The sequence below is a fragment of the Parasteatoda tepidariorum genome, chromosome 5 (assembly GCF_982258835.1).
Source record: "Parasteatoda tepidariorum strain Cologne lab strain chromosome 5, Ptep-v5.0, whole genome shotgun sequence".
NCBI lineage: Eukaryota > Metazoa > Arthropoda > Arachnida > Araneae > Theridiidae > Parasteatoda > Parasteatoda tepidariorum.
The window spans coordinates 107,069,050-107,141,138 of record NC_141759.1 but is presented as its reverse complement, the minus strand read 5'-3'; the positions used below and the strand labels follow the sequence as shown (position 1 = coordinate 107,141,138).

The following is a 72,089-nucleotide window of genomic DNA, read 5'->3' as shown; positions in this document are numbered from 1 at the left end:
TTATTTATTTGAAAAATGTAGTTTTTAATCTGGATGCCGGGAGGATAATTATTAAATAAATTATGAATGAACAACTTCTTTCCACATGACCTTCTAACTTTGATAATTATTTCAAATTAATATCTCAAAATAGAGAAAATATTTATGCCTTAAATATTTTGTTCAAAAATAATACTGAGCAAAATAAATTGATTTCGAAAAATAATATTGTATTAAGCAATAAATACTGGATGTAATGGTTTAAGTGCTGCATAATCCATTTATTTAAGTTCCCCCCAAACAAAAATTTTTTTTTAAACATTACAAATAAAAACTATAAAAAATTTAAAAATTTTATCACTCTAAATAGTTTGTTTCTTTTTTAATTACAATTCTTTGTTTCATTTTTAATGTTTTGTGAGAATTTTTTTTAAAAAAATACATAAATTTAAATTGGTAATATTTTTTAAGTAAAATGAGACTATTTAAAAAAAATATTTATTGCAATAAAAAACAATTTGAAAATAAAAAAGACAAGGATAAGTTTTATTTGGTCCGTTTTATTTTGCACTATAACTAATTTTTATATTAATTGAAATTTTTAAAATTAAAAATATTTTTATTATTAAAAGTAATTTTTATTATTACAAATATTTTTGAATATTAAATTAAAAGTTTGCATGCCTGAAAAATAAATTGGTATTTATACTTGATAGTTTTTATAATCTTCGGTCAATATCACTATTATATACATATAATGTTATATAATAATTATGTAATAATTATATTGCACGTAAATATCAAATTAATTGTAACTACTATATCATTTTTTTAACCGTATTGTGAAAGAAGTTTACGTGATGAACCATTAAAACTTCATTTTTTTTAATAAATGCAGAAGTTTTGTAAATGAATAGTGCATTTTATGAAGTGTATTATATTAATACGTATTATATGAATATTTTGCATACGAATAGTGTACAGCTTTATTTAATTTTAATCACTTTTTAAAAGCATTTGAGTCCCTTACAGAAATAATGGCATGCGTTGAATCATGTAATGAAAATAATTAATAGTTGATGTATTTTGTTCGCATTTAAATCTAAAATTAAATTTTAATCTTATTTATCCCATCTATATTCACTCTAAGCAGTAAGATGCACTTTTTTTATTAGACGTGTGACACAACATTTGAAACTTTTTCGGAAATTTGTCTGCATGCCTCTAAAATTAAAATAAACTAGTATTTGTGCATAATAGTTTGTATAATAAGCTCACCGGACAAAAAATTAATCACCCTAGTGCGCAACTATCGATGAATCGTTAGGTTTCGTTAGATGACGCAGTGTTCAAGTGACGTGCTCAACTGCGTGCTCACTGCTTCAACGTGATCAAAGGCAAGTAGCTCAAGTCAGTGAGATATTTTTATTTGAAGTGGAAATTGTGTGTAAATATGAGTAAATGTAAGAATGTGATAGAGTGGCAAAAAGGGGGCAATCGTGTTTGGCTGTGCCCATGGTCATACGGTGAATGAAGTTGCTGGATTTGTTGGTGTTTCGATGCGGACTGCTCAACGTGTCTACAAGCAGTGGTGTAATATACGTTGTCACAAAAGACGACGTCAGAATTGTGGTCGGAAAAAGATCCTCCATGAAAATTACCACAGACGTGTTTCACGACTTGTCAATCAAAATCTCTTCCGAATACGACAGGAATCGCTTCAGTTAGTAAATGAAGGTCCATCCCAATCTGTTAGTGAGGAAATATTGCGACGGGAGCTGAATTCAATGAACATTTGGAGTCTTGTAAGAGGTCACGCAGGAACATGAAGCTGCCCCACTTCAGTGGGCTAGAAGTCCCCGGACGTGGACAGTTGCTGACTAGGGGAATGAAATATGGTCTGACAAATCACGTTTTTGCCTTTATTCAAATAACGTACGTCGTCGAGTGCTACGAAGAGCTGATGAAGCATTTCATCCTGTCTGTGTGCAAGATTAAGCCGAAGGTGGGTCTGTCATGTTTTGGGGGTCTTTTTCTTATTATGGGTCGAGCCTCCTCACTAAGGTGGCCACTAACATGAACCAACATGTTTATTTGAGCATTCTGGATGATTAGATGTCGCTTTTCAGTCAACATCTTCATGAGGAGTGTGTTGTCGATACCCCTATTTTTCAAGATGACAACAACAAAGTTCATCGGGCTGAAAGACTATGTAACTGGTTTTATGAACATTCAGACCCCCAATTACATCTCGACTGGCCTGCAAAATCACCTGACTTGAACACCATTGAAAATTTGTGGAACAACGGGTGGAACACCGAAATCAGCATTCTCGCAATTTTGTGCGTATGCGAGATCAAATCTTCATCGAGTGGCTTATACTGGATTCGACGTACCTGCAAAACCTTGTGGACTCACTTCCTAACCGAATCCAGATGGTTATCAAATCCAGAGGTGGTGTTACACGGTATTAAATGATGTTTTTCACGATTTCTCTAAGGGTGACAAATTTTTTGTCCGGTGAGCTTATGATCTTTCGCTAATAACATCTTCACTGAATCAAATAAATTTTATATAATACTTGTATAATGATTATATTGCATGTAAATATCGAATTTAAATATTAATATTACGAATTTTAATATTAAGTTAAAAATCTGTAGGCCTGAAAGAAAAATTATCATTTATACTTGATAGTTTGTATAATCTTCTGTTAATAACACACTGAATCATGCATATAATGTTATATAATATAATTATATTGTATGTAAATATCAAATTAATTGTTACTATATCATTTGTTTATCCGTATTGTGAAAGAAGTTGCGGATTATTTATTTCTCTGTATTGTTATATATGTTTCATTATAAAACACGAAAACCTTTTTTTTATTTCTTGTAAATAAATACATAAGTTTTGTAGATAAATTGTGTGCTTTATTTAATTTTAACTATCTTTTTAAAAGCATGTTTGTCTTTTGCAGAAATAATATCATGCGTTGAATCATGGAAAAGTAGTTAATACTTAATGTATTTTGTACATATTGAAATATGAAATTAAATTTTAATCTAATTCCTACTCGCTCTAACTATTCACAAGTAGTCAGATGCACTTTCTTATAAGTTGTATGACACAATATTAAAAACCTTCTTGGAAATTTTAATTTTAATTTACTCAGTAAATAAAAGTTCGTGATTAATTTACAAGTATGAATAATAATCAACAGGAATAACTTTTCACAATAAGAATCACTGACCACTGTTAACTGTTTATTATCTGAACGTTTTTGTGCAACGTTTTTTTTAATGCCTTTATTACAAAGTTACTGAATATATTGATTTTTTCAATATCATTACAACTTCACATCCAATGGATAAAGTTTCCTATTAAACGTAGAAAGTTTATTCAAAGTTCTTTTTAGAAATTCATTTTTTTTTAAAACTTGTGTTGACATCTTTGACATAACTCTTACTATAACATCCCATCATGAATCAAACAAGGAAGAAAAAGAAAAGAGGAGGGCATTATTCAAAATTTCTACCTCTCTAGTTTTGACCGATGACAGGTATCTCAAACCAATTTGCTAAGATAAAATTATTACAATTTCTCTTCTTATTTAATAATTATTTATTGTCCTTTATGGTAGCTTTATGCTATTAGATGCGTATTTTTGGAAGTTATTCCACTCTAAATAAAAATAAACTACATTAAATATAATTTGACATGAAGATACCACGCGTGGCCTCTTTATGATTGTCATAATTTACCAAAAGCGAGCAATTTTTTTCCAGGTACTTAGAATGCTTGTAGCCTCCGTACATGTAGTAGATACCTTGGATGTTTGATTCGTATTGAAACAGCACCAGCTACAATAGAACGAATTGCATTTATTACTTGTGTACGAATTGCATTTATTAATTTGGAATCATTGGTGTCAATTATAGTACGATTTTTACGGTTCCCGTAAACGAACCTTTAATCTATTAATTTATCTTTATTATATGAACTTAATAATGATTAAAAAAAATGACCCGCGATGGCTCAAGGGATTTAATAGATTGATTGATTTTATTGAAATTACATACATTTGCTGACTTGTGTGCTCAATATAGGCTTATAAGTCATTGTCAATTAACAGAGCGTTTGGACCGACGATACCGCTCGGCCAGGGAGGCCCCGGATTTAATAGAGCGTTCGCCTTCCAATGAGGTGAACTGGGTACGAATCCTAACGATGACTGATCGATACGAATCTGCATCCGGCTTGCACCGAAAACATTGGTGACGTGAAATATCCTCAATGGTAGACGGATCATGGGTTAGAGTCCTTTTGCCGTCAGAACTAAATGTGGGAAGCTCTCCAAGTCTTCCCCTCTATGTAACGCAAATCCGGGTTAGTTGCATCAAAAAGTTATCCACGAAGGCAAATTTCTCCCAATACTTGATCCATGAATTCCCTTGACTTCTGGATTTGGTTCAAAATTACAAGGCTACGGAGCTGATCATTACTAGTCGTAAATCCAAAAATTGGACTGGTTGTTCAACGATGACTATAAAATAAAATTATTATAGATGAGCCGTTATGGCTCAGAGGATAGAGCGTTTGCCTTCCAATGAGGAGAACCGGGTTCGAATCCCAGCAATGGCTGGTCAATACGAATTCCGCATCCGGCTTGCACCTTCCACAGTGCTGACGTAAAATATCCTCAGTGGTAAACGTATCATAGGTCAGAGTCCCCTTGCCATCAAGATAACCACGGAATTTTTAAGTGGTTTCCCTCTGTATGTAACGTAAATGCTGGTTAGTCCCTTTGAAAATTATTAATGAATAATTACTTACATTAATAAATTACATTAATAAATTATTAATGAATAATGAATAATTACAGTAGTTCCACTTTCTACTGAATTTGGTTTAAAATTTCAAGCCTACGGAGTTGAACATTGGTAGTTGTAAACTTAAAAATTAGATTCATTGTTCAACGACGATAATATTAAATAAAATAATTATATCTAACTAATAAAATCATTTATATAAATTATTTAGCGTTTATTTCAATTACTGATGATTTAATATTATAGAAACAAGTTTTAAAAGCAGCAGAATTAAAATGACACATTGGTTTCAGTAAACTTTAGAAATACTCCTTCTGTGCTCGGAATACCATCCATGTTGATCAATGATCTTACCTCACATAACGAATAAAAAATAATGAAAGATTATTAATGAATAATTAAAGAAAATCTTTCTTCTTTAATAAAACAGACCTGTAACATTCAAAGAAATCTCTGAAGCGAAGTCTGATATTAATAGTGGACCACGTCTTACCACATGTTTCGCCCAAAAGCCATTTCTGGTAGATTTTACTTACATTAATTTGATTCGAAATTTGACAAAGGGGTTCATTATTAAATTGCTTTAAGTCATCAAATGCTAAATAATAAAATTCAAAAAAATTTTGATTTGTAAAAGGAATCTAGATGTTAAAAAATTCGTTTCTCGATAACTACTCTACCGATTGCATTCAAAATTTGATTGCTGTTATTTAAAATTACATAGTTATAAAGTGATTCAAGAATGCATATACCTTATAAAATTGAATCAGTTAGCAACGTTAGTTACATATTGTTTGAAAACATTACAATAGCTTTTATATTATCATATTCCTATCTATACTTTGAACATGTATCTTATTTTACTCTATTTAATTTTAATACACCTCAGCTTTTGAATTCATTCAACTGAAACTCAACCTTTACCATCGAAATCTACAATAAAGATGTTTTTGTCAAATCGTCATCGTATACTGAATTGAGCAGAAATGTTTTAAATAATTTATACATTTTTTAAATTAACTTAATAACCAATGCTACAAAACCAAACATAAATATTTATAAATTTGTAAAAAATAATTAAAATAAATTCATTCTAAAGATTTCTTTTCTTCACTTTCTACAAATTCATAAATGTTTATGATCAGTTTTATAGCATTAGTTATTTAGTTAATAAAAAGAATTGTTATAAATTATTTTAAGCACTTTTGGTGAATTCAGTATAAAAAACCGATTTGACAAAAACACTTTTATAAGAGATTTTGTTAATAGAAGATGAGTATTATAATGAGTTTACACAAAATGAGGTATAAATAATAATATTAAAATTAAATAAGATACATTATATGTTCAAGTTAATGTTGTATGCTATGTCTTGAATAATATAAGAGTTATTGTAATGTTTTCAAACAATACGTAAATTATTTCTACAAACATGTGACACTATTAGAATGAAAAATAATGAAATGGGAAAAAAGATACATGTTTGTCAACATAATTTGAAATACTAATGGACAATTATACAAAAAAAAAAAATAATGATACTAAAGACACAGCTAAAAATTACACAAAATGAGGTATAAATAATAATATTAAAATTAAATAAGATACATTATATGTTCAAGTTAATGTTGTATGCTATGTCTTTAATAATATAAGAGCTATTGTAATGTTTTCAAACAATACGTAAATTATTTCTACAAACATGTGACACTATTAGAATGAAAAATAATGAAATGGGAAAAAAGATACATGTTTGTCAACATAATTTGAAATACTAATGGACAATTATACAAAAAAAAAAAATAATGATACTAAAGACAAAGCTAAAAATTACTCAAAAATAATCACATGTCTGTTTCAAATATAATCTAATAAAGCAATAAAAAAATAAAGTATTCAATTACAAATATGCATATTTAAAAATGGATGTTTTAATTTCATGTAGAAATCAATTTGCAAAAATATGATGCCATAAAAATGTTTTTAAATATAATGACAAAAACAAATGTAATGATAAAAACAATTTTCAGGATGGTTACCATCTCAAAACTTTGCTAACTGATTCAATTTTATTCTTATAAATTCCCTTTTATTTTTACATAATACATAGCCAGATTTTTCAATAAAAAATAAGCATCTTTTAAGTACCTTTAAGCACTCAAAAAATATTTTTAATCACTTTCCAAAAAAATAATAATAATTAGGATCTGTACAGTTATAAAAATTATTTTTTTTCCTATCGTTTAAAGTTCTTTATTTTATAATCATAAAATCTAAAAACATTTTAAAAAACTTAAGATAATCATGATAAAAACAACTAGTTTCTGATAAATATTGCAGAGAAAATTGCGAAAATCATAAACTTTTTTTTATGTAATTCACGACGACAATCGACATGACAAAAAAAATTCTCTTTTTAAAAGGTAGAAAATTAAGCACTTTTTACAAATCCTGAATAAAAAAAAGCACATTTAAGAGCTTTTAAAAAACGTAAATCAAAAATAAGCAAGTTTATGTACGTTTTAAAAACACTATGCACCATGTAATATCATCCTTAATGTCAAAACATGAAGCTTAAAGACTAATAAAATATTATCTTTATTAATAATTTTACATGATGCTACATAAGTGAGATTTATAATTAAAGTGATGGCATAATTTAATATTTGAATTCTAAATTATGCAAATCTAATTCAAATTGTTTGATAAAGAAACATAATTCTTTTTGTCACTAGTTTTATTACCCATTACCTACTTAATTAATACAATAAAAAATGAGCAAGAAAAAATTACTAGTGTGGGGTAGATTTGTGAAAACTAATATGGAAAAAAAAGCGATATATGGAAGGAAGAAAACTTTTTGTATACACTTGCAATTCCAGATATGAACACGAATATCTTTTAATTTATAATTTAATACAGTTTAACCCAATATACAAAGGTTAGAATAAAAGTTTACATAGCATTAGAGAATAATAAAGTATTATAAATATAGAATATCATATTAAATATCCACATCCAAATTACATGATCTTATATATTGTAAAAAAGTAAACTTCAAGAGTGATTAATTTCACATTTTATTTTTATTACATTGTATCACAGTTTATTTAAAAAACAAACATATAAAAAGTATATCAAACTTTATATTTAAAACTGTTCTTTGAAAGCTAAAATGTCAGTATTTCTTATGACATTTTTTAAACTTTATGTAACAATTTCTTTACAGTTCCATCCCAATGAGTCTTTACAACAGTACTGAAAAAAAAATTTTATATGAGCTTTAAAATATTTTTAATAGTAATAAACAGGTTTCTTTTTCTTTTGGAAAATTAATGCTTCAAATTAAGATAAACAGATGTCAAATTAAGGAAGAAATCAAAAGTTAAAATAATACTTCAAAATCCAACAATAGATGCTTTATTGTTAAATCAAAGCATTTCTGCAACAACTTATGGTGGGTCAATGGGTGGTGGAGGTCCCTTAATTTTGTGACCAACAGCATAATGATTTCAGTGTGGTAAGCATTACACACAATTTTTGCCTTTCAATCCTATACAAGCTTTTAACCATTAATCAGCTACTGTGTGTGGGGCTGTCACCGTCTTTCATAATTATAGCTCAGTTTGTTTGATCACTCAGACATTGTAGTAAATTTCAGATAATATAAATTAAGACAGATGGATTTTATCATGAAGCTTTAAAAAATTATTATGCTTCATCAAAAATATTATCCTAATGAATTTGTACAAATTGAAACAAATTGTAAAACTATTCTGAGAAAGATTAGCCAAAATATATAGTTATTTTGCATGTTAACTTTTTAAAACTGTAATACTGATCACAAAAATGATGATAAATTGAAATAGAGAATTAAAAACAGTTAACTATGCTGTATTAAACAAGATAGCCCCCAAAACCACTTGACACTTGGTTTGTGATGAAATTTAATGCATAATAATCTGAATTGGCCATACTGAGTCAAATTTAACTACTATTACATATTCAAAATAGGGAAAAATCACAATGTTATAAGTAATATCTGCCACAAAAAAGTAATAATAAATAAATAACAAGAAAAAGGAAGAGAGATCAATGCAGTATTCTGGTGTTGTGATACCTGAGTAAGTATAAAAATGGGAAAGTGCAAAATGCAGTTGTAACAATCAGTTTACAAATGAGCTACAGTGTGTGTAAAAAATCACATCATAAACCGAAAATGCTCACCAGGTTTTGAGACAGTATAGTGATAGGTCACAGCATATAAATCAACTTAAATTTTGATTGGTTTGAAATTAGCTACTAAATAATACGATAACAATAATAACAATTTTAAATGATCAAAAAATTGGCAATACCTGAATATTTTGAAAGCTTAAGGCCATACAAAAAAAATTCGATTATGAACAACAGTGGGTTGAAATAAATGAACTTGTAACCAGGGTGTAAGATTATTTATATGGGGGAACAAACATCCATGAAATGAAAATAATTCACAAAAATAATTTTCTCAGTAAAATAAGGATATGTACTATAAATTCTTTCTCTCAAATAGCTTGACTAAAATTCAATTAAACTTATTCGCTGCCTTAAAATAAGATTTTTCATGAAATATTTAAATAAAAATCAAGTTTAAAGGTCTTACTTTTAACTTTAAAAGTCATAAGATTTGGATGTGTAATTCACAATAAGGCAGAAAGCAGTTTTTGAATTGATAGAGCATATAACTATTGCTATTGATTGAACATCAAACTCAAGTTAAAATCTTACATTATTGCATACATTAAATAACAAAGTTAAACAGTTCTAGAAACTATGTCTGACAAAAACATAGGTAAAAAGAACTTGGATATTTAAGAAACTGTATTTATCTTAACGTAATAAAACCCTTGATAGAGTTGATTTTAAAATAAAAATATCTAATTGTTTCCTAACAAACATTAAATAGATATTTAAATAATTATAAAAATCATGCAGATTAATCCCAAATATTTCTGCCAGAACTTTACCTTTAGGTACCTAAATTAATTTAAAATAATTTAGTTCCATTAATTAGTAACGAAGATGTATCAGAAGATATAAAGCGAGTGTAAACATTTGTAACATAATATTATGGCAAAAATTTTGCTCTGCTTCACTTTGTGTTATACAGTATGTTATGTTATGCAACAGTAACAAATTTGTAACTGTTAGTTAGAGAAGGCAAAATGATATAAATAATGCAAAAAAGTATATAAAATTCATATTTACATTTAATTAAATTTAAAACAATTTAATTTATTATCATAGAAATCAACCTTAAGTTGTGATTAATATTTTAATTCAACTTAAACTAGATTTTTAAAAAAATACAATAACAATAATGAAAATTTTAACATTGCTGATCATAAAGATATATATATATATATATATATATATATATATATATATATATATATATATATATATATACAGTGTCAAAATTAATATTTTAGATATTATAGAGGATTTAGACTTAAGACTACAGAAAGAAAATTACTACATGCTTTTATACAAAACAATTTTGCCGTATGGGCTAAACGATACCTACCAGCATACACAGATTAACTTCAATAACTCATCAACTTATTCACTTTTTCATATTAAGGATAAGCTTACAAATCGAGGTAAACGGGGTTCAAGAAGTAATAGAAACTCTCTTAATAGTGACAAATTAAATATAAATTTTCTTTCTAATATGGAAAAAGACTTTAATAAACAATATAGCATTAAACCAATTAAAGATTTTGTCTTCTCCCTTAAGAATTATGAAGTATATAAGTTCTACGATATTATTATTAACTTTTCTTTCATTAACTACATTTCAAAATTCTTTGTTTCGATCTTATAAAAGCCAAAATGAGCAAAGTTTCGCCTAATAAAAAGAAAAGTTTAGATAATTTATATTTCGTTATTAACTTTCAAAATCCTAATTTCGATAAGATCAAATTTCACAACATTTTTTGAAAATTTTAAAGCTTTATTTCCATTAAAAGATTTTAACATAATTAAAAGTTTTAAATATAACAAATCTCTTGGTAGAACCATTTTTAACTATAATGATATAAGCAAAAATTTAGGGAGTACTAATATATACGATTATGAATGTCACTGTGAGGAGGATCCTCTGTTGTTATTCTCTGTTACAAGTACAATTATCCAACAATTATCTGTTACAAGTACAATGTATGTTATTAGTACAATCCATTACTCGTTCTGTACAAGTGAAACATTGTAAATTTCTGACTACAGATTCAAGAATTTTGAACCCAAATCAGCTTAAAAGTAAGAATACTTTTACAAAAATGATGTTCTCATCAGGCTTTTATTTTATCATTGATAAAAATTTTAATACTATTTCTTAAAGGAAAAAAAAACACATTATATGGTTCTATAACATAACTTTATAAACTCAAAATATTATTTTTCCATGTCTTGTAATTTACATACTTCTCTCTACTGTGCCACTAATTGTTTCTTTTACTGAGAGATATAAAACTGTGATGATTAGAGAGTTACAAATTTATTATCTTAAATTAATGATTTTTACTGATTTTTTTTAAATGGAAATAATTTTAAAGAAAAATAAACTTTGAGAAGTAATATTTAAAAAATTGAATAAATTATTTATCTAATACACATTTTTAATCAAAACACTAAAATCAATATGTCAGAAATATCTGTAATTAGCATACGTGACGAGTTTGGTTCTCATAAGGAGCTTGTCAATTTGCTGTTCCTCACTACATGGTCTGGTGTTGTGGTAATATAATATTTCAACTATAATTCAATAATTTAAAGAACAAAACTTCAAATAAGCCTTTATGGATTGTGTGCCCGGTCAGAACATTATGTCCAAGGCATGCACACATTTCAGTTATATCATTTTATTTCAATTAGTCAATAATTTATAAATAAAAATTTCAAATAGACCTTAGTGGTCTTTATGAATTGTGCATCAGATTTTTTACTGTGCCCAAAGCACACATAACAAAGCCTGAATTCATAGAATATAGCAAAGAGGATGTTTGGAGCTTTTAAAGTCTAATTTTAAAAAAAATTGATCACTTGTTATTTTTAAGCAATTACAGCAAAAAGTATATAAATCATAGCATCCTTCAAGTAGGTAACAAATCAAAGTAAAGAGGAAAGATATTTATAATCAAATTTTTAAGTTCAACACAATAACAATAAGCAAATTAATAAAAACAACTAAATATAATTCCTTGCATAGAACTAACATGATATTATTTGCAATGAAATTAGAATAAAATCAAAATTATTTTTAAAAGAAATAAATACATATATTTTTTATTGTTTAGTTCTTGTAAAGTAAATCTTTTTAAGTAACTTTTTATGTTAGTCTCAATCATTTTTTTTCTTTTGAGTAAAGGAATAATTGATTAAATAATGTAAAGACTAACAGAAAAAATAATATTGATTTCATTTCATTAGAAAACTGCAAATGTAATTTAAAAGCAACTTTAAAGCGTTAGTTTTTATATATGGCTTAAAAGATTCTTTGGTCATAAAATAAGTTAATTGTCTTGACATGAAAATATACTTAAATCCTCTATTAATTACAAATTGTAAACCATTAGAAACTGACTATGTAGCTCTGTTATTGATTACAATAGTTGCTATAAACTTGGATAGAGAAAGAAGGAATTTAGTGTAACAAAAGAGAAAGATCTATGTATATTATACATGAATGTGCTCAGGTATCAGAATTGTTTTCCATATGCAATAACAGAACAGTGCATTTCCATGAGCAAACAATTCAATTTACACCAAAGGAAACCCATTAAATTCTTTCTACTTATTTTAAAACCAATGTGATGAAAGTTGCAACATTGAGATGCGATATATGATAATCTATGATAGCCAGGATTTATTATGCAGAAAATAATAATGAGGAATAATAAGCCAGTTTTAATTTTCGATCTGGTTGGAATATTTTACCCTCATTAAGAGTTAGACAAACAAGAATTTCTTAAAAATAAAATTTTATGCAAAATTTGTTGCACGAACATGGTGAACACTTCAAATTAAATCTAGGATATGATATACGACACATTTGAAATAAAGAATGTGATGCAAGTGGTTTATAAAAAAAATTTAAATTGTCCTCAAAAATAAATTTTTTTATAGTAAAAAGATAAATTTAATATTTAAGCGGTTTTTACTTTAATATGTGGTTTTGTTATCATAACAGTTACAGCTCTTCCATTATCATTGGAGAGTAAAAAATTAAAAATTATGTTTGTTTACATATAGAACACAAACAATTAAAGTCTGTGTCAAGACATTGAAACAAATGCCCATTGAATGGAAGTATAAGGCCATGCATTCAAGACATAAAAAAGAGATAAATTTAAGAGTGTAACAACTAAAGAGTAAACACTCCTTTAAACAAAGCATTTAAGGTCCTACCAAACATTTTATTTAAAAGACTATTACCATACATTGCAAAAGCCATCAAAAATTATCAATGCGCATTAGAGAAATAAATATCAAGACCAGGTGCACACAATCATACAAATCTGGGAAAAAGAAACGAAATTAATATTTATACATACCATATATTTTTTGACTTTAAGACAGCATATGATGGCATAGAAAGATCAAAATTATATCATGCAATACTCAATTTAGAAATGCCCATGAAACAAGAGAAATCTTACAAAGATGACATTTAATAGAGTTAAATGCAAGGTAAAACTAGGCTAAGTAAAACTCATACGAATATCTATATGAGTGAGATTCCATGTCTTTGGAAAAAGTTATTAAAGACTCAGTATAACAGTTTAAATATTAGAATAATTGATTAAATATAGCAAACAAAAGTTAATATGGATTAAGAAATCACTTTAAACTAAAACACTTAAGCATAAATTAAAGACTTATCAATATAAAAGTTTAGTAAAACAAATAATTATGTGTGGAAGAGCATTCTGGACCATGAACGAAACAAAGGAAAACAAGTTCTGAGAGAAAAGAAAATATTTGAATGAAAAATATTTGGCGCTGTCAAAAATATAATGTCTGGAGTGTAATGACCATATATTGTGAAAACTAAAAAGGTATATCAATTAAGATGACTCGGACATATCTACAGATACAATGATTTAAATCCAAAGAAAAAAATGGCAAACGGGTAGACCAAACATGAGATGTCTTGATACACTTGAGAAAATGCCACATAAAATTGGGACTAACCATTGAAAAATTGTAACAGTAGATCATTCCCAATGAAAAAAACTTAAGGAGAGAGTTTTGGCCTGCAAGGGGCTGTAAAAATGCAGAATTAAAAAGAACTATTAATTTTTTTTTAAATTCCTATTTTTAAAAGGCTAAAAAAGGTTAGAAATAATAAATCAATAAGGTTAATAACTTTCCTTAGAAAAAATAATTGAAGTGAAATATGCAAATTTTTTCAACAGGTAAAATAAAATTTAGTTAATAAGTAATAAGTTAATCAAAAAGAATATTATTAAAATTATACAGATATCAATGTTTAAAAGGACCAACTAATAAACATTTCAGCATGGTCGAAATTTATTTTGAAAGAATTTATCTAACAAATAATAAAAAATACTGAAGGTAACAGTGACATTTTTTTCTGGTTTGAATGAAGAGAAAAACTAGTTATTTCATGAAACATATTTAAAGAGTGTTTTGAAGTGTATTTCATGAAAATCAAAATTAATTTTAACACAATATTTTCTATTTGGAAAAAAAAGTCATAAATCATAATTATTACTAATAAATGTGACACTTTCTCTTGAATCAGTCATACTTTCAGTTTGAGAAACAAAGGAAAACATGAAACATTTTAAATAAAATTTTTTACATGAAAATAATAATATTGATCAAAGGTTAAAAGAAATACAAAGAAACTTTCTCATTACTGACTTCTTTTTCATTACTGACAGAATATTTCGCTTAGCAAAAGAAGAAAAAATAATTACTTTTCATGTAGCTGAAGCAGCAAGTATGCAAAAATGATGATGGAGCAGCAGCTGTGGGTTCTACTCCTTATGTTTCCGTCGCTAAATGAAAAGAAAACAATTGAGAACAATGGCAAATACACAAAATTAGCATTCAATTTCTGATAACTATGAACTACAATTACTATGAACTAAAAACTACATAAAAATATGCATGGAGACAATTTCTTAACATCAAAAAATGGTTACAAGGGAGGAAAAAAAAATTTTTATTGAAAAGAAGTTAGGTTAAAAGATTTTTATATAACCTGTTGACACATTCAGCTATCTGTAGAAAAACTAACTAGTGGATTAACAGTAAAATAATGAAATTTAAACCTCTTTCAGAAAAATTTCTGTTCTATATTTTAAATATTATAGAGTAACAAGTATAGGAAAACCTTTATTACATTCACGATTTAAGTAAAAGTGTAAAAACAATAAAAATCTATAAGCAAAAACCTTAAAGTTTGTTTTGATTTTAGATTTTTTCTCCTTAAACACTGATTACATAATAAAAAATATCAGTCAAGATAAGAGTTTTAAGCATAAAATAGAATCAAGTTTTTCTTAAAATACACAGTGAGGTGGCAGCTAAACGTTTTTAGAAATCTCGGTTATTAAGTTATAATTTATAAGAAAAATTTAAAATTCGCTTAATATAGTCATTTTTATAAGCTACAATTCAAACGATCTGCAATTCGATCCTTTTTTAAAGGGACTTTTCATTACAAATCAAAAGTGCAGGAAAACGACAAATGAGAGTTAACCTAGAATATTTTGGAAATTTATGAAAATTAATACATTTGTAATACATATAAAACATTTAATTGAAAAAATCATTTGAAATATTTATGCAAAAATATTTATGGTACGAAGTAAAGGATAAATAAATGCATTAACATATTTACAATAGAGTAAAACCTCCATTAAGAGGACATTCTTGGGACCGAAATTGTCCGTTTAACAAAGTTTAACACCGTAATTTTTTTAAAAAATATTTTGGAAGATGTTGAAATTATTAAATCATGTACAAGGATATTTTTTTAAACTTTAAGAAAGAATAAAAAAAGAATATATAAAGAAGTTTGATATAAATACATAATTCCAGATGTAGTTACAGATAAATGAATATAATTTTCCAATTAGCATTGGTACTCCAGTTAGACATATGATACCGAATACGAGCTTTCAATCCTCAGTCGTTTTCAATTATTAGGTTTACATCCCCTTACACCTAACTATCATTTGATAGGGAACATGGTTAATACCTTTTTGAAAGTAAACCTCACAGGATTCACAGGGGAAAAGAGCTATGCCTACCTGTAAGCTATGAGGACCTATGGAGTTGATTATTCACAAATGATCAGCTATCAAGTGTCTGAATAAATGTTTCATTTATATGAACACCTCAAATATTACCCCAGCTGTGTTAAATACAGTCTTCAAATTGATAAGAAAATTAAAGAAATTTTCAATGGGGAAGAAGCATTGAGGGGGTTTAAGATGTAATTTCAACTTGTAGGGTCTCATAACCTGTGTGGTCCAGATGAAAAGATCAAAAGTTTCCACTGTCCGAATTATTTCACAACAGCAGTATCATTTTCTCTCCTTTCGTTTCAAAGATAAGGCAAGGTGACAGAAGGAAAATTGATTCTTCAGTTGTGAAATAGTTTAACAATATTTTTAGGTATGGATAAGGTAAAAAAAATGTACATGATTTAAAAATGGTGAAAAGTTGCGTTTTTTCCTTGCAGTTTAAAGCAGAAAGTTTTGTTTTTCTCAAATTTAGAAAAAGTAGTGTCCGGTTGGAAGAGATAGAAAGTAACGTTTCAGGGCCAAAATAACTGTCTACGTCCGGTTACAGGAGAGTTCGCTTGGCGGAGTAGGCACATAGAAGATTCCCTGGGAATTAAAAATTTGTCAGAATTGAGAGGTGCATATAACAGGAGGTTTCACTGTATTTAGAAATGTTGGTTTTCTTGCTGCAAACGATACATTTTCAACAGCTGTTACAGATTGTAGTTCATTTTCTGAAAATTCCTGTGAATACAAAAAGCTCCTGATTGGTTTAAAGATTTTCAGGCCTTCTGCAAATGTTTGATCTAATTGTTTGTGTTTACTCTTCATTGGTATTATATTGCACTTTTACAACTACTTTTTGATCCAACTATATCACAAGTTTCAATATTTTTATCAACTGATGCATAAACTTCAAACCTGTTGTTTGAGGTGTTTTACCAAAACTGAAACATAATTCACATCTTTTGTTTTCATTATTAGCGTCACCCTTCCGGAGATACTGTTCTGCTTCTCAAAACAAATTAATTTCAATATTATGGTTAAATGTTGGTAGAAATTCTAAACAATAAGAAAAGGAATCTGCTAGTTTCAAAAATGGTATTTTAAACATTATACAAATAGAATTTGTGACAGAATTGTTAAAACAATACAATATATGTGAGGAAAGAAAAAATGTAGAAATGATGGATCCAGGTTTGACTATATTTAATAATAACTTAATTTATAACCATATTTGCCCATGCAATGAATGAATTGTAAACTTGAAACATTAATATATACCAACAGTGATATATAATTTGATTTATTATGGGCTAAATAGTGTTTTAATTTATATTATATTACAGTAAAATGTACTTTTAAGAGAAGTTATGCAACTATTAACCCTGTAGAAGCTTATTATTGAATATAACTATAAAAAAAATTATTTATAAGTAGTATGTTATACACATTACATAATTTCATTAATCGTGTATAAATATTATGCCAGTTTAAGAAGAAATTAGGAACAATAAATAAATATAAATATTTTGTTACATTATGTAGAAATACCACAATAAGCTACAGCAGCTACTTTTCATGTTTTGAATTTGAACAATGAGGACAATAATATTAGGAATATAATCCATACACAAATAAGGAAAAATTAATTAATGAACTTCACATTAAAAAATAAATAGTTTACAGCTGAAGTTATGTCAATATAATAGGAATACTAATTTCCATTATAAAACAATATTATAAAATTCCAATCATAATTACAGAAACTTTAAACATTTTAAAATTTTGTATTAATTTTTAATAGTTGTTTCATTTTAGTACACTTAACATATTGATTTAATAACAGGTTAGATCTTCATGAAAATAATCAGGCAATGTAAATAAAAATCTCAGTAAAATAGAAAGAATTATAAACAAAAGAACAATATTACAGGCAAAAGAAGAAAATTATAAACATAATAAAAATACCATAAAAAATCTTTCTTTTTTTTCATTTTGAAATAGATTATAAGCTGAGCAAGACTATATTATTAACGAAATAAAATATCATTAGCTAATTACATAGAAATGATAAATATAAAATTACAAAAGATAATTAAAAGAAAACTAAGATATATAGGTAAAAACTCTTATTTAGAATAAAATATCCTTTCATATTTTTAGTTTAAGATAAATCACAATACAAGGCAAAACAATATTAAATATTTTCCCCACTTTAAGCAAATATATATATAAAAATTTACCTCTGCTTAATACCAACTTGAACATTAGAGAATTCCTTGAGTATAAAAATTAGAGTCAATTTCATGGCATCAGAAATAGTATTATTAAGAGGAGCAGCTCAAAACTGAAATCAAAAAATTCTTAAAGTAAAGTGAATCTTAAAGTAGAAGTGAATAGAAAGAATGATAAGAAAATTACAAGCCATATTATTTCAGAAAGCAAAAATACCTTCATTTAAAAAGCCTTGACACAGACTTAGATCTTTATTGAATAAGTGTACATAACTCAACAAATCTACTCGTTATTATTTTTTTAGGAAAATGATCTGCGTTAAAGTTTAATTTAAATGTTACTGAACGTTATAATTAAGCAAGAGTCAAAACTTACTTTCTTACATAGATTTAATACGTTATTTTTAATACGAAATGCGCTGCGCAATTTTAAGATCGCGTAAATACGAATTACGATGTGTGAATTTTAAATTACGCGAAAAATTAAAACGTATGATTTTTAAAACGTATAAATACGAATCTCGACAGGTGATTTTTAAATCATGTAACAACAAAAAGAATAGGTTGAGTGTGTGATGTTAACTTGCACTTGTTCATGGGACTAAAGAGATATACACGTGTTTTGAATTATTGTTTTGCAAAGGGGAACGCGTTTAATATAAATGTACACAACTTGTTTTTATTTTTCATTTTTATTCTTTTTAGGAAGGTATTGATTTTGCTAAAATACGTAATTACTTTTTAAGTTCCAAAAAAAAAAAAAAAAATTTAAAACAGTATCGAATTTTAAGAGTTGTAATATTGTGCTAAAATATCAGGATATTCTAAATTACAAGTAAAAAGACGTTCGAAAAACCTCTTATATTTATGTAAAAATCGACACAAATACAGCACATAAAAAGTAATTATTTTAATGCGCGATTCAAAACTCGCGTGCTGTCAAATTATATGAAAAATATCAATTTTTTTTTAAAATCACGGGGAAAAAGCGTAGTAATAACTACAAAGGAAATTATCAAAATACCTTTATATTTGCGGTGAAATTGGTGTAAATAAAACGTGTCAAAATTTTATGTATTTAAATGCGAAATTAAAGTATCAAAATAGCGTATAAAAAATATCGGACTTTCAAAACCTTGTAGAGATGTGTAACAATAATTGCCAAAATAACGATTGAAAAATAATTTGATTTGCAATAAAATTGGCACAAATAAACCACGTCAAAAAATGGTTATCTAAATGAGCGATTATTTAATCGCGATTCGTAATAATATCGTGCCAAAATATCATAATTTTAAAAACCATGCGGAAATGCGTAGCAACAACTGCCGAAAAAGATTAAATTTTTCATGAAGTTTGCACAAATAAAGCGTTTCATAACTTTTTAAAAATCGCGATTTCAGAAAACTACATTGAGTGAAATTGGGTGCGTCAAAAACTTAAATGCGTAAATTTCAAATTTCCGAATTTTTTTTTATTTAAAAAAAAATTTAATTATTTTTTTACATTTTGTTCAGATTGCGGTAGCGGGCCGCAGGTTGTGTACCCCTAGTGTAAGTAAATAATTTAAAAATAGCGGTAATTAAAATGAAAAAATTTTTTATGCATTGAAAGGCAAACTTAATGGGAAAGTGGTACTAATTTGCTTAGGAGAAACGTAGAAAATTACCATAGTATGATTAACTACTGTCCCCCTATTTTTCTCTGGCTTTCGAATTCCTCGTAAGAATATACATTTTTTTGGTATTCCTTAAAAATAAAAAGTCAAATAGTTGATTAAAAAAATTTGTTAGATTACAGAATTATATAATTTTACTGAAATGTAAAATACAAAATAATAAATTTGGAAATTTTTTTTTATTCATATTCACTAAATGTATTAATAATTGATTTTGTAAATTAAAGAAGTTTAAATTATAAATAACTATTTCGCTAAGATTTAAATAACTGCATATTTGTTAAATTGTTTGGAAGTGAGCCGCGTATGAAAAATTTACGCAGGAAAAGACATGGTGTTTCACGTTTTATTTCATTACCATATATAATTAAAATTCTAAATATATTATTTCTCCCTTATTCTGACAAAGAAATAATGAAAAAAATATGTTTAATGAAAATTCTGTGCCAAATGGTTAACCCTGACGCTCAATTCATTTAAGTAATGTAATAGATGCATATATTGAAAAACTAAAAAATAATCTGTTACAAAAAGCAACATTTATGGAGTTCAGGTATGACTATACTTATTCTTTCAGATTAATCGTAAACAAGCGCCATGCTATTATTGTCGCCAATGATGCTTAATTAATATGGATAATACTCATTATATGAATTAAAAAAATTACTTATTCACAAAAATTCCAAGTTAATGGTAAATTTTGATATTAGGCCTAGTAATGCTAAATACAGTTAATCTCTATTTTAATGGGCTGAACAACAAAAAATGGGTTTGCTATGTTTTTGCTTATTAATTTTGTCAGTATATACCGTTGAGTTTTGTCCATAAGTTCGCTGCATTGTTAAGTACCGAGTTACTGTTTTTTTTTCTTTTCTTTTGTTAATCCTGTTCGATGAGCGGATATTCATCTAGTTGAAAATAAAAAAAAAGCTGAATTAGTTTTGAAAATTAATTCATTAAAAATAAGTTAACTAACGCCTTTCGTTTCCTGAAACTCTGGCTTTTCCTTGGGTATAGAGCCAGCTTTTGTTCAATACTTATTAACATTTTAGTCAATTGACTTCTATTAACGTAAAAGTTATTTTTTAAGAAGTATTGTCACTTTTTAGCTGACGTCACACTAGAGATACGATCAAATTGCATTTGTCCATTAAAGTTTCATGACAAGGTGAATTTTAGCATGGCATACAAAATTTTGCGAAAAGAAACCTTATAATTACCTAGATTTAAGATTATTTTCATATTGAGACTAGCTTTGCTAAGGATTTTTTCTACGCTTGAAAACCCTAAGTCAACCTCGCTTTAAGGTTTTCATATAAAAAGTTGTTTTTCACGGTTTTGGATTAGGGTAATGTGTGTAGAATAGAGCAGATTGTCACAGATCTTGTTTTAAGGTTTACACGTAAACCACATAACAAGCCTTTTTACATCAAAATGTTTTTGCTGAGTGAAAATAAACCTTATTTCACTCTTTGGGAGAGTATTGGTAGCCAGGTTGACTATGAAGGTGCAATCATATACAGGGTATCTGCTACATTTTAGATTTTCAAAATTCATGACTTTTCATGACTAATTCCAATATTTTTCATGACTTAACGAAGTTGCTATTTTCTCCAACAAAAACGCAACAATAAATTTAAAAAAAAAAAGCATTATAATAACATTATTCGAAATAGGTATAACCAAAACTATTATACTCTTCATCTTCATATTTATAGATTTTAAACTTAAAAAACAGAGTAAGCAGAGAGTTGAAACAATAAAATAGCTGAAAGCAAAAAAAAATTTTTTTTGCAGAATTATATTCTAAAGATACTTTTCTTGTTCATCAGAAAGGAAAGAAATACTCCTGATTTTTCTGTTCATTTTGGAATAAAAAAATTTCACCACTAACTGGTTTGCTTCAACTAAAATTTTAAATTGATAAAATTAAAAAAAAATGATAATAAAAATTCCTAAATCACAGAAGAGAGTTTAAAGGATAATTCGCTCTAGAAATGATATTTTTTCCTTCATTTTTTGAAAGAACACCATAATTTTTAAAGAACATGATAAAATCATTTTATATTCAAATAAATTATGACTGAGTGGTGATTTTGTTAGAAATTTAGATATTTGGAACAGGATGAAATTGGGCGGGAGGGAGATACCATTTTAAAAATTAGATTTTTCGGAGACCTAAATCCATGACTTTCCATGATTTTTTTTAAGAAATAGTAAAAATCATGACATTACATGACAAATTTTGTTCAATACCGAAATTCATGACTTTCCAGGTGCGCGGATACCCTGCATATAAGATCTATGACCACTACTAGTGGCAACATCCTGAGAAAAGGAGCAGCTAAAAGTCTACTTTATAAATATTGTCTGCTTAATCAGCAGTAAAATAGAATCATTTTTATAGATAGAAAGCATGTTATCTTAAAATTCTGCAGTGGGTCAGAATCCAGTCTAAGACTTCAATTATATTAATAACTGGCAACCGTGCCAGAAAATAAAGAGCTTAATTATTTTTATGAATTTAAAAAATATATAATTATATTTAATATATAGTGCAAAATCAATGACTGATATGTTATCTTGTTACCGCACAGAGATATTCTTCACAGTAAATTGAATCTGCATACACCATTGTTGAAACATCTAGTCCTGGTAAACATATCTCACAGAAAAGCTTTAAGCAGACAATGCTGTGAGATTATTCCCCGGGACAAATATGAATCACCTGTAGAATCCAGGCAAAAGCTAGAAGAGAACAAGTTCCTTCAAATTAATATTGCAATTAAGATACCTTGTTAAGATTTCAACTGATGGTCAAGTATACAGTTAAAAGCACAACTCTTTAAATTGTGAATCGAATAAAAGATTGCATACATTAGTTTGAATCAACTTGAATTACAGAGTGAAAGAGGGACATTTAACACAGAAGTATACATTTTAAGAGAACATTTTTAATTACCAGGAAACAGTTATAAGCACACATACATGGAAAATAAATTAATTATTAAACCAAATTAATTCAATCATAAAATTTTATTATGTGCGCTACCCGTTATAATTGAATAAAACTTTGAATATATTAATTTAATTCTGTGAAGTATAATTGAGTAAAATTTAAGATATTTTAAAATGTTTTCTAACAGAATTTATTAATTTTATATAATCGAATTAATTTTATTCTGTTTAATAAATTCTAAAATCGGTTGATTATTAGTGATAATCCAAGAAAAACCTTCTTTAATAATATTTTTAATAATTTTATTTAGGTAGTTAGAGAAAATTGTGCAAGGTTTAGTAAGGTAATTATATTAGACCCACTTGTCATTGTTTCAAATTTTATAGGAATTTTATGAAATTTAGGACTGATAATTAAGTAAGGAAATTATACAGGGTGGTCACTCAAATCAGATTTCCAATTTCCTTGATTTTTCCAGGTAAAAATCTTAAAATTTCCAGGTTCATGTTTTTTCCCCTTTCTTATAAAGTGTAGGATGTCTACAAGAAAAGTGTCTATATTGTACAATATCTTAATCAAACTGTCATTTTTTTTTAACACATCATCTTGGAAAAAGAATTTTTTTGACAAGATTTTGTTTGTTTATTTTTTAATGTTTTAGTACAACATTAATTCTTTTAAAAAATTAAGACACGTGAAGAAAATATGTTTAGCTTGCAGAATATATTGTTTTTTATTGAATAAATTTTTTTTAATGTGTTACTTTAAGTAGTATTTGCTCAAAGTGTACATACAAAATTGCAAAAACAGAATAACCAATAAAACCTTAGATAAGTATTGTTTAATATATTTTCATTAAGCAAAGGAAAATCGTTTCAGGTGATTATATATCAATAATTTTTTATAATTACAGTGGCTCTCAAAAGTGTTCGTTCACTTATAACTTTTGTTGAAATATTCATTAATTAAAATGAATATTTCACAATGGGTATTTAATAATAAGATGAATATATTCTTAGCAAAACTGCATGGAATATTTTAAAAACAAAGCAAAAGTTATTTTTTAAGACATTAATAATGAAATAGTAACAAATATTTTTCCCCACGAAAGTCATCGTACAGTTAAAAGTTTTCGGATTTCAGAAACAAAATTATCATCAATTGCTTAAATTTTTTTATTTATTTATTAGCAATTTAGTATCAAACTTATAATAGCAAAATTATATCTTAATTTTTGCTTGCTAACTCCGTAATATTTCATTTTATCATATAAAAATGACTCCTAGTCATAATAAAATAGACCAAATTTGATTATTTGTCATCATAAGAGGTAAATCAGTAATGAATAAGGTTAAATTAGTTCATTGTGTCCTATTGAACTGTGAAATATGTGATAAAATGCTTAAAAGAAGGACTTCATATCAGAGATTAAAGTTATAAAATTTGTGGAAAAATTCATAAATTCACAATTGAGTGTTGTATAAGTTTCTGTAAAATTTTTAATAAAATATTTTGCACGAATTTCACCCAACAAAAAAAAACTAGTTGCATGTATTTACAAACTTATGAAAGCTATTGTAGATGCGAAAGTAAACTCTACTAAATGTTAATTTAAAGAAAAATTAGAATATTTACTAATAGAAAGAGTTTTTCTTTTAAAGTGCACGAAGACTTTTGTGGGATAAACAGGGTGGCCACTCAAATCTGGTTTCAAATTTCCCTGATTTTTCCAGGTAAAAATCTTAAAATTTCCAGGTTACTGTGTTTTTTAACCCGCAAGAAAAAAATTTATTATTATTAAGTCTTTTATTTAAAATTTATTTTTTTTACTTATATTCTTGACAAAAACCATTAGGATTAATCAAGATAAGTAATTAGTTTCGAAATACCAGCAAGCAAACTTCCTGAATTTTCTCGATACTTTTGCCTACTATGACATACATTAGGAGTAGACTGAAAATAAAACACTTAAAAACAAATTAGAGAAATTTTTAGTTAATAAATGAAGTTAAATTGTTTCTCCTCAAAAACTTAAAACTAAGTAACTTTCTTTATATAAATAAATAAAATAAAATTAAAAATAAAACAATATAAAAACTTCATTGATCAATTTTAAGTTATAATATAAATAACTTAAAAAACAGCATAGTTAAACAAATTATATTAGGTTACTGAGGTGAAATACATTATTGTAAATTAATCAAAAGCAATATTTTTTGGCTTCATTTTATAAAGAAAAAACAAAATAAGAGATGGAAACAAATAAAAATATATGTAATGAAAAGAAAAGCAGTGGTGTCTGACATAAAAATAACACTTTACTATAAAAAAATAAAAAAACTTATAACAGAAAAATAATTTAATTATGTTAAATTTAAGTAGCACAGAACAATTAATTATGTATTTTGAGAATGATTTTGTAAATAAATTTGAAATGTCTCTACACATTGGTACAAGATAACCTGCTTTGTTACAGTTCACTTTTATAATAACTTTTTTTTATCTTCTATCATTAATGTGAATTTTTTGTAAAAAAAAAAAAAAAAAAAAAAAAAAAAACTGTACTTAGTTAGTATAAGTCAAACGTCATTATTTTTAAATCTTCAATTTTTTACTTTGAAAATGATACACCTTGTTTACTTAATATTAAGTTTAAAATTTTGGTCATCTGGTTGCCTAACTTAAAACATGTACCTGAACAGTGCAGAACAAAAAAATAAAGTTTAGTTTTCCTTCTTTTTAATATACAAATAAAAATAATTTCTTTCAAATTCTAAGTTTATACATCATTTAACATGTTTTCTATACAATCCTTGTTTTTTCCAGCTTTTTAAGGTAAAAGGAGAAACAATTTGGCATATATCATCTCTGGAATGTAAACAACATTTATGAGCGCTCGACATCGTGATTAATAAACAATTCGAATTTTGAATCAAAAATCAAATATTTACTAACAAAACAGTAAAATTTAATGTTATGTCCAGTTGGTTCATAAAAAAAAAAAAAAAAAATTTATAAAAGGTTAATATGAAATTCAGAAAATTAGCATCAATGCAACAATTTTGCCATTAACGATTCAATAAAATGAGTGATTGGTAGACTTTGCAAAGAAAAAAATATTCATTGGAAGGGAGAACAAAAGCTTTCAGAAGAAGAGTGCAAAATAAAATCTATTAGCAAATTATAACCAATTATTTTTTGGAGAATTTTATAAAGTTAAAAATACTAAAACATTTTATTAACATAAAAAATACTCCCAAAGCATCGGAACAAACTTTAACAATAAATGAATTCAGCCCACGGACTAGAAGATAAAAAAAAAACTACTTATATAAACAGAAGCCAAAATCCTAACCCTTTCTTTCACCTTCACCACAATTTTTGCCTTTTTTAAACTGTGTAGTCCCATAATTTTCACTGATTTTTCCAGGTTTTTATCCGAATTTCCCTGATTTTTCCAGTATAAAAAAAATTCCCTGATAATTTCAGGTTTTCTAGGTGGGTGGCCGCACAGATAAAATTTTTGTCACTTTTTGATGATTGATTCCTTAAAAATAAATTTTTCCTTTGTTTTTAAAATATTCCATACAGTTTTTTTAAGTTTAGAATACATTTTAAATATCCAATCTGAATGATTCATTTTAATTAATGGATAGTCTTATTTCATTGAAAGTCATAAGTGTACCAACACCTTTGTGAATCACTGTAATTACATTTTAATGGAAAGCTGTACTGCATACTGCATTATACTGTATTTTATCTTACTACTTATAAAATTCATTGATCACATTTTCCTTAAACTAATATCTCAAGTCAAATTTTTAAATAATGTTGCTTTGAAACAACATTTTTATTTTAAAAGATTCAGTATAAAAAAATAAATGTCACAAATGCAAATTTGTCTAATTTTTTGTTCTATACTCTATAGAAAAAAAAATAGATAAAATTTTTTAATACTTCCTTGATTTTCTTTCTTATTTGAAATTAAAACATTTAAGGAATTCCAATCTAAACACAAGTTTTTTTAGTTTAGCATAGTTAATTGCTTTTGTTTTAACAACTAGGACCTTGCAGAGCACAGAACTAAAACACTAAGTTTTATTTTCCTTCTTCCGACTACACACATATGAATTAAATTTACATTTTATGTATATACATCATTTAATATGTTCCCTATATATTCCTTAGTCTTTGTCAGTTTTTTTAGAGTAAAAGGAGGGATAGTTTTGGAAATATCATCTATGGAATGCAAGCAACATTTACGAACTTTCGATATATTGTTAACTATACAATTCGAATTTTGAATTAAAAATCAAATATTTACCAACAAAACAGTAAAATTAAATATTAATTTATAGTTAGTTCTAAAAAAACCTTTTTTTAAAATTAAAATATGTTATACCTGTTATAAAAGGTTTAAATGAAATAGAAAAAATTTGCTTTAATGCAAGAATTGTAACAATTTGGCGACAAACATTGCTGTTAGAGATTGAAAAAAATGTGTGATTGGTTGGTTTGCAGAGAGAAAATAATTTACAGATTTCTTTGAATGGGAGTCCAAAAGCTTTCAGAAAAAGAAAGCAATATAAAATCTATTATTATTAAATTATAACCAACTAATTTTTAGAGAATTTTACAAAGTTAAAAATTCAAAAAACATTTTGGTTCAGTAACTATAGGAGAATTTTATGTGGCATTCTAATTTAACAGTCTTATAATGGAGCAAATTTTGATGCAAGCAAAAGTATAGCTAAGTTGATGATATTTTAACTGCGTTAAGATACATTTCATTCTAAAAAATGTGGGTAAATTAGTGAAATTAAAAAAATGTATAAGAAAAAATATCCAGCTTCTCCTTAAAATTCCCTGATTTATCCAGGTTTTTATTCATATTTCTCTGATTTTTCTAGTATAAAAAAATTCCCTGATAATTCCAGGTTTTCAAGGTGGGTGGCCACCCTGTTATACACTGCTAATTTTAATTTTTAACCTCTTATGAAGCCAAACTTTTTTGATTGCAACATTATAATTTAAATTACTAAGTGGAAAATTTTTACTATTTTTTAACTCTGTACTTAAAAGTTCAGCATAGAATTTTTTACAGAAGATTGCATAATTATTGGTAGCTTTGAATATAGAGGTAATTACAAAAATTTTTCGTAGTTGCTTAATTGATTGAACAATTTAAAATTTTTTTTTTTTGAATTGTTATTTAAATTATCCTTATTATTGAAAACAAAACTTTTAAAGTAATAATAAACACCTTGTTTCCATTCTGACATATCAAACAGATTCTCTTTACTTTCAGGTATGCTAAATACCTAAAGGTAAAGAGAATCTATATATCTTTACACAAAAACTAATGAGATCATTAAGAAAGTATTTCAGAATTTTATTAATTGATGTAGATCTAAATTTTGTGCCTTTAATTATTAAATTCATAAGACATTGAAGATTGACAGTTTGAATTTTGATAAGCCTTCTGAAAATTTCAAAAAAGAGTTTTCTTTACAAAAAACTCTGATAGAAACAGAACATAAAATTTAAGCAAAACATTATAATAAATGTTATAGCAAATTATAATAACTAAGATGCAACAAAATTTTTGAAAATATCCATAAAAAGAATTAAATAATAATAATAAACTTATAATGAATGTTCTAGACACATTCTTTTTTTTTTTAATGAGGAGAAAATTATTACAAATGTAATCAATATAAATATTTTTTTTTTAAACTTTAAACAAAGTAATTAATAAAAATAAGATAATTTACATAGTTCAATAAAGTTTTCAGGCTTTTCAAAACTGAAATTGCATTGCATAAATATTGGTGAAGAAAGATAAGGTCAGTGCCTGCCGTTAATAAAAAAAAGTTGTTGTAATGAAAGGATCACATAGGGAGGTAGTATAAAAGAACTTAAGACTGTAAAAACTGAAATTGAGAACTTAAAAATAATTAACGATTAAAACTTAGTAACATCACAGCTGGCAAGAAAGAGAGGAAAAAATCCAATAGATTTTACGAAATGATATAATTTTCATAACTGCTGAATAATATACTAAATATCTTTTATACAGGGAATTTTAAGGATTTTTATGGTCAACAAAATACAAAACTATGTACTACATTAATAACTATAAATGGTCTGTAATTTATTACTGATAGTTAAAAGAATTTTAAAAAGAGAGTTTTAAGTAAAAAATAAACTGAAAAATTAATAAAAATTATTACTATTAATAAACTTTAAAATGATTATTATTAATGAGGCCCACTTCATTATGTATTAGTAATACTTATTCAAGCAAACAATAAATTCTGTTAAAATTCAATTTCAATAAGGATATATTTTTAAAACTTATTCAATTGTGTGGAATATTCAAAAATGTTCAAAAACTATAAAATTCTTATTAAACCAGTAGACCAGGAGAAACTGGCAAAATCCAGTAGTCTACTGGTAAATCCAATAGCTATGCAATATATTCTTTTGGTCTTATGTTACAAATTAATAACTTAAAATTCCCTGCTTGCAATTTATATAATCTATACGGGTATAATCTATACTAGAGTATTTTGCTTCTGAGCCAATTTGTATTGACATTTCTCCCAAATATACATCTTTCAGTAAAATAGATTAAAAAGAGCTTTTAGGCATTGGAAGTACTAAATCAGTCAAAGGTTGTTTAGAAGTAGCTTGAAAAAAAGGATAATAATTAAATTTATCCCCATATACAGTTACTATTTGAAAGGAACACATATTTTCTATACTTTGTTTCAAAAGAAGTTGGGGACTAGGTGGACTTTTTTAATATTCCAAAATCTGTCTCACTTGCGTTTTTTAAATGAGTTCAAATTATTAACTGAAGAAATACAGAATAAAAAAAATTATAGCCATTCAAAATAATAAATGTTTGATTAATAAATTTGCTTTTTTCTAATTTTTAGTAAGTGTTTAATTTTTTATAATTATCATTATCACTTAAATGATCATCCGAATCAAGTTTTAGTAGGATATGATAGTTTTTCTTTACATGGAAAAGGTTCTCTAACTAATATATTGATCAGTAAAAAGTAAGCAACTATTTATTGGTTATGACAAATAATATCATTTAAAGAAAGATAATTTAGCTGAGAGTATCTCATTAAAAGATTAAAAAAAAAAAAATTATAAAAAAGAACTTAACAGAAAGTAAGTAGTTTTTTTTCTTCTTTCTATTGCCCACCTGGATTATGACGTATGTCATACAGGCACTTGAAGGGGATTTGAACCCAGAACTTTTCTGATGCAAGGGCAGTTCCCTAACCCCTACACAGACTGGTCGGCACAGAAAGTAGGTAGTGAATGGACAAAAATTTTAAATGTTATATAGTTAAACAATTACAAATTTTTACAATTTAAAAATCTTTCTTTTTTATCTTTGAAAAAGAGTTCATTTCAGTAAAAACTGTTCATGCGTTGATATTACACATTACAAAAAATAAATAATATTTATCTAAAAGCTATAATAATTTTTCTTTTCTTTTAAGACTTATAACAACAGTTGGTTCAGTTAAGTTTACATGTTGAATATGAAGTATTACCAGATTTGTAAATGACACATATCTTTATAAACTGTAAACTAAAATAAAAATTATTTTGGGTTTTGAATAATATTTAATGCAATTTGTCAAGCAAGTGCATAGAGAACAAATAACTGCTAATGATGTACATTAAAAAAAATTGTTTAAAAAAGAAAATAAGTTTTTATATACAAAAAGTAAATTTTTAAATAAAAATAAATAAAAAGGTCAGTAAAAAAAGGATCATAATTATGAATCATTTTTAAAAACTTACTACCTTCTGCAAATACTAATCCTTCAGGGTGATGAGATCTCATAATCATATTTCTGAAACAAAATAATTATCAGAAAACACTTGAGATGGTAAGATAGACATATATAGTACTTTATATATGTATAGTATCTTTATATTTGTACAGTTAATATGTTTTATATATTACCTAATATGGTTAATCTTTATATATTACACAAAAATAGCATAAATTACTCTTTTCACAAGGATATGTTGTTGTTTTCGTATCCATTGATCACATCAAAGGTCTGAACTATTGCGGTCGCCAGCTACGGTGCCTCTTGACTGTAGAAAATAGCTCTCAGCATATTAACTGTAAAGTGCATACTATTCCATATTTTAATGAAATTTTTATCACCAATATAATTTTAAAAAACCCGATATTTTTTTTTTGCAAAAAAAAAAAAAAAAAAAAAAAAAGCAAAATTATGCATAATTAAAACCTGATATTTTTTTTGTAAAAAAAAAAAAAAAAAAAAAAAAAAAAAAAAATCAGAATGATGCATAATTAAAGCAGGGTTGCCAACTTTCCACAGTTTTGGAAAAATTTCTTATAGTGGTAGCAAACTTAATGTTTTAATGCACGATTCTTTGTTTATTTAAATTTGATTTAAAATTATTTGTAACACCACTGCATCTGAATAATTCTAAAGTTAACATGAAAAGCTATTTTGTGCAATTCTTTTATGGCAAGACATGCAATGTGTACAAAATTAACCTTGATTTTGAAAGCTTCTGTTTCTGACTGTCTAATACTTCATAAAATATAATTCAATAACGTAAAGGTTGGTAGTTTGACTAAAGAATATAATATAGCTGAAAGTTGTTGAACACGCATTAAAACTTTTGTTTAAATGTTGAAGATTGATTTCATTTATACCCAAAACTGCCTAACTAGCTGTTTCCTACAGCTACAAGGTTTACTTTTTAAAATTAGTTTTCAAGTATTATAGAGGCATTTTAAAATAAAAAAAAAATTTTACATGTTCATTCAGTGCTTCATAAGGCCTCATTGACACGTACTTTTAGAACTCTCATCAAAAGAGAAATTAAAACATGCATACAACACACACTGCAAATTGATATTTAAATGAGTAAAAAATGCTATCAAATCTGAGAAACTACACAAAGGTGCGAATAATAAACACCATAACAGGTCTAATTTGAGGTTGAAATTTGCAAGTTTCTTTCAAACAATTATCTTTCAACTCCTTTCAGATTCCTCCTGTAATCAAAATAGTTTTGCTGTTTATTAGAAAAATGAAAAAAAAAAAAAGAAAGATTACTTAAATGCCTTAAGGTTCTGAGACCCATACTCATTTGGGGACTGATGATTTTAAAAATAGTTTTTTTTAAAACTTAAAATGCAATGAAAAAAATAGGAGCAAGTTTAAAAATATTATTACAATGAAAAATAAATAAAAATATTGTGAAAAGAATTTCAAATTTTTTTTTATTCATAACACAACTAACTTAATGAATAGAATAAAAACAAACTTTTAAGACATACAGATTTAAACAATAAAAGAAAAATATTTTTTCGAAGAAAAATATTAGATTATTTTCTTTCCTTGAAGAAAAACTATTATTTGAACTAAATTATAAAAACAAATAATTAATAAAGATACATTGAAGGTTTTTTTAACGGATAAAAGTTATATTTATTAACTTCTAATCAACATAGTAAAAACACATATTTAAAATATATAACTTCACTCCAATTTAATAAATAATTGATTGAATGTATTAAATTAATTTTACAGTTAGATAAAATAAAGTAGTGAATTAATCTTTAATATAAAGTAAAATAAATTAGCATCAGTTAAGACAAGTTAAAAAAAAATTTTAAATTAAAAAACATATTTAAAACGCTAAAGCAAATAATATTCTTAACAGCACTTCTAGTTAATTGATCTGATTTTATAAATATTTACATGAATTACTAAAAATATTTGCAGCAGGTAATGTGTATTTCACATTAATTATGTAGTATACAAAACATGTTCTAATTCTGCAATATTAGGAGAAAAAAAATTATCACAGAATTATAAACTTAGAACTTAAAAACAAAAAAGTTTAAGGGTAAAAAGAAAATAATTTAGTTCTTGTATTTATCAAGAATCTAACTAGTTCTTATAATTACTGTTGTTTAAATCCATGTTGTAAGTTGAATGATACAAATGTAAATAAAAATGCATAGTAAAAAATCGGTATAAGAGAGAGTTCTAAGCACAAGTTTTCCATGCCTAGATTAGGAATGCAAATTTACCTTTCAGAAAGAAAAGACTCTGAAACTAACTTACGGCTATGAAAAGGTGGTGGAATTTTAGTTGAATCACTCTGAAATCCAGTTTGTTTTGCAAACTACATCATCATGATACTGAAAATTGAAAATAAGTCTGAATAATTCATTTTAATTAAAATTAAGTTATTTAAAAACAAGCATTAGTTCCAGATATTAAAGAATAAGTAGGTATTTTTAGTATTAAGCACTTTTGACCCTTTTTTTAAAGATAAAGAAAATCTAACACATTGTTATACTTGAAAAAAAAGAGAGAGATAATTCTTGCGAAATCATTCAAGTGAAACCAGCGTAATTAAGTATCAATATTAAATTAACCAGTAATCAAAATGATCAAGAACCAAATTAGAGTACACGGTGTAAATAACATAAGTTATGTTAGTACTATCCCCTGTGGCAGAATTTCTTTCGGGCTTTCTGCAACATACCTCTTTCATACTAATATGTTTCCGAAAGATATTTAACAATAACAAATAAACAAACTTAAAAAAAAAACTATAACTTATATAATTAATTTAATAATTATATATCAAGTTAATTAAATAAATAAATAAAAATTGGATCAAATAAAAATTTTTTAATTGAATATGTGACTTTTTTTATTCTAATATTATGGGCGATATTCTCACCTTTTGTAGAAAGATAACACACCAATATTACCTTTTTCGCATTTTATAATTCATCATCAGATTAAAAAAATAAAATCTGCTGCAGTAACTGCCGATAAAAAAGATAGACAACAAAATCATGCAACTCTTTATAAAGGGGTTACTAAATGCATTGTTTTTATTTAGAGATTTAGTTATTGTGATGGATTTTAAAAACTATGTGGAAATCAGTAGTAATAACTGCATGAAAAATTGGAACAAACATTTCCACTGAAAAGAAAACCAAAATTTTTACTTCATCATTCTTTATCCTCCAACCAGATAGAAAAGTCGCAAGCATTTTTGTCCCCACTCCCAAACCCGAGAAAGGCCCCTATTGAATATAATTCCGGAGAAAAGATAAAATCTTTCGAAAATTTTGGCAGAAAAGAAAAGCAAAACTTTTTATTCCCCAAAGGAAAAATACTTCTGCAAGAACTCAGTAACGTTCTGCAACAATGTCGCCACAATTCTGGCTCACTACACTGCTTCATTCAAAAAACAGCACAAAGAAAAAGTAACGACTAATTTTAGTTTTGTACTGCTACTTATAGCGTGCTACATCTCACTACTGGTTTATAGGTATATAATGGAATAAATTAGAGAGGTTCAACTCTTCTCACTTTGCCTATTAAGTCATGGCAGAAGAATAAAAGTTTTTCCTATTTTCATGCCCGTTTCGCATTAATCCTATAAAATATTATATAAATTGTCACAAGAATTGTGGTAGTAAGTAATATGATTATATAACAAATATTATCTCATAAGTAATTTTTCAGCTTTAAAACATGGCTATTTCATTAATGACAAATGTAACAAAGAAAAAAGCACTTTTACACAAATACTTTTCAGCAGTAAATACAAGACATAAGATAAAATCGATAACAAATTAAAATGTTTTTAATACTGCTTTATGGGAGAAAAAAGCATCAAATATAAGGCTACATAATAATTTATAGCAATTTTTAAAGTATAATTCATACATCATATCATTAATAGATCTTCTGAAAGTGTATCCTTTGTAAAATGTTTGAATTGAATAGCATTAAAGTACTCTATACAGACACAATGAATATAAATAAAAAACAAAGCTGAGCATAGTAACTCAAAATGAATTGACAAACACTTAAAACTTAAAAAAAACTAATAAAGGAATTAATTTACTAATAAAAAAACTTTTTAAAATCTAAATTGCGTGAACCTGACTGTAATCTTTATCGATCTATGAAATTACAATTTTATTTGAATAGTTTTGACACATTTTAAAAGTTTCAGGTTAAAAATTTCAGCATTAAGGTTATTTTTACTCAGAAATATATAAATAAAAAATAAAATATTAGATAAAATTAAAAAAGAGCAGAATATCCAGTCTCATGGCAGAATAACATGGTTGGCTATTTTAAACATTAGGCCAAAAATTAAATACAATTAAAGCTTTTGATTCTTGCTTTTAATTTATTTTGCTTTATGTGCAAACATGAAAAATAGTAAATTAATATCATAAAAGTAGACTATTTAAGAAGGTAAAAAATACCTATGTTCTAGGCAAAACATCAGGATCAGCTTCGATTCGGGCAATAATTTCACACATGATAATACCAAAAGAAAATACATCAGCCTAAAATAAAATGCCTTTTAAAATCTAATTTATACTTTCATTTATTAAACAAAAAAGATGGTTCACTGTTATCTTTTATGTAAGAGACAAATTTGAAATGGAAAATTTAAAAATAAAATTACATCTTTCTTCTTCACAACTACTAATGAAACAAAATTTTCTTAGAATATTTAACGAAATTATGTAATTAGAAAATTTTGTTACCATTTTTCAAAAGAAGTTTAATTTTTATTTTAAAGCAAAACAGTAATAGTAATGTCAGTTTATTATCATAATAATAATATGGACTACATTTTATTTATTAACACACTAAACTTTATTGTTATTCACAGGCAAACCACCAGGCCATCTAGCTTTCACAGGCTATAAATGTCGCTAAAACCACACACACGCATTGGCGACACATCTGTCACCTAGAAATATGTTAGGAATTTGCAGAATAGTAACGAAAAATAGAATTTTGCATTCATTTCCATGTATTTAAAAAAAAACTTTGCTGCACAAATTTTATTGTTCAATGTGTAATATGGAATTTAAAATGTGTGGTTTTCAAATGGAATAAGTACAAAGTAATATCTGGTACAAATTTTTTAAAATTTAAATGATGAAAACATGTTATTTTACATGTTGTGCTGTGCTTTGCATTCATGTACTGACCTTGACATTTTTTTCATGAATTATTAATAAATAAAATAAAATTTTTTGCTCTTTTAGAATTGACTTTAAAATTTTATGATTTAGTTATTCAAAACTTTATAGTTTTTAATCTAGTATTCTGTTAGGTCTTACTTTCTCTATTTTGTTCATTTACTTATTTGATCTCAGCATTTTAACGGCTAAGTTGAATCTATTTTTAGCTTCCTTATACTTAATTTTAATAAATACTTACCTTCAATCATTATGGGCTAATGAATCTAATTAGTTTTGGGGTGTTATAGATGGCAATAATTTCTGATGTGTGAATTGTACAGATTGACTTTTTTCTCAAGTTTGTCCAACATTAAAATTTTTTAAAAAACTTAATGAATACCTAGGTGGTTCTATTGGGCCATTAAATTTTCATTGCTGGTGTGAACCCTAAATATCTGGGAAACTTCTTATTAACTACCATACCACATAATTACCTTTTATTCATGACAGGTTTAACACGCACATTGCTGCATAAACAATCAAGTTGTTCAATTTATTACCAAGATGTAGCTCCCAGCAGAACTCCAACCCATGCCAACAAAACACTTTGCTGTCTTAACCTTTTTTTTTCTTTTTAAACAGGTAAGTAAAGGCACAGAGAAGCACTTAAAATAGAATTTTGTAAATAGGCTCATCTATAAATTTTATTTTTTCACATTGTAAAGCTGAAGAGCTTGGGAGAATATAGTAAGTCCAATTAGAGTTTTTGGAAGAATGCAACTAGAGTGATTTCTGAATAGACAGGCAACACGATATTTAAGTGAATTGTGCTATTATTTAAAAGAAATTTCAGAAATTCTGGAAACAATACTAAAGAACAGTTACATAGAAAAATATCTTTAGAAAAAGTGAGACTTTTCACTATACTGTCTTAAATCCTTTAATTGATTATGCTCATGCCATAGTTTTTGAAATAGAAAAAAAAACTGTATATAATTACACATTATTACCTCTCCATTTGAATATTTTAACTTTTCTTTGACACTTGAACATATGATTCAGTAACTGATAAGGATTACAACAATTTGAAAACTAAGCATCATAAAAAGTTATAATTAATCATAGCTCAAGAACAAATACACTATTTTTTAAAATTGTTACTTACGTTGATCTGAAAAAATCCTGACATAATTCAACAGAAAAAGTCTCAAAATAAGGACAAAAGAAGTTGAAATACTAGCATGTATAATTTAAATTTAGACTTTGTTAAAAAGATATTCACACTTTTATTAAAAATATATATATACATATTAAGCTTATATAGAATTATTAAAATGCTTTTAAAACTGTTATATATTTTTGAGACTTGCTAATTTTGATTGTAATTAAACAAATTCTACAAAAAAATTCTAATTAAAAAAAAGAGAAAAATCAGATCTTTTTTCCTTTATAGACACAGCGGTTATGCTGTAACACTTATTGCGTAACATAGAAGTTTGTGTCACAAATGTGCAAACCCTTTAACAATTACAGAATTTTCATAGTTACAGAAAATATTTTTAATGGTAGCAAATGTAAAGTATTAATATTTTAACTAACTAAATTTAAAATAAAATTGTTCAACACTACATGCAAATGATTTAAATTGATGTATGAAAAGTCTGATACACAAAAGCTCATAAGTTGGGATTAACATTTAACAAAAATTCTATTTCTTTTAAAATTTCTGCTTCAGTTTACTACCACTAGGATAAATATAGCATTCATGATCACCAAGAACACTACAGGATAAAAGCGGACTTCTAAAATGACTATCCTTCCTTCATCTTTTTAAATTTTAATAATACAACAGAGCATTTTTTTCAGGGGACCGAAGTAAATTGATGTATAACAGAAAATCAAAGAATTTAAATTTAATATTTCATACGAACACTAATTTTGGCAATGCAATAGCCATTGTTAAGATGACATTTAATGTTATCGATGTTGAAAAAAAAATAGAAATAAGTTTAAAATAATCATACCATTACTTAATAATAAACCCCCTCCAATAAAAGGCCAAGAGGAAGGCCCAAAAAGAGATGGAAAGAATGTGTGGATGAGGATTTTGCCATCCTAAAACCTAAAAATAAAGAACTGGAAATCAATTACTGGGAGAAGGGCAGAATGGGAAAAGTTTCTGAGGAAGGCCCAGGCTCACAAAGGGCTGTCATGCCAATGCTGGTGATGACTAATAATTTGAGCACACAAAAATATACAATTCTTTCCATACACATAGGCAATTAAGAAGAAAAAAAATTGAAGGGGGAAAAATTGTATTTTAGAGTTGAGGAAGCCTTGAGAGTTTCTGAAATCCATGGCAAATATTCAGAGATTACAAAGAAAAAAAAAACAAAGTTCAGAAAAAAAAACATACAATCAATATTTTATGTTTTTCAGTCATATAAACAAATTATTTTAACATAGCATATATTAAGAATAAACTGGGTCTGCAAATAAATTATGAATAAATGTGATACAGATAAAATGTGCTTTACTGTAACAATAAAAAAAACTAAAATTATCGTCATCTGTTGGCACTTTCATCAGAGGAATCTACCAATCAAAAAGTGCTAACATCATATATGGTAAACCAGAAATTCAAACGGAATTGAAAAATAGATATTTATCCATTAGCTGGGTACCTTATCAAAATGGTTACAAGTTTTTTAGCATTAAGAAGGACAGTTACAACTAATCTGATTTATCTTAAGCTAATTAAAAATTAACTTTAAACAGTTAGTCTTTTCAAAGTTTTGAAAAGCTATTTAAATTAAGATGGACTAGCAATTGTATAAAAGGTGGAGACAAGAATTCAATTTTTTCAAAAGAATAATCTATTGCTGAAGTCCTAATGAAATTTGGCTATTTTGTTTCGTACCCAGTTAACAGATTAATACAGAAAATATATTAAAATAATGTTCTATAAACATTGAAATATATACAGGCTCGTGGGCAGTTACTGTTTACCTTCAATCTGGTATTTTCTCTGCTAAGCCAAAATCATCAACAACTGCAGTCATCTCATCTTCATTCATTTGGATGAGGACATTCTGTAGAAAAATGTATCACTATTTACAAATCAAATACAATAATAATATAAGTCAAAACTTTCAAATTTTCTTTACAAATAAAATGCATATTAAAATTAAAATAATAACAAATTTTTATGTCTCATATATTAAAAATGCACAGCAAAATTAGAACATTATAGTAACTTATGAAGATAAAAGATTTCAAATGTTTAAAGTAAAAAAATTTTAATTTGAAAGAATTACAGTTGCACGCAGAACGATATGTCAAATTAAAGCCATAATTTGCAATGAGAGAAACATAAAGAGCTATATTAGAGACTATAGATTTTGGGATCATACGAAAAGATTTAATTCATTTTAAATGTTTACATGTCATTACCTTTTTCTATACTTATTAAGAGAAGAATAAAGAGGATTTCTGTATAATTCTTTAACTTTCAGAAAAAGAAAAATTTAGCCTTAGCCTAAAACCTTTTAACTAAACTGAACTTGTGCCGGGCACAGTTTAAGCTCAATTCATCTTAGACTCTTTGATGCAGGAGGGACGCCAGTATCCCTTTCATATATATATTCTAATTACAAACCCACTAATTACAAATACATATATTTCGTTATTTTTCAACTATGAAAATCAGTAATAGTTACGAAAACAAATTGTTAGAAGATTATCACAATTATATTTACACTAAAATATAAAATCCAAAAAAAGTAGTTTGAATTTCTTTTTAATCATATGAAAATTAAAATTAAAGAAATTTCAATAATAAATAACTTCCTCTTAAATATAAATAATTGCAATTAAGTGCAAACTTGAAAAATTATTGTTCGGAAGTGAGCAGTGTTTGGAAGATTTAATCTTTAACACAAGAAAAGATACAGCTGTATATCATAACCATGAATTATTAAAGCGCTAAATATAATATTTTTCACTCATTTTGACCTAAATTAATACCACATAATAAAAAATATGTTTAATAAAAATTGTGTGTCAAAGAGTTAAATGTCCTAGTAGTTCAATTAAGATTTACAAGTATTAAAAATTCAAATCTTCTAAAAAAATATTGTTCAAGCATTTTAGGTATAATTCCTAAAAAAAAAAAAAATAAATAAAACTTAAGGAGCGAAAAAAAGGGGAAAAAAAAGAAAAACATAGTGCCCCAAAGCATGGCTCAAATTTAAACTAAAAAACTATTTTAGATAAATTTAAAATGTTCATTTTGTTTAAATTCATAACAGATAAAAAATAACTGATTATGATTTAATAATTTTACAGCCAACATGTTCTTATAACCAGTAGGTAAAATTATAGAAAAGAAGATAAAACTCTAAATAAAATAATAAATTTCAGTTCTTATCCTTACAATACACATTTATTTCTCCATAATTATCACTATATTATGAGATGTAAAAATAGCTTTAATAGCTGATAATCTCTTACCAGTGAACACACTAATATACAAGTAAATAAAATAAAAATACTAATCAAACAAATCTGATGCCAGCAACTCAACAATAAACACAGAATGAAAAGAAAGATGAGGTTAAATCATCACAGATGTTTCATAACTTTGAAGTAAGATCTCTATGAAAAACAACACGTGAATGCAAGTAACATATGCCATGAGCTATACCTAATGACAGTTTAATTCTTGTCTCCCATGACAACTCAATATGCTTGTTCTGTAAAAGCTGTTCCAAGTTTTAGCCATTAATGTACTAGAAAAAATTTAGAATATGAATCATCAAAAGTTTTGGTTACGAAATCAATTATATATATATATATATATATATATATATATATATATATATATATATATATATATATATATATATATATATATAACAATCAAAAACTAATTTAGCGCTAATAAGAACACAAAAGTCAACAGTTACAACATTATCAAAATTCTTAAACACATTGTAAAAAATTGCTTCATTAAATATCATATTTTCATAATAAATTGCAAATCGAAAAGAAAAAAAAACATATTTCAACATAAGATATCCATAAAAAAAAGGAAATCCAAGAAAAGGAAAATCCATAAAATAAGAAAAAAACTTTCATCAACATTTCTTAAGTTTCACTTTAAAACACATTTAATATTGTATCAACTTTTTCCTTGATTTATTTTGTCAAAATTTTGATTACAAAAAATCACCTCAAATCTAAGATTTTGCCAAAACATTAAAAATTTTTTAATATGACTGTTGTACACAAATTCATATATGTAAGAAATGTACATATTTGTGAAAATACTTAAAGTATACTGATATAAAAAAGTAAATATATGTTATGCAATAGCTGAATGTATGTATCTATAATAGATAAAATGCGTACACCAATAAAAATATGCAAGATAAGATCATTCTCCCTATGACAAAACTCTCCACCACTAATGTCTTTCTGCAAGATACTTTTAATAATTAACAAACATATATCTTACTAATTTAAAATAACAAAAGCGCTGCATTTACAAAAGGAAAAAATAAGAAAAAATATGCATAATTTTTTTTAATTGAACATATAATAATTTTTTACTATCAAATCTGAGAAACTACACAAAGGAAGGTGCGAGTAATAAATACCATAACAGGTTTAAGTAGAGGTTGAAATTTGCAGGGTTCTTTCAAATAATCACATTTCAACTCCGTTCAGATTTCTTTTGCAATCAAATCAGTTTTGCTGTTTATTGCAAAAATTAAAAGAAAGAAAAATTAAAAAAAGAAAGATTACTAAAATGCCTTAAGTTCCAGAGACTCATACTTTTCTGCGATGTGAATTGTGTAGTTAATCACACTTTTGGGGGACTGCTGATTTTAATATAGATTTTTTAAAATTTAAAATACAATGAAAAATTAATAAAAATACTGTGAATGGAATTTCAAATTTTTTTATCATAACACAACTAACTTTATGAACAGAATTAAAAACAAAATTTTAAGAGATACAAATTTAAACAATCAAAAAAAAATATTTTTAAGAAGAAAAATATTGGTTTTTTTTTTTTTCTTTCCTTAAAGAAAAACTATTATTTGAACTGAAGTATATTATGAAATAATTAAAAGATACATTGAAAGTTTTTTTTTTACAGGTCAAAGTTATATTTATTAACTTCTAATCAACACAGTAAAAACACATATTAAAAAAAATAACTTCACACTAACTTAATTATTGAATGTATTAAATAAACTTTACAGTTAGATAAAATAAAGTAGTGAATTAATCTTTAATATAAAGTAAAATGATTAGCTTCAGTTAAGGCAAGTTTTAAAAAAAAAAATATACATAAAATATGAAATTTTTTTAAAAAAATATTTAAAACACAAAAACAGATAATATTCTTAACAGCACTTTTAATCTAATAAATATTCAGATTACTAAATATATTTGCAGCAGGTAATGTGTATTTCACATTAATTACGTTGAATACAAAACATATTCTAATTCTGCAATATTAGGAGAAAAAATTTATCACAGAATTAAAAACTTAGAAAAAATCATTTATAGAATAGAAAAGCAAATTTACCTTTTAGAAAAAAAGACTCAGAAACAAAAAGGTGGTGGAATTTTAGTTGAATCATTCTGAAATCCTTTCGTTTTACATCCTACATCTTCATCACACTGAAAAACGGAAATATTTCTGATTAATTTATTTCAATTAAAATTAAATTACTTAAAAACAAGTATTAGTTTCAGAAATCAAAAGAATAAATAGGTATTTTTAGTATCAAGTACTTTTAACCCTTTCTTAAAGATAAAGAAAATCTGACACATTTTTATATTTACATTCAAACCCCGCTATAGTGAACATGGTTTATAGTGAACTCCCGGATATAGTGAACGAAATATTCTGTCCCGTGCCTTGCTATACACGTATAATGTTATTTTTCGTGGATATAGTGAACCAAAAAAGTGAGGAAGTTGGATATAATTAACTTTTTTCGGTCTTCGACTGATTTTTTTTCCTCATTTTTTTGGAATAATTTTGAAATTTCTACAAAATAAATACATATACCTATTTTTAAGACCATCTATAGAGGGGAATGTAGCGATAAGCATTTTTTCTTGTTTGCTTCTTTTATCTCACTTTCCGATCCCTAAATAAACCAGGCAGATATTTCTAACTCAGGCAGATGATGCACCTGTAAGGTGTCAGTGGTATCAATATGCATTTTCTGTCAGAGGGAATGAGTAATTATTCATTATTGGTCAAAGGGTTGGACACTGATCTATGTAGATAAGGCTCTTATTTCATCTCCTTTTTGCTCTCAGTTCAGTTAAAAAAAGGCCTGCAGACAAGTGTCTCAAATTTAACTATGGCGAGCAGTAAACGTAAAGGGTTCTCCATTGATGATAAAATGGGCATAATCAAAATAATTGAAAATGGATGTAATCAAGCTGATATTTGTAGAGAATATAAACTATCCAAATCTACAGTTTATAATATATGAAATAAAAAAGGCAATTAACAATTTCTGCTCATGAAAAAAATTTAGGTGATAGAAAAAAGTTGAGAAAAGCAGATCACAAGGATGTTGAAGAAGCATTACTGAAGTGGTTCAGCATTCGAAGAGGCCACAATCTTCCAGTATCTGGACATATGTTGACGAATTCGCTGTGTTAGTATTATCTCTTGTAATGCCAATAAAGTAAAAAATGATTGCACCAAGGTTCAAAACCATATTTTTTTTGATATGCTAAAAAAACTGAACATGGCAATTTTCGAGCTTGGAAATCTTATTGAAAGTTTAATAGTAAGGAAGAAGAAGCCTATACTCAAACCTTCAACATGTTGAGCTTATCAAAACAAGAAATAACTTTTTATTGATATACTGACAATACTTTTTAGACAAACCCTGTCTATTCATTATAAAACTGTTTATAAACATATGAAGGCAATTCATATTTATAAGCTAAATGAAACACCACCACCTAAGCTTTAGAATTTAATTAACAATACATAAATTTTAATACATTTAAGATACATGAATATGTGACAGAATTAAAATTTACAAAGAACTTTGTTTTTTTATTATTATTATCTTAGATTTTACAGTTTTGGTTCCTTGACAAACAATCTGCATTTATCCCACAATTCTGTTAAAAAAAGCTAATTTCTTTTATGGGGATGATTGTATTGTGTTATTAACTGACATAAATAAGAATTACTACCCCAAAAAATATAACAGGGTGCGTAGCCAAATTATTCAACAAAAAATAAGCAACCGTTTTCATATGCTACAGACTGACAATACGCCAAAATAGATAGCAGTTGAATTAATTGTGAAAACGTTGAATAGAACAATGCGAAATGTGTCTTCATTCATGCGATTAAAATACATCAATTGGCATTATTAAATTAAATCAAATATATAAAATGATTATAATAATTTTGCTTTTGATGATTGAGTGAAGGATTAATAAAAGGGAAATGCTTCTAAATCAATTAATTTTCATTATCGCAAATAACAGTGCATGTCTAAAAAGTTGGATTTTATTTGTGCCCTCTGTTACAAGTACTTTTAATTAACTTGCAATTTAATTTTGAGTCTCTTTTATTATTTTATGCCAAAGCTTATTTAAATGCAATTTGTATAAACAGCAAACATATATCAAGACTTGTTTAACCCAAAAGAGACTTAAAATAGTTGTTTTCAACAATGTTTTCTAATATTAACTAATTTAATCTTTTTAAGACTTTTAATTTAATCTTTCTAACTGACAAATAGTATCCTAATCTTTAACATTCATTATCAAATTGAGCTTGAAATATATAACTATGATTTTATTTTTTCAATGATTAGTTTTTGAATACTTAAATAATAGTTTTACCCATCTTTGAAACCCATCGTTTTACATCGTACTTTGAAACCCATCGTTAACACCTAACTATTTTAAATAATGTTAAATATCATTAAAACAATTTATTAGATGCTTTCGTCAGTGAAAAAATCTGATTCAAATGTAACAAATCTTTTTTGGTTTTTTAATCATGAATTTTGCCAAACCGAGATTTAATTTACCAAATTTTCATTTTATTTAATGCTGCATTATGTTAATAAGCAAATTGCAGGTCGCAGTAGGCAAAAAAAGAAACCATGACATGTTTTGAAACAATATACATATATCAGTTTACTTTTTTAAAAAAGCGAACAAGATAAAAAAAAAGTATAGTTTTCTCAACTTAAGTACAATAAGGGTCAATTTTAACCACAAAGAAAAATACTTTTATTATATACAGAGTTTCGTTATTCTAAATAAAAAGTTTCAAAAAATTTTCCAGTTGAATTTTTTTAATAAACATGTTATAAAAGATCAATAATTTAAAAGTTTTATTGGTACTGTGGCATTAAAAAATAATAAGTATCAATTATTTAATATTCCTTCATACCAATATTTATTTAAAATTAGCAACTAAGGCCATGATTTCTTTAATAAATCATTTTGAAGTGGGGTTGCAGTAACTTTGAAGCAAAATCACAGTAAATATGCACATTTGTTTTCAAAAGTAATTTTCTGCATGAACTAAAATACAACAAAAAATATTAAATTGAAAATACAAATCTTTCTATTATTCAAACTGATTACTTTAGAAACTGTATTAGTATTCATAGAAAATGGGATGTTCTTAAGTACAAATAACAAGACAAAAAGCTAAAAATAACGATAAAACATTTTTTTAGTCAGGAATTCAGAAATCTCAGAACTACAGTCTTTGATATTATGAAACTTTATCATGTATTAAACTTTATCATGTTAAAATTAATGGAAATAGTTTATACTTTATTTATTATCTAACTATAATATTAAACAATTATTATTAAGACTTATTTTTACTACTTTACATGTATTCCATGTCATTTTTGTACCTTTTCATAAATTCATTATTATAAAATATTTTTTTAAATTATTATAAACATAAAAAATATATATGATATATTGCAATTTAAAATATATTCAAACTTGTACTGATTCAATGAGAAAAAGAAATGGTTCATAAAATTTAATTAAATACTAATAATATAAATTTTATACAGCTGATAATGATGCTAATTAAATAGTACTTAAAAATATAGCATTTTACTTTACAGAAAAGCAAGGGGGAGGAGGAAATCATTCTTTAACTTATTATAATGTTGCATTTATTTGTCTGCTAAATGAAGTTGTAAAATAACATTTTTAAAAGCATACTCAAATTATTCAGCTCGTCTTTTGCCCTTTTTTTTTTTTTTTTTGTTAGCATATTTAAGGTAGATATTTTTGAATTGTTCATTGAAAACATTAATTAATATTTATTGGAATAGTTAAGTGCTATGAAATATATTGGACTGGTTCCCGTAATTTCAATTACAGGCTTAAGACATTGTTCCACAGTTAAAAAAAAAAAAAAACATAGTTTGAACCAAGAAAAACATGTTCTATTTTTGATCAAGCTACCTGAAATAATAATTCCCTTTTTTGCATGCGACTTCAGAGTTTATCAGGATTTTTTAGCAAGATGTTCCCTAATTCTTATAAGAGAGCATTTTGACTTTGCGTCACTTGGCATATTTGAATTCGCAATGTATCTTTCTAAATTTAAGAGGAAAAAATCTAAATATCTTGACATATCTAAATATTTAAATTACATCAATTATGATTAAGAATAATGAAGTATCAGAAATATAAATATGACTGGAAAAAAAACACAAGACTAAAGGAATTTACTATGCAACAGTCAAAAAAAAATTATAAGTACAAAGTTTTTGCAAAAGAAATACTAAAAATATGTACATAATCTGTATATTATCAATGTTAAATCTTATTTAATCAATGTAAGAACATTTTCCAAAAACACAATAAGCAAATAAACCCCAATACATAGCATAGATTAAAATATTAACTATGAGAAAGATAAGAACCAATAATATAAGGAAACTTAATTGAGCATTACTTAATTAAAAAAATAAATAAATAAAACATGTTTAACTCTAAATATTGTATTATCCCGAAAAAAAATTTAAGAAATGCATGAAAAATCCATATTTAATTAAATTTAATCCACAGAAGAGAAGGAAAAAATTACTATAAAATTGCAACATGAGAAAAGATTTTCTATTAAAAAAATATCATTAATAAGAGTAATAAATAGATAGAAAAATATAAATTATGATGGCAAAATTGTAAAAAAACTTATTTAATATGATAGAACTTACACAAATATAAGTCAATTAAAGATCTTCATTTCATTGAAGTTAAGCTAAATTATATTAAACTAAATAAAACCAAATTATAATAAACTAAAGATTTAATATAATAAACTGAAGATTTATTATAAAAGACTAAAATCACCAAATTAACTAATATAAAACAAAATTAGTCATTAAAAATTGCAATATATTTTATACCTAATTAAAAGTAAAAAATAAAATGATAAAATGTAAGGAAAATTTATTAATTAAATTAAATAAAAACAAAGCCTAAAATTTACCAATTGGAAATGATAGTTAAAAAAAAAACTAAATATAACATAAATATTACAATCCCATACAAGGTAGGATATAATAGAATCAACTGAATTTTAAAAAAAAAAAAAACTTCTTTAAAAATTTATGAATAGGTATTAATTTATTGAGAATGAATTTCATGATGAATAAAGAAAAAAACTAAAACTGTAGGAGAATCTGAAATGTATCACTTGTAAAAAGAAAATGCTGCAATCTGCCTTATAACATAATTGTCTGCTTTTAGTAATTGTACGCTTATTTATATTAATTGTACGCTTATAATATATGAAGAATCTTTCACTTTTATCTCTTTATAAAATTAAATGATTTTTAACAAAACCAGAGGTGATTCCACATCAGGCAAAACTTGCAAATGATACTGCCCCTATCAGGAATCGAAATTTAGTTAGCTAAAAAAGATATCAAATAAACATAGCAGCTGACAAAAACCGTTTTGTTCTTAAAGTCTCATATGAAATTATAAAGCAATTTGTCATAAAATATCAAAAACAAAAATTGAGAAACAAAAATGGATGAAAGTAAAACCTAACACATAGATACTCTAAGGGGAGAAATTGACAGTTCCTTAACAACACTCCAGAATTTAACTGACAACACTCCAGAAACATGTAAGAATAATAGAAAAATCTTATAGGATACACCTAATGGTAATGAAATCTAAATCACAAATTAGCAATTTTAAAAACTGTAAAAAATGCTAAATTAGAAATCCAGTAAATTATTAGGGAACATCATCAAGTTTTCTCCTTTTTTGATTTACATGATTTCAAATAAGGCACAATTTTTTAAAACACAGTTTTATGTAGATTTGTTCAAAAAGTTTTTTTTAGAATGAAGATGAATGCTTTTAGGAAAAGGAATGTTTTTCTGTCCTGTCACAATAAGAAGTTAACATTGATTCTGAAAATTTAACTTATAAATTACGACTTTTTCTGTGAGATTAAAATTTAAATCAGATTAGGCCGATTGCCGAACCAAGAACAAAGAATACCTAAAAAAAGAATGGATGTGTAATTTATTTGTTCAAAAAGTTGACATAATAACAGATATATAAATAGATTACATAACAAGAGAGAATGTATAAACAGCAGAGATAATAAAAAGCAAATCTGCCTTCATCCACATCCTGTAAACTCTGTCATAAAAGGTTTATTTCTTTTATGTAGTTAATTTTTATTGTATTGTGTTATTAACAATACACTGACATATTTAAGAATTACTATCCATAAAAATATATGTATAATAAGTATAAATAAAAAAAAATGGAAATAATGCAAAAAATAATTGCTAACATTTTTAAAAAAAATATAGTACAGTAAAAATCCAAAGCTGGCTACTCAACCAGTTCAATTCAATATATTATGTTTAATTTCTTTATCTCTAAAATCTCAGGCTCCACCTTAAGATTTTGATAGTTTCACTCAGTATTCACAACTTTGTTTCTTAAAGAATCTATACATAAAGACTTACTACCTGAAGGTTTTAATCCAGTTTGGCCCATGATATAAAATAATAAAACTTTGCAAATGGAGCAGATGATTTAAATCAAATTATTAAAATTTTCAATTTAAACTGTGAGTTAAATTACTTCAATTAAAAAACATCAATTCGAATCATTAAACGATATTAAATATATAAAATGATTATAATAATTTTGCTTTTAATGGTTATGTAAAGAGTTAATAAAAATAAATTTTTTCTAAATCAATTAATTTTCATTAAAAAAAAATTTTTTTTTCACTTAATATTTTAAATTTTCATCAAAACTTTTTTTTTATGAACCTGCTACAATCTATATTTTTTGCAGAAGGCAAAGTGTTCAAAGTTCAAACGCTTTTAATTCAAAAATATTGTGCATTTAATGATCTAGAAACATTACAGAAAAATAAACATAGCTTAAGACAGACTTGTTTATAAATTTTAACAATATTAAATAAAGATTACATTGGGGAACAAATTCTTTGTTACGCTTATACAAAAACTTGATCTTGCCTAACTCAGGGGTGGAAATTTCAAACCAGAAATTAGTTTTGTTCTTCAATCTATACCCAGTAAGCACACACCTCACGGCAAACGTAAGGCCGTAAGCTGGCATTCTAGGTAGGATAACGGCAAAAGGCAAGTACAATAGGGTCCTTTATCGTTTGTTTTGAGGCATTTCAGGAAGAGGCGGAATAACTCCTCACTTATACAGGCCCGAAAAATAAAACCGCTGTTTGGCCTCTTACACTAAATTAGTTACAGGACCTTTATTGTATACCGCTGTTTGGCCTCTTACACTTAATTAGTTACAGGACCTTTACTGTATACCGTTAATTAAATGTAATGTTACAATTGATTAATAATGAATAGATGCAGAGTTGGTAAAAAATGTGCTTTTAACTCAAAACTTTGAAAAAAAAATCAGGAGAGAAAGGAAAAAAATTCATAAAACATTAACCGTATTTTTTGAGAGGAAAAAAACAGTTTTTATTATTCTTTGAAAACTGCTAATTTTTTAAATAGAATATTAAAAACTAGAATTTTATTATTTTATTATAATCTAAATATACTTTCTGTGGCATTACCTATTATATTTTTAAAAAAAGTAATTTTAATAAAAAAATAATCATTTTAAATTTGATTACAATTTTTAAATAAATATATATAATTATTTTTTTTTTTTAATTTTTTCTTTTTGAAATCATTTTCTGAAGTATAATTTTTACATATTCCCTTAAAAATAAGAATAAATATTAATACTTATAACTAGAACAATGAAATTAACCAAATGAAATTAACATGAATTTTTTTCAGACTATGATTCTTTTTTTAAACATTCTTTAAAACAAAAATGAATTGGTAAGTTCAAAATTCATGTAAATAAAAAAATCCATTTATAGAAAATAAATAGAAAAAAATATTGTAAATTGCTTATATCCTCCTTGAAATTATAAATATCTTGAATTTAGAGCAAGGATTTTTAATGAAATATGCTTTTTTATTACATTAATTTACTAACTTTTATTACAATTTAAGTATTTTGTAATAATGAATGTATACCATTTAAAAAAGTAAACTTTTCATTTATATAAACTGCTTATTATTTTTATTTTTATTTTAATGTTCATTTTAAACTTAATATCTTAGTTTAATCACTTACTTCTTAAAAACTGGATTCAAAATAGTTTAAATGGTCTTAGGAATTTTGAATTTTAAAAAAATCGTGTTTAAATTTTCTGATTGGTTATAGCAAACGTCTAGTCCAATAAAGTAAGTAACTTTTTTTTCCGTAAACTTTTAAGCAATACTTGAAGGTAATAATTGCTTAGGAAATTTTATTCTTCAAAATATGTTTTTAAATAATAAAAATACATTTGGATATTTTTATTAATTAAACTTCAAAATATTAAGCAAATAATTTTTTCTCTAAGCTTATAATACAGAATATAGATAAAAATAAAAATTATACTTTCAAAATGTTAATTATATTTATTTTTTACTCGCATAACAAAAATATTTTTTCATGCAGTATTATATTTATTTTTAAAATAGTTTATATACATTAAGGAAAAAAAAACTGTTTTGAATGCAATACACAGATGGCGCTGTTTTTTTATTTTTTACTTTAGACGTGTTTTCGATTCCTGCCGATAGATGGCAGAAAATATAAAGTGTCGGGTCTTGTAGGGTTGCCTTTCTTTTAATTTTGATAGAATTTCGCCAATTTGCACAAAATGACAGTCGGTACGGCTTCTGTCCTGGCTGAGGCATAACCCCCCGCGGACTCTGCGGAAACCATATCCCTCCCCCACCCAAGGACAACCCTCCAACAAAAGTTTCTGCTTACTAAAAAAAAGCAAATCTATCATTCATGTGTGGCAAGAGTCTGCACTATTTATTCTAGCATAAAATGTGACATAAATAAAAAAATGTTCTACTGCATATTGCCTTTACCAATTAAATAGCGGAATAGTTATTTAAAACCAGAATTGCTTTATTGAGTTTTATTTTAAAACTCAATTCTTTTAATAGCAAATTAGACAAAATTAAACATTAAATTTCTCTGTTTCAATCTTTCTTTACACTTACATCCATCACATACTTCAATTCAAGTGTTAATCAAAATAGATTCGTATTTAAAGCTGGAAAAAATACAAAAGTTATAGCATGATTTAAAAAAAGTTACCGATTTTTTCTTCTATGAAGTCGATATAAGATTTAAATAAAAATGCATTGTGTGAAAAATTACTCATTCTCCAATAATGTTCCCTAGTTGTAGAAAAATGAAAGAAACATGACAATACAAAATAATAAACGCACATTTATCCATTTTCAAACGTCATTTGCAAAATGTTTCCTATACATGAGTTAAAAACATTATTTTTTCTCACAAGGGGTTTTGGGGTTAACAAATTTTAAAATTGTGCTGTGTTTTAAATCTTAGGAAACAATGGCAGAAATATGGCTGAAATATGAAAATAACGGTAAGAGAACCGAAATTTTATTTGTTTGCCCAATTAAACTGTTGGTATAGTTTTAAATTTACGGTCAATTTGCAAATCAATATTTTAGAAAAGGCATAACTATTTAGACAAAATTGAATGATTATGTAATTAGAACTAAGTGGAGCTCTTTTAACTTTTAACCATAAACTGGCGAAAAATTAAATAGTATTTCATGCTGCCGAATCGACTTGGCAATTTTCATAGTACAAAACGAATCCAATTTTCATACCTATTTTTTAAAGAGTGCAGTTCTTTTAGAATTAATTTATTAAAATCCGGTTAAAGTTTGAGGTTAATTTAAAAAAAAATCAAAAACAGATCATAGTTCGTAAACATGCAAATATTTAAATATATTAAATGTTTTTCAGATTGTGACGATAATTTATACCTTGACTGCAGCCGATAAATTTTTATCAATTGATCAGCTTCTACAGTCCCTTTTTAGAGGCGATTTTAAATATTAATCATACGCTTACTGATAATAGTTGTTCGACACAATTTATTTTTATGTATCCTTGTTTTCTACATGGAGGCACCGTCACCTGTTCGCTACGCTCGATAATCCCTGAAGTTGATTCTCGTTCATCAAGTTTGAAATAATTGAAGATCAAGTACAAATCGTTTTCTTCTACTTTTTTAAATAAAAATTACGATTGGATTGCCAGCAGTTGTATTTTAAGGATTACTAAGTTTTGACAAATGAAAAATAAGGAAAAACGGTCTCGCCGAGAGTTATTACGCATTGAAGATGTTCTATGAAAAAAGCAGTTTATGCCCACGCGCAAAATCGTTTTTTTTTCTCTCAGAACTAGAGGCATTGGGTACAAACCTTTCTCAAGAATGTTCTTAAAAGTTTTTTTTTTCCTGAAAAGTCGATTAAAATTTATTTGTTTAATATAAAATTATTATACTTTTATTTAAGTTCATTATATTAACTTGTTAATTTTAACAAAATAAAAAAGATAGCTGGATTTGAATAATAAATAACTGTGCTTAAAAATATTACATTTAGAAAGGCAGAATGCGAGACACAATAAGAATTAATAAATTAGAAGTAATTTTTTCTTGTTAACAGATCATATAGGAAACAATTCTTATTTCTCTTTATTCTACATATATTTTCAAATATCGGTATGAAATGTCGAAGTTTTATATTTGGCAACACCTAATCTTTTTTCTATATATATTTTTTTCTTTATTTTTATTATTTTTAATAAAGTCAAGAGGGATATTATGAAAATCGCGTAAATGAAAAATTTTTCCACAACAATCGATAAATATTTATTAGTTAAAGAAAAAATTAAAAAGAACCTTTTAAATTGTAATAACTTTCAGACAAATAAGAGTTTCTAAGAGGAAATAAAGACTCTATGTTACGGTTATAAACTAAATTTGGCTCTTTCAGCATACCAAATTTAACTTCTGCAACTGAATGCTTGCGGCCATAGAGCGGCCCACGTGTTATTTTTCTAACAAGTTTAAGAATAAAAATAATCTTGACTTAATTTTAGAATTATTTTTTAATTCCATTGCAATTTGCGTTCAATCTCCTACATATCTGCGTAATGTGAAGTTTCTAAATCTAACAGTGTCTGATAAAGTGTAACGTTAAGTTGAAAACCCCAAAACAGTGGCGGTGTCAGGGACCTTTTCAGTCTTCTGACAGAGAAGGAAATTTATTAATATCTGCTCGTTTTACGTTAATTTAGCAATGCAGTTTATTTTTCCAACTTCATATAAAAAGAAAGTTTTAGGAATGATCAATGTTAATGTTATTATTCTAGGTTCTCATGCGTTCGCACTTCTCGATTAGACCAATTTAATCGAAAACTTCAACACTATTATCTTAAGTAAAGAATTCTAAGAGTCATGAAAAAAATCATGATAGCGTCTCGAAAATCAAAACGCATCTCGAAATGTAATAATAAAAAATAAAGAAGACAATTTTTGAAATTCTTAGAATTCATTGTTTTACAGACTGAGTTTTTTCTTTTTATTTTCACCAGAGCGTATTTTTAATAGTGTTATATTAAATTACTTTAAAGCATTTTATAATCTTTTTATAGTTAACTTATACACAACTATTGTTCTCCTTTTAGGCAGCAATTATTATATAAATATTAATACTGAAGAAAGAAAAGAATTTTGTATTGTTCTACGAAACGTATATTGACTGGAATTAATTATCAATTTGGCCCATTGACTGACAAAAGGATAAAAATTAATTTAGACACCTTTTGTAATTTATGACGACCTTATAAAAGATCTATCCAAGAAAAAAAATGATCAATGGGTATCCAGTGATTGGAATAGTGCATTTACAATTCTCTCATGTTATTAAACTAATAGTATTCTTTGACTTTCATTAATCATTTTATTAACAAAATTGTAATTGTAAAGTATATTTTTTCTCTCTTAATAACACATACTTTTTTTAATTTTTTATTTTAATAATCTTTTTAATTTGGATTAATTCGGTTTTTAGAAAACAGTTCAAACCAATCTTTCAATAAAATTTTATATCAATAATATCTGATATCTAGTAACTTATTCTTAGTTTATTTGCAGTTAAATATAATAAATTTCGCAATTATAGTAGGAATAACGAAGTTTACCTAATACGACATAGTTAAATTAAATTTTTACTCCTTATTTTGTAAAATTTTTTTTTTTTTTTTTTATATTCATATTTTTTGTAGAATATTTATTTTAAGGAACTTGTAATTCAACGTTGAGTAATTTACGCTGAGTAATTTTTTTGCCGTATTGACTTATTCATTCTTTATTTGACTTAGCTCAAATAAATATAATATCTCCCGAAATTGGTTATATGGGGTTTATATCAAATAAACCCCATATAATCAATTTCGAGCAGTCCAGTAAACATATCTTAATAGAAAATTAAAGGATTTAAGTTTCCAACTCAGAATTTTAACACCTTAATCTTTACACTACTATAACAAACCTTAAATGAAAATATTGTTTCGAATTATTTTCGTTAAAACAAAAACAAAGTTTACTCACTGTCCCTTCCTTACACAGGGGGGTTGCTCTCCCAGGAGCGACCCATCATAATAATTAATTATCGAATTAGTGCTGTTTTAAATAGTTTTCGATAAAATTATAATAATTTGAATTATTATTATTAATGATTGCACTAAAATTAGTAGTTTGTAATGCAAGCACTTTTGTACGTTGTAAGAACTAGCGCTTTTTTTTTTCTGCATATATTAAATGTAAAGTCAATATCAAAAAGAGAATCATAAGAATTTTAATGATCAATTTTATGCAATAGAATTTCAGGAATAAAAAGGAGTTTGTAAGTGTATTTGTGTGCCCTTCATGATATTAAAATATTTGTTAGTAAAAGAAGTAAAGACCTTTATTTTAGAATTAAGAAGTTAAAGTTTACTTTGAGGGGGACGATTGGTGATGGAATGTAGCTGTTTCAAAAAGAGATCCTTTTCCTCTCTTTGTTAGTGTATGGTAACTTGAGAAGTTAACGATGTCCGGTTATGCGTTTCTCACATCCCACCCTGTTGGGGGTCAGAGTTCTTGAGAAACTTCAGACTTTTCCAATATTTTGTTATTTTTTTATGTTTTGAATCGATCTCCCCTATCATCAATTTCAGTTTTAATTTCTTTCCTTATATTGCTGACGATTATTATTATTTAACATTTTCATAAGACCACTATTATGTTCAATTGTTCGTAATAAGTTTTTCATTGAACTGTTTATTTTTTTTCCTAAAAAAATAAATAAGCAAAAATATAACAGAAAAACGCAAAATTCTCATATTTCGCAGATTGCGAAAAGCAATACACCGTAAAAGTCATTTACAGATCAAAATTGTGTTTCTAAAATGTATCTAACAAAAATCTTTCAACCATTTGTGGGAAATTAGAAAAGTAAATGAAAAATAAATATATAAATGAACTCTAATTTTTAAAAAAAATATTTTTTGATTTAATATCAAGGTCTTATTTGATTAGTAATATAACTTGTTAAAAATGGAGAGGGTCTCGCTTTTTATGCTTTATAAGTACAACAAAGCATCATAATTCTTTGCACTTTTTTGGATTTTTAAACTCCTTGTATCTGAACAGTCCAGAGCTTGTAAATGATTCAAATAAATCAAATTCATTCTCATTCATGTGTTTTAAAATTAACATTATTCAAATTAAAATTAACATTAAAATATTATAAAGCGAGAAATCAGTTACAACCTGTCATAATTCTAACAATTGATATAATAAATCGGTAACTTACTTAATTAACTATATTTCGTGGTTCGTGCAATAATGAAGAAAGCTAAAATATAAAAAGAAAACTGTAAAAGAAAAATTAACGGTAACTAAATTGTTAAATCTTCTTATTTCGCATCTTCATAAATTATTAAAATTCAATTCTTCTCTCATCTGGACACAAATGCATTTAAAATTAGATCTTTTGAAATTCATGCATTTAAATTTTTTACTGTCTTAATATTTATGAGTTAACTCAGAAACTTCTAACCGTATTTCATTTCTTAAATTAGCAAAAAAGTTCAGAAGGAAAAAATAATTAATGTACTCTGTTTTCATTTAATTTTGAACCAATACAGAAAAATTTATGAACGGGCAATGTTTAGGGAGGAAAACTCCTTAATTCTTTGAGTAGAGAAATAATAATACGTTACAATACCATGCGTTTCTTTCTAAATTAAAAATTCGTTAGGGCGTAGCCAACGGAGTTAAATTATTGCCGTATGCGCCATTGATAACTTCAATCTACGTTTTATTATCTGTATTTTATTTGTAGAGCAAAAACTGCAAGATTTAGAAAAATCAAATTACAATGGACTGTAGAGAAGTGTACAGGGATTACGATGGAATGAAGAAAATGTATGATCGATAATTTGTTTGAGAATTATTAACTCCTACACTCAGTGATAAAAAATATCGTATGAGCCGCTCTGCTGGACACAAAAATTCCTCTACAGAAATGAAATTTTGTTTTTCTGAGCAAAAACAACAAGATTTTAAAATTTGAAATTACTATGGTTTATAGAAAGAAATACAGAGAAAATTTAACATTCGATAATAAGTATTATTAACTCTTATACTTGTAAAAAAAATACTATATATGGATGATCTGTAAGATGAGAAAATGTATGATCAAAACTACCAAAATATTGCTAAGTTTACCATAATTCTAGCTCTATGGAAACACCAAAAAACTCGATAATTTTTACCAAAGTGTTTGGGTAATGTTTTAGGTTGACAATAAGATGAAATTTTATAATGTTTGTTAAATTTTGGTAAAATATGGTAAATAATCATGTTAGCAAAGAGCATTTTCTTCTTATAAGCCTTTATTCAATAAAATTAACTGTTCTGTTTTGTATTTTCTACTAAATGTGTGGTAATAAGAACTATATTTGTGAAAACCAGAATTTCTGTTAAACCCTTACAATTTGAATAGAAAATTTATCAAATAAATGGTTTAAATGCAGGATATATTTAAATTTTATTACCCAAGTTATTTTTTTTTTTTTTTTTATTTTTTTTTTAAAACCAGAAATGTCAATACAGTTCCGTAATTTTACCGAATTGTTTTCTTCGTATTTTCCACTTAAATGTAATTATGCAGTTAAAATTCGATGAGCTAAAAAATCATTTTTATATGTAAACCTAAAACGAATTTTCTTTCGAATTCCAATTTATTTGAAAGTCATTTCTAATTTAAGTGTTCATTCGTGATTTTTTTCAGGTATATTTTAAATATTGACTGTTTATTCATTTTTGCAGAAAATTTATTTTTTCGTCAGGAGATCTTTGTCTTTTTTTTAATTTTGTAAGCTCGGACTGAATTGTGAATTAAGAGTAGCGAAAGAGAGAGAGAGGGATTTGCATGTTGCAGGATATAAATCTTAACAGTTAAATTGACTTTTTTAAAAATAAATAAACCTAACAATAAAAAGTATTCTCAGTTTAAACTGTTAAAATTCTCGTCAACAAATAAAATAATTTCTCTGCAATTTTTCTTGTTTTATTATTGTAATACACAATCTGTATTCCTTAGGTCAAATCTTCTTTAAAGTGCAGATGATAATTTTCAAGTTGAGGTAGTCCTCGAAGTCGTTACGATTAGCATTTTAACAAAACATTCTTACATAACGCTACTTCACTTGTACATTTTAAAAGCAAAATATTCAGCGTTTCAGTTTAAAATATTGGTTTTTAAGGGAAGAAAATAAAACAAGGATTTAAGGGAAACAATTACGCGGATAGGTGATCGGAAACGGGGGGAGTCAGAGACTCCCTGTTTTTCTTTTTTTAATTTTCGCATGGAACAATTCCTTAACAGAAAGAGTTAATAATATTTATTAATAATACATATTAATCTTATAGAGAAACAGGATTTTATTTTTCTGCACAGGAATTCAAAACATTCATGTAAGCATTATTTCCAAGTGTAGAAGTATAAAAGTTTTTCTGAAAAAAAAAAGCATACAAATAAGTTTTGACATAATGCAATTATTTAATTTCGAGAGTTCATTTATCGTTGGTAATTAACTAAATGTTTTTGTTATTTAATTTATTTTTCCTTTATATCACCAGAAATTGTTTTTAATAATTTAAAAATAAATATTGATCTTAATTTGAGGACATCTTACTGTCTGAAATCACAGGACACGTATTTTTAAAAAGAATCATTTAAGTGACCTTGTTTCCAATCCTTCAAGTTAAGGGAAAAAGAGAGGGGAAAGCGAACGCTAAGCACTTTAAACCCCCTTCCCCGATTCTAAGAAATAATCTCTTCAACCAGGTGGTCCACTTACCCCAGACGCCAAAAGATTCAATGGTCGCCAAAAAATTTGGAAAAAAAGGGGATAAATAATGGAAATGGTCAACTTCAAAAGAGGTCTCCTTTCTGTTTTATTGCAGGAATGCGATACTCAACAGCCTAAGAAGGACAAGTAAGTAAACTTTTATTCTTTAGCTCATGTTATATTTCCAGTACACTATTATTTATTAATTTTTCACAAATAATTTGTTTTTATTTTCTTTATTTAGTTTTTAGTAATTATATTTTTTAATCGTTATATTTCCCCGTTTCCGATCACCTATCCGCGTAATTGTTTCCCTTAAATCCTTGTTTTATTTTCTTCCCTTAAAAACCAATATAGTGTATGTTACCATTTTAGTTTTAAAATGAATTATAAGTTCCATTAATCCTAACAATAGAAAAATGATTTTCTATAGCTATTTAAATCAAATGCTTCTTTATTTTTTTAAAAAGTTTTTAATTTAATAATTATTTAAATTAATTTACTTACTTAGTTTAATTACCTTATTTAATTTATTAAAAAAATCGGTAGTCATTTTTTGCCAGGACCATGTATTGACAGCGCGTTTCACCTTTTGTTTCAAATAAAACTTCTGATCAGACCTAAAGGGTTTTCTTCAAATATGTTTCCGACCACTAAAAAAAAAAAAAAAAAAAAAAATGGTATTAACATTTTCTAATTTTTTATTAGTTTATCGTATAATTTAAATTTAATAATTTTTTGATAAGAGTTTTTTAAATTAGAAACGTTTAACAATCTAAAACTCGTCTCACACTTGCTTTCAGCTCTTAATTTTTCAGAATAAATTAACTGGGAAAACTCTTTCTAAGTTTGCTTTTGTTGCTTTGTAATTGCTTTTTATTAATGTTATTTATTTAATTTTTTTTTTGCACGGATGGAAATACTGTAAGAAAAATCTTTTGGAAGAAAAAATCTTTTGGAAGAAAGGTCAAGATAAAAGGTAAGAACATCTCAAATCTTTATATTAAGGGTAAAATTTAGGATTAAATTTTTAATAATATTAGGAAATAACTTTACTGTTATTGAAGTATGTTTTTTAAAACATTTTTAAATTTTTTAAATAAATAACGCATAATTTAATCTGCAAAAGCATTTTCTTAAAATGTCTTTTAAAATTTTTTTCATATTTTTGAAAAACTTTATATTTATAACGAACGTTACATTTATAATGAATGGTAAAAAAAATTGTTTTGGCCCATATCTTTGTGTACAAAAGGGACAGGAAATTTGATTTTAAGTAAACAGAAATGCTGGAACTGTCAGGAACGATGTAATTTTCGGCCAAAACATGAAAAAAATCTTGCAATAAACGTGAAATATAATTCACTCTAAAATTCACGTTAACACTATGTAGCCAATGAGGTTAAAAGTAATTAAGATAAACATATACTTTATTATCCCATAAAAGAAATCTACTGCAACATATTTGCATTTTTTAAAATTATTTAAAATAAGAATATTTTTTGTAGAAATAAATTCAAAGTTCTTTTTAAGTATAGAAATATTTGCAGCATAATATTTTTTCTTTCTTCATAGAATTAAGTTTTCTGTTTCTAGCTCTTTTTCCAGTTCTTGTGCAAATTTTACTATTTATCTTTTTCTTAATTCATTCTCTATCTTAAGATTTATAGGGTTGTTTATTTTAAATCTCTTCCTGTTGAACTTTCACCTATTGAAATTTTATTTTTAAAAAAGCATTATGCTTGACATATTTTCCGTCAAAAAAAAGTGATTTTAATTGACTGTTGAATATATATATATATTTCTGATGATTACTATGTAGTGCAAAAAATTAATCTAAATATTTTTTGAAATTATAATGGAAGAGGCAAGGAATTTTATTTCTAAAATTAAGGGTAACCCGGACAAAAGTAATATATTGGACTATTTTAGTATCTATAATTTGAATAGACTTCTATGTCTGTTATGCCGGATTTTTTTTTCCTTTCATATCTTATTCCTTTTCTAAATTTGAATTAGAGAACAAAATTTAAAAAAGAAAATTTTTCACTTTAATACTACGTCATGTTATAAAAGAACTATAAATTACTATTTTCTTAATGATTGTCATTTATAATATTTGATTGATTTGATAATGTAATTTTATTATAAATATTAGGCAGAATTTATCTAAACACACATTTTACCCCATTTTTGAAAAAGATGCATAATAAGTTAGGACTTTAAATTCGATTTTTTATTTTAGATATAAACTTGTCCTCTAAATTTACCCTTTCAATTCTGAACTATATTTTATAGCATTTGCCTAGTGTAATTATTTTAAAGGCAAGATCATCAGTAGTTAATACTAGTTTACGATAAGCATTGAGCATATTAAAAATAGATGGTAAACATTAAACTTATTGTCAGATATATTGTATTGTAAATAGTTAGAAGCAGTTTTTTTTTTCTCAATTCATTGTTCTTACTTTGTTGATTTTTTGCTGTTTTTTCTATGGTTATATTCTTATTGTTTTCTTTTTCTTTCATGAAAAGTCTGGAGAGACTGAAAATGGCAGTCAACAGAAAAGAAGGTAAGAACATGTTAAAACTACATTTTAACTTAGTATTATTGAATTATTGAAATACTTTATGATTATTAGTAAATAATTGTTTATAATTTTAAAGAAAATATTTTTTTGAATCCTTAACATTTTTTAATCAAAATACTTATTTCTGATTAGCAAAAGTACTTTCCTAAAAAATTTTCAAGTTTATTTTTGACTTTTGTAAATGTTGACCACATACTAGACTAACAAACATACCATACACATGCTAGACTAAAATTGAAAATTTTAAATATACTAGAATTTTTTTTGAGGTGGGAAACATTTTTTTCGTCAAATGATTTAATTTTATCATAACTTATCTAATTTTACCTAATTCTAAAAAAAATAATCTAAATTTCGCATTTCAATTTTGAACTATATTCTATAGTATTTGCCAATGGTAATTATTTTATAAGAAATATCTTCAGTAGTTAGTAATAATTTCCGATAAGCATTGTGCATGTACAAGATAGCTGGTAAACATAAACTTATTGTCTAGAAATGAGTTCTAAGCAGTTTTTTTTTTTAATTTAATGTTTTTATTTTGTTGATTTATAACAGTTTTTTCCACGCTCATATTCTAATTATTTTTCTTTCTTTCATGAAAAGTCCAGAAATTCTGAGAATGTGAATGAAATAGAATGGTTGAGTACTAGAATTAGAATGAACGAGAATAAACAGAAAAGGTAAGAACATGATAAAACTACATTTTAACTCAGTAGCACCGATTTTATATTCTATAATTTGTGGAATCTATTTTACAAGTTCATAGCAAAATTAGAAAATCTACTTTATATTCTATATGTAGAACTGCAATTTTAATAATTTCTTCGACTGTAATTTGTATTAAAATATTTTCAGATTATCAATAAATAATTTTTTATGATTTTAAAGGAAAAATTTTATAAGGAAATATTTTTTTTTAAATCGAAATTTTTTAATCAAAATACCTGTTCTTGATTTTCAAAAGTACTTTCCTAAACTCTTAGCTTTTTAGCCGCCTAAATTTATTACTTTTTTAAAAAAGTTTCAGCTCGTTTTTTTAAAAATTATGCCTATACTAGAATTACTTGTATTTGTTGAGAGAAATTTCTTTTTTAGTCAAATGATTTGATTTTATCATAGCTTACATGTCATCTTAAAGTAAATTTCTTTTCATAATTTTTAAATATTAAAAATTTAAAAGTAAAAATTTATTATAAAATAAATCTTAAAATTATTGCATAGCTGTTATTAAGTGCTATGTACTGTTATGATGTTTAATATATATACGTATATATATATATTTCACTGGTTTTAAACTTTTTTTTTCAACTGGTTCTCTTCAAATTAAAATTTTTTATGTATAAAAAAAATTTTAATATTTTAAAAAACCGTTTAGTTTAAACCAACCTATCTTGATGGCATAAAATTTATATTCTTTAGTTAGTTTGTAAATTCATTACAAATTCAGAAAATCATTCCTCTTTATCGCATATCTTAATAACTTCTTCTATAATAATTGGTATATCATTTTTAAGTAATTAATACTTAATGGAGTATAATTTTGAACGATCATATATTCTTTTAATTGTTAGAAATTTTAATCAAATAACATATTTTCAGATTTTAAACGTACTATTTTAAAAAATTTTACATTATTATTTTTTGCATTTTTAAAAACCTTTAGTTTGTTTATTTCCTTGAGGTTAAAATTTCTTTTAATTAAATAATTTAATTTTATATAAACTTAAAATATTTTCACATATTAATTTAAAGTAAAAAATTCGTTCATAGTTCTTAATCGTAAAAAAGTTAAATTTTGTTTAAATATTAACATTACATCACATATTAATAGCTACAAACTATTTTGGTGAGAATGTATTCTTTCTAAATTAAAAAATATTAAAGCTTTGCTATCAAATTCTTTATTTAAAATGCATTTTTATGTTCAATTATTAAATAGATTGATCTGTAGTTACAAAATGCAATATATAAGCATTGTTAAGCGATATGTACCGCTTCAATTAGTCTTCTAACTTATGGAAGCATTTTAAAAGTTAACAGTTTATAACAGATGAGTTTAAAGTAATGAAGTTTGGTCACCACTTTTAATTTTTTTTAAGTCAATCATTGTTCTCTCTATATATAAACTAATTAATTGTTTCATAATACTGTAAAGAGAAGTTTTATCCAGGTTGTTTCGTTAATTCATAGGATATTATTCATAGTTCTTTTAATATTTGATGCTGCAATTTTTTTCCATCCAAATGAATCCGCTATTTTACACATTTTTTTTTTATTACGAGCTGGAATATTCATTTTGTGCTATTATTACCTTTTGTTACAATCAGCTTAAATTTATTTTTGTGACAATCAATGCTCGCTTGTAAGTAATAAAAAAAAACAGGTGGTTTGAGCAACTTTATTAAATTCTATAGCGTACTATATTTATAAGAGAAAAACAAAATTTTTGAAAATTATTGAATAGAATTTTTCTTCGAATATTTCCCTGGGATCAATAAAAGTATTTTGAATAGTTAGAATTAATTGATATTATAACTTAACCCAGAATTAAAATTCGTCAAAAATTAATTAGATATTTTGTTTCTGTACGTATTATTTAATAAATCTGTTGTAAAATAAATTGGTTACTTTTTTGCAGGAAAACTAGATTCATTGTGAAAGAGAATGCTTATAAAGAAGTTATTGTACAGTTATGTACTTGTTTGTATTTTGATTTGTTATATTGAAATAAAATAATATTCTTTTCTTAAGGTCATGTTTTATTTTAAATTTTATGCATTTTATTTTTATTAAAATTCCAGCTTTATTTATTTAAAATCACAGAAACTGATGTGTTATTTACAGGTGCCCAGTATATATATATTTTTAAAAATATTTATAATGTGTCTTATTTATCTAATATTGAATATGAATAATATTGAAAGAAAGTTATCCAATATTAAATATGAATAATATTGAAAACAAAAATAATGACTGGGTTGTGGCTTTGTTTCTATCAAAAAAAGCTAATTGTAGGTTTAATATATATAATTATTTTCATTTTTTTATAACTTAAATAACTTATACATTAATATATATAATTATTTTAATTTTTTTTCATAACTTAAATAACTTATACATTAAGTCGCAATATGTTTTTATCTTAGAATAAAATTTTTATTTAATTTTACCTCATAATGTGTAAAAAAATGTGAACACTCAATTAAACACACAATGTTTTTATATGATTCTACTTTTAACTTATTGCATTTATAATTGATTAAAATGAAATAAAAAAGAAATCTATTATATTATGTAAGAAGATTCATTGGATGATAATTTACCATAAGTTAAGCAATTTTTTCCAACAGTTTGCTTTTTATATTAGCATAAGTTTTTTGCATGTAATGGCAGTTATTGCTTTATTACAATATAAAAAGTTAAAATGCAATAAATTACTATAGCTGATATCAGCAGAGTAAGAGAAAACAATTTATGTTCCTTAAATAAGAATTGTTATCAACAACATGCAGCAAAAAGTCTTTGAAATTTAAGGAGAACTCTAATAAATAAGTAAGTGACAAAAAAAAAATTGCCGATACACCTAACATAAAGGTGTGATAACGGCAAGGATGGCATTAAAGTTTTCTATTGAACCAAGTGTGAGGTGAGTTAAGGGTGGTATATCAGCAAATAAGGCAAAGAAGTTCGCCTAAACATCTGATATAAAGGTGTGATACGGGCGAAAACGGCATAGACGTTTTCTAATCAGCCAACAGTTAAGGTGCCTTAACGGCAAGTGAGGCAACGACGTGTGCCAGTGAACATATTCAGCTTTTGATAAAAAGGCAAAAAAGACATCATAAAGGTACAATAAAAGCCTTTACGGCAATTTTCTCTTTATTCTGTGAAAAAAAAAATTTTTTCCGGTATTTAACAGGCAAAAATGGCAAAGTAATCCAGAGGCAACAAACTAGTTCCGGTCCTTTAACGATTGCCGTCGCTTTGCCTGAAATGCCATGCACTGGCCCTCATTCTGGCCCAGATTTCACTTTATTAACGGAACCGATACGGCAATGAAAAGCCCGCCGTAATGGCACTTTAGGTGAGCCGACATTGTCCCTTCACTAGCCCTAAAGTCGTGTGCTTGTTGGGTAGATTCTTTTTGAAATAATATTTTCAGTATATTTTTGTTGAAATGTACAAGTTTTTAAAATGTCATGTATAACAAAGGTTCACATAAATGTTGCAACAAACTTCTAGGGGAGTTGGACTTATTATCTGAATGAAACTTGCAAACACGCATGGAAATATTGTCATATGTGGCTATCATGACCTGTTCAGAAGCACAGTAAAGAGCAGTTCATAATAGTGAACCGCAGAGTATGTCAAAAAATCCAGGCATAAGTCACTAAGCAAATTTAATACAGATGATGTGTCTTTATTCCCCTAGAAAATTGTCATAACACTTATGCGATCCTCTATCTATTATAGGTAACATTTTTTAAACTTCTACATTTTGACAAAAAATACACTTAAAAATATTACATGAAAAAACTGTAGCTTGGAGTAAGAAATTGCTTGCAGATTTGAAATCAGCATAGTAAAAATTATATTGTTAAAAAATCCTATTCATTGGAAAGCAAAAATAAATAATTGTTTTCCAGTGCTATTCAAATTATAATCAATTGATGTAAAACCTTAATTTATTTGTCCTACTTAAACAGATAAATTTTTGTTTTTTACAGATTTCTTAATTTTACAGCATACTATTATTATTACCAGATTAATTTAGTGAAGCACTTTTTAAGTTTTATTATGATTAATAAAATATATAATTCCTTCCGTGCTATTCCTTGCAGTAAGTGGGTAACATGGTTGTGTAATTTTATACTTCATTAGATAGCAATTAGTATATTTCATGAAACGTAATTTATAATTTTAAAAACATTTGTTTCTTGCTATATAGAATATAATAAAGTTTAGAAAAAACAATAAAAAGTATATATTAAATATATGTGTAGATATGTGATACAAAGTTAACCTTTTATTACTCTTTGTTTGGTTAAAAAAACAGTTTTCGATCTTAAAAAGTCCATCATGCTGCTTCAAAAGTATTTTAATTTTTTTTTTGTCGTTCAGTTTTCTGTTGAATTTTTTTCAAATTTAAATTAAAGTCAGATTATAGACAAAACTTTTTTAAACTTTATACTTAACACTCAATATTCTTAAACCTCCGCTCTCAACAACTGAATTTCCCCTCCCCTCTTAACAGCCAGGATAATGATCAAATTTTAAAAATAAACTTTATCTTATTTTTCACAAAACACAATTTAAAGGGAAAAAAAAATTAAAATAGTTTTTGACTATTAGAGAAGAAAACATATTTTCTTGCATATCAAAATTTGGTAATCTGAATTTCAAAATATTTACACACATTTAAAAAAATTTAGGACCTGAAAACTAAAATTAAATCAATTGACACATATTTTCTATAACAAACAAGAAGCAACTCAAAATATCTTAAAGGTTACATCTCTATTAAACATTTACATGCTTGCCAAATCATTTTTTTAACGAAAACTCCTATATTTTACAACTCCCTCCTGTTTACCTGCATAGTCTGAAATTTCTCTGTATTTGTTGAAGAAATTTTTTTTTTAAAAATTGACGATGAAATATCCGCTGATGGAAAAAATACTTCTCTTATTCCTCAACAGATAACACCATTGCTAGCACTGCAACTTGTTCAGTGTTAATAGTTTTAAGTAAATATAAATAATGGTTTAAAAAAATCTTGAGGTTAAGATTTATATACATATTTTTTACTTTGCTAAATATAAGCGCTTATATTATTTCCAATTTTGAATTTCTTTTTTTGATTTACATGATAATGTACAATGTATCAAACTTTATAAGTAGCCTAAGAAATGTTGCCAGTAAAATCTCCGTAATCTTATTTCTCTAATATTGGCAGGTATGCATTTATAATTTAGGGGAGAAAAATTTGAACAATAGAATTAACTTTGTCAAGTTTTTTATTTATTTATTTATTTTTAAATAAAAATGGTAAGCTAGTTGAAATCTATTACAATTTATTCCTTTGGTCAGTTAAAAAAAAAATTAAACTTTGAAAGAAGCAAATTTGAAAAAAATAATGAATATATGGTATAAATAATTTCAAAAATGTTATAGCTGAAATGAAATATATAAATAAATGATATAAGTAAAAAATGAATATCTCATATAAAACGAACCTTGATTTAAATAGGCCGTTGTCTCTTCATCAATCTTTATATCTCCATTGATTCATTGATGCTGCACCTAACACACACGTAGAACTAGAATTCTTTAAGTTTGAAGGGAATACTCTGATAACAAATGATGGTGATAAATCAGAAATTGGCAACATTCCACTCAACATTTGAAACAGGAGCTAGTGAAGGTAAACAAGTATACCTAAGAGCTGGTACAGAAGAACTTTGGCAGCACCTACACATGAAAAAACAGGAAATGTTAAAAAAAAAGTAAAACAATAAAAACACTGCATTTTTTAAATAAATAATAATGAAAAAAAATCTTTTTTGAATTTAATAAAGAATAGATTTTTAAAAAGTTATTATTTCGCAACTCAAATGCTATCTGAACTACATAACGTATGAACACATATTTTTCCAAAAATTAGAATATCACTAAGGAATTGAAAATAAAATTGGCACTAAGGATAAAATTAAATACAAGCTTTTCAAAATCTTTCTAATAAAATAAATACATCAATATTTATAAAAAATCAAATCTTAAAAATATGCCATGTGTAAAGAAAACACAGTTAAGAACTGAGTTCATTTACTAAAGAAAAAGCTTTCTTTTAAAGAAGATTAATTTTCTCTAATAACTGCTTTTTTTCTGGCACTAATATATGTAAAAACTTGACAGTCAGAGAAGCATTTACTAGAAAAGATCCTTGGTGATGGCCTTGAAACAAAAAAATTTCACCAAGCTACAAAGGGATAAAACCAATGAACAGTAAAAAAATAAATTAGTAATTCATTTCTTTTTAGTTAATCTCAAATATGTAAAACCAGGAGACAAAAATTTTTATCATCATAAAGATATTACTCCTTGTAATAAATGATGTGAATAGTTAAAGAAAAATATACTTTTCATTTAAGATAATTCATTGTTTCTAAAATATTTGTGATAAACATAATATATATATATATATATATAAGATGAAATTAAGTGAACTTTTTTCTTTGTATTGCATTCATCATAAACTATATTCTTTAGTTGGAAAATAACTTTTTACATAAAGTGTTATAAGAAAAACAGAATTAGTCTTACAATTTTTTTTTCCAGTTACAGTTCAGGCAACATAGGCACTATATATTTAAATAACTATTATAAAATATTTATTGTTATCATACAAATACCATAGAAAAGTTTCAAAAGAATAAACCCACAATGCAAAAAAGCTTATCCAAAAAAGAAAAGAATTAATTTGCAACTGAGATTATTTTGTATTTCTCTGTGATTATATAGATATTATACTTAAAATGAATATAAAAGTTGTAACTAAAAAAGTAACATCACAGATTTTCTGAAGAACATAATAAAAACCTTTTTCAAATTTTTGAAGATATTGGCATAGGTTCTACACTTTATATTTGAGACTGTTAAAATTAACTATAATAGTAAAGTGAAGTATTTGTGTTAGCATTTATTGACTAAAAGTGTCAAATATTACTCAAACTGTCAGTAAGGTAATGCTTGACACTTAAAATAATTTTATAATAAATGATGAAACTTTGAATGTAAAACATGATTCAGTCTCTTTAGAAAAAACTAAGCATCTCAAACAAACAAACCTCTTCCCATCTTTTAAAGCTACCTAATTTGTATCTGATAAAATTAAAGGCAAACTTAAACAAAAAATATAATTATTCTTTTATTTAAATAGTTCTATCATCATAACAGGTAAATTTGTTTTTATTCATAATAATATCAGTAGGGATTATTTTTATAAACGCTAAATGTTATTCATTGATTATGATGCCAAAACCAGTGTCATTTCCACATCAAGAAAATGAATATGGCTAAAATTAAAAGGTGGAAAATCCTGTTAACATTTTGAAGTCAATGGAGGTAACCCTTCAAAATGACCAATGAACACTTTCCTGGTGGCAGAATTGCAGGGACACGTCGATCTTGTCGCAGAATGTTACAGAATTCTAGCAGAAAGATTTTTCTTCTGAAAAGTAAAAAGTTTTCTTCTCTACAAAAATTTATACTTAAAGTTTTAAATCATGCATTAAGATAACCATTTCAAATCAATTTACAACAATTGTAACGTAAATAAATCCATGTAATATTTCGATTGTACTTTCGGCAGTTATTGATATTTATTTTCACATGGTTTTTAAATATCCTGATATATTTCTAACAATATGGAAAATTCGTATCATGCCTTTGGATATTAACATTTAAGGCAATGATTCTATTGATTTTTTTGTCAGTTATTGCTATTGATTTCTCCATAGTTTTTAAATCCGATATTTTTTATATGATATTATTTACAACAACATAATCTCAAAACGAAACACACATTTGAGTAATCTCCTTTTTTAGGTATCTAATTCGTGTGATTTCATAAGCGATGTTTTTTTGGCGATTACTTCAACGGATTTCATGAATTTTAATTATATTTTTTATTATGATTACTATATACAAAAATCGTTATTTAGTGTCCCCCCACCAAAATGCGAGAATAACACCAATAATATTAGAATAAAAATTTTTTACATATTCAGTAAATAAAAATTATATACTTGTAAATACAGTGCTTTTGTTATATATGTTTCTAATTTAAAATAACAAAAGCACTGTGTTATATACTAATATCTTTTTGCAAGGTACTTTTAATAATAACAAACATATATGTTACTAATTTAAAATGTTTGTTATCATTAAAAGTATCTTGCAAAAAGATTTTAGTGCCAAGTGACAGTTTTGTCGCAGACAGCTCGAAAAAATTCTGCCACAAGGACCATTTAACTGTGTAAAACAGAGAATGGTCGTTACCATGAGGCTTCACTGCATTAGATTTTTTCTGAAAGGACATGAACTTTAAACCCTAAATATAGATAGAATTTCAGCTAATGTAAACCACTATTGATAAATTTCCCTAGAATATGTCCATGGTAGTTCATTACTATTTAGAATCTCTTGTGGAATATTATCTTAATTTAAAATTCTGATAAAAGCAAAAATAATAACTCATTTCTAACTTGATTTTGCATAAAAATATCAAGTAAGAAAATTATTTTACAAATAACATGGAACTAATAAATTTATTAAAATAGCCTTTAAACAACACTTACAAATAAATATACATACAAATTATAACTTAATAATAAATAAAAGAAAAAAATTAGCGTCCAAATAATATTTTAAATATTGAAAAAATTAATCACTGAAAAACTTTTATTATCACATTATTTATGTTAAGCAAAGTGAAATTACGATAAATTTTTAACTTCCCATAAAAAGTTGAATATTTAGAATTACTAATAAGATTTCTTGCAGAAAAGAAGTTATTTAAACTGAACTTTTCTTTGTTGTAGTAATATTACCTAAAAATAAATAATATCAATTACTAATTGTATAATTTCACGAATAATAAGACATAGTTAATTTTCTCTTCAAATTTAATTCATGTATTTTACATAATTAAAACTTGGTTAGTACAAAGCACAAAAACAATACACCATACATTATTTTTTATTTGGTGATCCTACCATCAGGCAATAAAACTGAATCTTAATGGTTTAAAGGGGTGACACCAAATATGTTAATTACTTAGTGCAGATGATTTTTTAACATACAAAATCAGACATAAAAACGTACAATATCAGACTTGCAACAATTTACCTACTTAGAATCTCAAATTATGGGAGAAAAATCACTCTCGGAACATGAAAATGTATTACCATTATCAAACAAAGAAACAACATTAGATAGAAATAAACAAAAGGTCTTGTTTAAATCATTAGAAAAGAAATGAATAAGTCTCTCCTCTCGAATAAAAATTGATGATGTAACTTTTCCAAATGCATACGCCTCCTCAATTTTTCTTTTCTTAGAACCATATTCAGAAGAGATGCAGCTTGAAGAATCACTATTTTTAACATTATCACTTTTTTGGAATCTTATACAAAGTTAAAGAAGAGGAACTGCTTTTCATTGAGCAATCCTCTTTAAAAAAAAAAAAAAATCATCAATGGTTGCCATTGTTCTATTACAGAAGCAAGGCACATGTAATAGATGGTTATCTACAGATAACCATCTTGTGGAAACATGCTTGAGGATTTTCTTTATCTCCGTATCATGAAGCTTTTGAAATTCTCTGAGTCGCTCATTTCTTTTAGAACTTTTTTCTTGCCCTCAGAAAAGTTGAGGATCAATGAGTATTCATCAATCTTAAAAGGCAAGGTCCTCTTTCTGCAGCAAGTGACAACAGCAAGGCTACATTCCTATATGCTTTATGTAAAAAGACCTGACTTCTGCCCCACCATTAGAGGAGCATTGTCA

At 25.8% G+C, this 72,089-nt stretch overlaps 3 long non-coding RNA genes across 3 annotated transcripts; 1 reads left to right on the top strand and 2 right to left on the bottom strand.

Moving 5' to 3' along the window:
* Positions 1–7,527: 7,527 nt before the first annotated feature.
* Positions 7,528–19,100, bottom strand: LOC147809955 (uncharacterized). Its single transcript, XR_015433944.1, has 3 exons — positions 18,367–19,100; positions 14,804–14,884; positions 7,528–8,072 (listed from the first exon to the last, which is right to left on the bottom strand). It is a non-coding gene; the product is annotated as an uncharacterized LOC147809955 (long non-coding RNA).
* A 15,986-nt stretch (positions 19,101–35,086) lies between these two features.
* LOC147809953 (uncharacterized) lies at positions 35,087–68,943 on the bottom strand. Its single transcript, XR_015433943.1, has 4 exons — positions 67,757–68,943; positions 42,644–42,738; positions 39,052–40,832; positions 35,087–35,412 (listed from the first exon to the last, which is right to left on the bottom strand). It is a non-coding gene; the product is annotated as an uncharacterized LOC147809953 (long non-coding RNA).
* On the top strand, positions 59,037–62,362 carry LOC147809954 (uncharacterized). The gene is made up of 3 exons (XR_015433942.1): positions 59,037–59,905; positions 61,462–61,499; positions 62,124–62,362. It is a non-coding gene; the product is annotated as an uncharacterized LOC147809954 (long non-coding RNA).
* Positions 68,944–72,089: the final 3,146 nt, after the last annotated feature.